This window comes from Meriones unguiculatus, chromosome X, assembly GCF_030254825.1.
Source record: "Meriones unguiculatus strain TT.TT164.6M chromosome X, Bangor_MerUng_6.1, whole genome shotgun sequence".
NCBI lineage: Eukaryota > Metazoa > Chordata > Mammalia > Rodentia > Muridae > Meriones > Meriones unguiculatus.
The window spans coordinates 140,359,419-140,431,507 of record NC_083369.1 but is presented as its reverse complement, the minus strand read 5'-3'; the positions used below and the strand labels follow the sequence as shown (position 1 = coordinate 140,431,507).

The window sequence follows — 72,089 nt, the reverse complement described above, 5'->3', positions numbered from 1 at the left end:
TAAATCTTCACACTATTATATCTGGAGGCCTATGGTATTGGTCTGTTACTCAACAATGCAATTAATTTACATTACCCAACTTCTGCCAGTATCCTCTCAGTGAATTACCCCTACCTCCAGCCTATATACAGTATGGATGGAGTTACTTTATGCTCATACAAATATCATCAATGGCTTTTCATCAAAATGCCATTGTAGATTTACAATTCATTGATCATTCTTTCTTGAGCCAGTCTTTAACAGAAGTGGTAGAAGATGATTTATCCTCAACACCAACTCCAAAATCACACTGACTTCCTGCCTCTTGATATTCCTCAATAAGTAGAAGCCTATTTCTTTGTTCTACTTAGCCATTTTTCTGCGCACGCATCTTCTAAATATTTATCTGCCTATCAGTACAGTCCCAAGAATTCTTATCTTTATCTGGTGGTTGCTGTTGGAACACAATCCTGGAATGTAGTCATGTGTGGAGATTGCTTAGTGCTTGTGAGAATACTCTAAGACCTAAGTTCCTTCAAAACCATGGAATTGTTCTGGATTATGCTTTGTGTCCTTCCCAGGCATAGAGGATAGGAGTGAGTTCACTTCAAGTTATTCATTACAGGTTGCTATTGTTATTTATTCATCTGCCTTTATGAAAACACATGTTTTTGCCACATGTGGCTTGTCTTTGTGATTGTACACTTTACTCAGGTAATTCTTCTAAGTATAAATTGGCTGCTTCTCTGAATAAAGTTCGCTTTAGTTTGCTTTCTTTTCAGTGCCAGTCTACCAGGTTGAACTGCCTTTAAAATGCTAAACACTTTGAAATTCGTCATTCTTCTTAATTATGTTGGTGCTCAAACTTTCCCAGATCTGGTCAGGGTGAGTCCTGCATCTTTGTGACAGGCCCCAATCATTTTTCTCTTTTAGCATGTTATAGTTGCTTTTCTCATTCCTGAAGTGATAACTGACAAAGGAAATTTAAGGGGTTGAATCTTTATTTTAGCTGGTAATTCCAGGGGATACAGTCCATTTTATGATATGTCATCAGGAATGACCCTGGCTGGTCACAGTGTAACCACTGTGGTCACAGGAAGATGGGGGGCTAGTGCTCAGCTCTTCAGAAATGACTAAACAGAACTTTATTCCATTCAGGACAGCAGCCCAGGGAGTGGTGCCACGATTATGGTGTGCCTTCCCACCTCAGTTTCCTTAGACATGCCCAGAGACTTGTGTCCTAGGTTATTCTGACCCTGTTAAGTTGACAATAAAGACTCAATACCACAGAGCACATCTTTACTTTCTTCCTCTTGTGTGAATGCTATTAGATATCAAGATCTAAGTACTAGTTGTGTTCATTTTATTATTCCATCTTTGCTTGTTGGCTCCTTCACTGAAAAGAGCTGAGACATGTATACATCTCATATATGCATGTGTGTACATACCTATCTATACACATACTTATACAGACATGTGTGCACAAAACATGCATATGCACGTACATACATGTAATTCAGAAATTATTAGTTTTCACTAATGCCCTTCATTTATTCCTCACTTTTCTTGTTTTATATTTTATATTTCATTGCTCTTTCCATATTCAGAATGCTGACTCTCACTGACATCATATTTTACTAGTGTATACAATTCTATGTTACATCTGAACTAGTTCAGCATTGTATATAACTCAACAAACAATAGACAGTATGCAAGATGAATCTGAATTGTCATCACCCTGACCAGCTAAAGATTCACAATCAAATACTGTGCCCTTTAGTTACTTAATTTGATACTCTTCATTGCCCCCTGTATGGTTATTATGCTTCTTTGATATATAGTTTTCTCTCATTTTTTTTGTTTCCTTCCCATCTTATAATCAATAAGATATAATCTTATTGATTATATCTCACTTTTGTACATGCAGAATACTAATGCACTTTCAAAAAGTCCATAAATAACACAACTCATACTCAGAGAAGTGCCATGTTGATCCCAAGTTCCTTTGAGGTTCTTCCCCCATAGGATGCCAACACTAAAGTTTTCTGGTTTTCCATTTGGGAGGGTTTCATTTTGTAAAGGAAAGCAGAACTGTTCTTCCTGTTTTCTGTTCTTTTTGTACAAACTTAAGAGGAGTAGCATCCTAATGGACTTCTCCAGAATTGCTTTCTCTAAGACACTCATCAGTTGATAATGATCTCTTATATAGTTCTACCATTGTTGTGTGGTTCTCCACAGCATGCTTCAAGTTCATTTAGTTACTCTCCCATGCTTAGGCATTGGCTGCATTTCCAATATTTTGCAATTGTGAATAATGACACAGTAAAATATAGATTAGGAGAGAAGTCATGAGTACATCTAGTAAGAACAGCAATTTCAAGTCACCTTGCTCAGATCAGCTTAACCAGTAACTGGCATAGTCTGATCATTCTAAAAGGTAAGCATGGTCTTAACTGTAATCTTGTCAAGCTTTTAGTGGTGGTGGTGGTTTCTTTGGTTTTCGTTTGTTTGTTCGAGACAGGTCTCATGTAGCCTAAGCTAACCTCATTCTTAGCACATAGACAAGGATGACCTCAAACTCTTGATCCTCATGTCCCCACCTACCCAGGGTTAGTATTGCTAACTTTCTTTACCCTTGTCCCCGTGTACCAAAGGTTGGTATTGCAAACTTTATTTCTTTCCTCTAGAAAAAATGATTTATACACTTATCAGAAGGAACACATATAATCTCATTAGCCACCCTACTTGGGTATTTTTTTAAAAGGTTGATTTATTTTATCCTATGTGCATGAGTGTTTTGCCTGCGTGTATGTATGTGCACCATGTCTACATGTGTGACTGGTGCCCATGGAGGTTAGAAGAGGATGTCAGATCCCCCGGAACAAGAGCTATCGATAGATGTTTGTGAGCCACCATGTGGACGCTGGAAACCGATTGTGGGTCCTCCACCAAAGCAAGCCAAGTACTCTAAACTTCTGAGCTATCTCTCCGGTCCCAGCTTTCAACACCAGGAACAAGAGCAACAACCCATTTGATAGAACTAGCAGAAGGAACACATATGATGCTTTCCTTATTCCTGGATTTCTGCCTGCCTAGTATTAATCAAACTACACTCAGTTTTTCTTAAAGTGCTATAACTGCACATAACAAACCCAAAGAAGAGTAGGAAGGGTTACTCATACATGTGGGAACAGACTGTGTCAACTCAACTGGTATTTATTGTACATTATGTGCTTGCAGGAAATGAGATAAGAAAAGGCAATGTACAATGCTGTCACGAAGTTAAAATTCCACCAGAGTACTGATCTTTCCAACAAGTTTCCACCTGATTTTATGTATCTTTATGACCCACTGAGTTTAATTAGGGTTGATTGCCTGAGCATGGGTGTGGAATTATTTACTGGAGCAGGGACGACTTACCTGTGGATACACAGTCAAGAAAATGACACCTTTTCCTCCTTTAGTAACCACTATTCAGTAACCGTTCAGTAATCTTATTCAGTAACCATGAGCCTATAGCTCCTCAGAGAGGGATGTGGCTTCATAAACTCCTCCCCTGCCTTCATGACAGGATGTTGATGGGCCCCATGTTGCGAAGATTTGTGCATGTAAGCACAACTACTGGGTGTTCCTGATTCTAACAGCCATGTAATATCCAGATGACAGTGTTTAAGAACACACCTCTCAATTCTGTGGCTCTTATATTCTTTTCACTCTCTCTTCCATGTAGAACATCCTTCTATGACCTGGCATCAATTGTATTCCTGTTTGTGTTAGTGTTTGTTTTTAAAAAATGTGTGTAGTTTTTCCCTTAACCCGGCTAGCACTCATATAATTGAGACTGGACTATTATATTTGTTTAACCAGCTTTAAGGCACAATACTGATCAGGTATTACTCTATTCTTAACCCTCTAGGCTAATTTGACTTCCTTTTTGCCAAAATCCCCAAGATATTTGCATTTTATGGCTTTCACTTCTCCAGCTCCATGTCTCCTGGATCTCTGCAAGTGGCTGAATCCCCACTTCCTTTCTCTCTCCTCCTCCTTCCCGGGCTAGCATGAAGTCCAGCTCTGTTCTTTTCTCTGCTCAGTTATTGGCTCTTGACATATCAGGGAACAACTGGGGAGCAATGTTTAGACAGGAGAGTCTCAAAACAAAGACTGCAACCAGATATGAGGGCACAGAAATCAGAATTCGAATCTTTATACAGTGCACCATAACATTATGCCTACATGTTTGTTAAACATTGTGGTGGTCCTTCTCATGGGAGGATCATATTTCCACTCTCTATGAAACTTGGACCCAGCCATGCAAATTACTTTAGCCCATAACATGTAGACAGAAGTAATGTCTGTCATTTCTGATGATAAGCATCAAATGCCAGCTATGTGTTCATCCTGTCTCTTCGTTACCTTTGCCTAAAGGAGATTCTACATAGAGACTATTCTGAGACCTTCACAAAATAAGATAAAATAATAAGCACATGAATATGTGCTACTTTAAGATAACTCAAAAAAACCATCAACAGGAAAATATATGAAAAATTTCAGTATATACTCATATTGTGGAATATTTTCTGCAGTGAAAAGGAATAGATAATTGGCATGAAATATAGCAAAAAAAATTTCAAATATCTAATCATGAGTTTAAAAAGTCAGATAGTAATCTATATATCCTGCATAATTCCATATATAAAGTTCTAGAATAGGTGATTGATCCACCATGGTAGAAATCAGGCTAATGCATGCCTTGGACCAGTGGAGGAGGGTTTGACTGGGCAGGAGGATGAGGAGTAGTGTGTGATCACAGCAATACTCCATGTATTTATTGATTACTGCTCACACTGCTATCTATGTCTATCCACAGAACTGTACACATCAAAACTTAATACATTTTATCATAAGTAAAACAAAAAGCTCTACAGATAAAACACCCCATTCCTCTGTTCTGGTTTCCAAAGTATAGATGATGGGCAGGAGAATAAGTGGCCATTAAGCATTTGTTGACAGAAGCCGCGGAGATTGTGGAGCAATTTCTTATTTGCAACATGGTCCTCATTCATTGCCTCATTGGACTGATTCCCCATTAGTGCATACAATGATTTGAGAAAACCTTTGGTAAAGAAACCTGCTTGATGCTATCTTTTTTAAAAAATGTATTATTTATATAATATTCAGCCTGCACGTGTGCCTGCTTGCCAGGAGAGGGCCCCGGATCTCATTATAGATGGTTGTGAGTCACCATGTGGTTGCTGGGAATCGAACTCAGGACTTTTGGAAGAACAGCCACTGTTCTTATCCTCTGAGCCATCTCTCCAGCACTGCTTGATGTTATTTTATCTAGTAGTCCTCAATCAATTTTGAGTATTGACTATTCTTTCTTCAGAGAACAGAAGTATAGTACGAAAGTACTCCAACAGATTACAATCTGCCTAATCTTTCATATCCATTTGTTTTTCCTATCTCTCTTTTTTGTGATGCTGGGGATTGAATATAGGTCTTCCTAGGCAAGTGCTCTAATACTATATCTATAATCCTCCTTTGTAGAATCTTAGAACCCTCTCTTTGTAGAATCTATCAAAACCTTAGCAGTTTAAGATGCAAGTGTTACACAATGAAATACTACTCAGCAATTAAAAACAAGGAAATCAATGAAATTTGCAGACAAATGGTGGGATCTAGAAAAGATCATCCTGAGTGAGGTATCCCAGAAGCAGAAAGAAACACACAGAATATACTCACCTATAAGTGGATACTAGACCTATAAGATAGGATAAACCTACACCAATCTGTAAACCTAAAGAAGCTAAACAAGAAGGAGGACCCGGGGTAAGATGATCAATCCTCACATGGAATGACAAATGGGATGGGCATTAGAAGTAGAAGTAACAGGACAGGAGCCTACCATAGAGGGCCTCTGAAAGACTCTACCTAGCAGTGTATCAAAGTAGATGCTGAGACTCATAACCAAACCCTGGGCAGAGTGGAGGGAATTATATGAAAGAAGGGGGAGTTAGTAAGACCTGGAGAGGACAGGAGCTCCACAAAGACCAAATATATTTGGGCACAGGGGTCTTTTCTGAGACTGATTCTCCAACCAAGGACCATGCATGGATATAACCTAGAACCCCTGCTCGGATGGAGCCTGTGGCAGCTCAGTATCCAAGTGGGTTTTCCTAGTAAAGGGAACAGGGACTGTCTCTGACATAAATTCAGTGGCTGGCTCTTTGACCTTCCCACCTCCAATGGAGGAGCAACTTTGCTAGGCCCCAAAGGAGGACATTGCAGCCAGTCTTGAAGAGACCTGATAAGCTAAGGTCAGATGGAAGAGGGGAGGACCTCCCTTATCAGTGGACTTAGAGAGGGGCAGGGAGGAGATGAGGGAAGGAGGGTGGGATAGGGAGGGAATGAGGGACAGGGCTACAGCTGGGATACAAAGTAAAAAAGCTGTAATTAATATAAAAAAATAAAAATTTAATAAAAAAGATACAAGCCTAACCACAATAATAATTATGACCAAATTATGAGAACTATTTGCCTTTTGCCTTTGACTTAGTCCATCATGACAATTATATTATAGGTACTCAGAAAAATATTCACTGTCCTTTTCATCAGCTTTCCTAGATTTCTGATGGTCTCCAGATAGGTACTTGATGTGGTTTACATGTATAATGTCCACTATATGCTCATGTATTTAAACATTTGGCCCTCAACTGTTGGTGCTATTTTGGAAGGTTGCAGAATCTTTAATACATGGAGCCTCATTAGAAGAAGTGAGTCACTGGAGATGGGCCTCGAGGCTTGATAGCTTACCCTCAATTCCATTGCTCTGTCTACTTCCTGACTACGGAGATAATGTGATAATATGCCTGTCCAGTTCCTACTCCTGCCCTTTATGCCATGATAGACTGTATCCCTTACACTGTGAGCTCAAATAAACCTTTCTCTTCTTAAATTTTTTTTTTTTGTTTGTTTGTTTGGGGGATCAGGTATTTAGTTATAGTAAGAAGAAAATTAATTAATGCATTACCTGTCCCTGCTACATGAACTATCATCCTCTATTGCTGGCCATTCTAAGACCTCATGGGACCAACACTATGGGGTGGTCTGTGATAAGACTAACTAAGATAAGTAAGAATGTAGGACACCCTGCTGGTCTTAGTATGCTAGAGAGTGCTTGAGTGGAGCTCCTCAGCCTTAGGTACTAACCACTATCTTTTTAGTATTTCAGAACCTTCCTCAGAGAAGACAAAGGGCAGACATCTTCTATTTTTGCCTCCAAATTAAAAAATAATAATAATAATAATGAGAATCAACTCCAGGAAAAAAAATGCCTGTAAGTATCCATAGCCTAATGGTTCTGCCAACAGACTGGCTCCTGGTTTAAAAGATGTCAAGTTGGACACTTTGCTTTGTGAGGGTCCTTCATGCTTTCTACATGACTGCTCAAAAGTTACAGGATGCAGAGATGGGGAAGTTTGGAGCCACAATTCTGTTGTCATCAAGCACTGAAAAAAATCCTAAAGTTTTGGGATTGTTCCCACATTTTAATTCAAAGATACTAAGTCACTGGGATGAAGAGGTAGCCAATGTCTTTAGGATGTAGTCTACAAGGAGTTAAAGCCTTTCTCTCTCTTTTTTTAATTACTTTTATTCCTTGTCAATCATATTCATATATGCGTGTATGTAATACATTGTAATCATACATATCGGTCTTCTCACTCTTTTCCTCTTCCCAACCACACCAACATCATTTCCTACCCCTTTCCTCCCACTATGTCCCCATCCCACCTCCATTTTTTGCTTTTATTGTGTTTTTTGAGTTAAGGTCTTTCTTTCATCTTTTGAAAAAAATATAGTACTATATTTAAATATTTATTTCCATCTAAATTTTCAATCCTATTTACAAGGAATTCTTTGGGAAATTTCCCAACACTGAAGTCATTGTAGGGTTTTTAGCTTCAGTCCCCCTGAGCCCTTGTGGGAAGGAAAAAATTCAGTGGTAAGCTTATAAATGGAAAGACAGGAAAGTAGACAGTATAGGTGAAGGAAGGAATGAGATAGTAGTAAATCTGATTCTGAAAATGGCTTGCAATTTAAAATTCAACTGGAAACAAGACCTGGAAGCAAAATTCAGGGCGGGAAATGGTATGAACTATAGGTAGCTCATTAGTAGAGCATGTGCTTAAGCATCATGAAATGGAGCCTTGGGGTCTATCCCAGCACAAGAGAGAGGAGCCCATCTTTTCTTTTTTTTTTTTTTCAATGCAGTTTATTCAGGAACATTGAACAATCCTCGGACCCCGGGGAAAGCCAGCCCACAGCTTAAATAGCCTCTGGGAAAGTTAGGTATGCCCTGGTTACTCGCATGCCTCACTGGGTGCCTATGCCCATTGATGCCCCTCACGCTATGACTCTCTTCAGACAGAAAAGGGATCTTGGAACTACAGCCACCATTGTTACTACCATCTCATTGACGGCTGTTGGAGCTACCACCAGGGCATTAGCCATGAGTCATACTGGGCAGACTGCTCAGACCCTGAATAATCATTTAGCCAATGTAGCTCATGCCTTAGTTGTACATAAAGGAATTAATGCTCAACTAAAAGGAAGCTTGATGGTGTTCAATCAGAGGATTGACCTCTTGCAGGAGCAAATTGATACCCTATGGCAAATCGCTCAACCTGGCTGTCAATGAAAGTATGCTGGACTTTGTGTCACTAGCATACAACATGAGAATTTTTCCTGCGCTGCAAATCTGTCTAAACAATTGTCGAGCTATATTTTAGGTAATTGGACTGGAGAATTCGATACTACGATGGAGCAGCTGAGAGTGGCCATTGTCACAGTAAATTTTACCGGAGTGGACGCAGGACTAGCCACAGGATTATCAACATGGATTGCTGCAGCCATGAATCATCTGAAGGAATGGGCGGGCATGGGAGTGTTAGCAGGCCTTCTGGTGTTAGCCCATCTTTTCTTAAGCTGAGATAGAGAGAGAGAGAGAGAGAGAGAGAGAGAGAGAGAGAGAGAGAGAGAGAGATTAGAGGGGCCGGGAAGATGGCTCAGTTGTTAAAGCACCTGTTGTGCAAACATTACAACCTGTGATCAAGTCCCCAGCACTCAGGTAAAAGCTGGCTGTAATGATGCATGTCTATAACCTCAGTAATAGTATAGGAGACTTGAGAGACGAGTAAACCCCTGGAGCCAACAGACAGCCAGCCTACATGAATGTATGAGCTTCAGGTTCTTTGTTCTTAAAGAGTCTGTTTCAAAAAAATAAGATGAAGCATAATTGAAGAAGACATTCTATGTTGACCTCTGGCCTCCATGTGTGTGTATGTGTACAAACACACACACACAGAGAAAGAGAGAGAGAGAGAGAGAGAGAGAGAGAGAGAGAGAAAGAGAAAGAGAAAGAAAAAGAGAGAGGCATGCACACGTACCAACATATGAATATTACTATGCCATGGAAAGGGGAGAGAAAAGAAAAGGAAAAGAAAGAAAAGGAAACTGATGAACTAATTAAATCAACCAACACAAGTCCTTTTTCTCCCCTGAATCTAATCAGCAAAAATTCTAAAGTGTTTTCTAAAGTTCTTTCATATTTAATTATCACATCTTGGTGACTCAAGTAGCCTTAAGTTAAGACCAAATAGCTAGTAATTAAACAATTCCAGGGATATGTAGTTCCTGGGGCTTCTCAGGCTAGGGCAAAATGGCAAAATATTCTTGATCTGTATGTGCGATTGTAACAAATATCCTTAAAGACTTATTTATAAATGGTGGATATATATTTTTCACAGTTCTTGAGTCTAGGAATCCAATATCAAAGTGCCAGCAGGTTGAGAGTCTAATGTGGGCCTGGTCTCTCTCTGCTTCCAAGGTGGACACTTGTTGTGGAGTCCTCCACAGAAGACAAAAATGGCAAAAGAAAAAAACAAAAACAAACAAACAAAAAACAACAACACCAAAAGACTCAAACTTTTCAAAATCTCTGTCCTAATGGAATGAATCCACTAAGAAAGTCAGAATTCTGCAAAGACCTAGCCTGTAATACTACCACAGTGAAGATTAAGGTTCAAGATGGATTCTGGAAAGAACAAACATTCAAACTCTATGAGCTAGTTAACTGCCTTTTAATAAGAGCAATAGAAACTGTCAACCACGAAATTACAATCCACAGACATTCACCTATGCATCTCCCTGTCTTATCAGAGTAACAAAACAGAACTAAGGCCCTAGAAGTGTCAAAGCATACCGACGTTGGCACAACCTAGACAGACATTGCAAAATTGCATTAGTTCTATTGTGGGGACTGATGGAGACAGAATCCTGACAAGTGCACTTAATTCGGGAGTTGGGGAGGTGGCTTGATTGGTAAAGTACTGGCTGTATGAACACACAAAAAAGCAGAATTTACCCCCACAACCCATGTTAAATAGAAGGGCATGGTGGAATGCATGTAATCCCAGTGAAGGAGATGTGAAGATGGTGGATCCCATGGTCTCACTGACTAGCCAGCCTAGTCCAACCAACAAGTTGCAAGCCAACAAAGAGAGTCTGCCCCCCAAAAACAAAGTAGATAACACCTAAAGAATGACATCTGTAGTTGACCTTTGACCTCCATATGCATTTGCACTTATGTGTGCCCATGATTACAAGCACATGGCATACACACATACACATCACACACACACACACACACAGAGGAAATTTAGTGGGGGTCTTACAACCTTCCTCTCTGAACCCTACATTCCCAAGAGAAAAGAAAGATCTCCACAAAGGCCTCCTGTTACGCTACATAGAGGACATTAATCTATGACCTGTCTTCTAGATTTGCCAGCAGCTCTCTAGTAACAAGGAGAGGATTCTAGCCTGATGTGAGCTAGCCTTCTGCCTGCTGATGCCCAACTAACAGTCTCTCTGAGCAAGTTTGCTTCTCACAGATGGTGAAGCAATCTTTAAAAACCATGGTGCTTCCATGTTGCTACTTGCAATTTTGATAAGAGTTGATGGATTTGGGGAGCTTTTTAGAACCTGTGACACATGAATTCAGTAAGACAAAGACAAGTGAGAAGCTGGTAAAACCAATGATGAACATCCTTGAGAATGTCCGGGCATCAGGAAAAGCTTTTAAAAACCAATCGCTAAATTCAATGTGATTAATTATCTTCAAGTAGCTCATAGAGTGTTTCCTGAGCAGTGCTGGTCATTCCAAATGAGGTAAATAAACCACAGCTAATGTGCTGACATTTTAAAGAGAAAAGGCAGTTGCTAAAAATGCCCATCCAATTTCCACTGCTTACTACAAGTCATTAGGAGCAAGCGACGAGCTCATCGATCCAAAGGGTCTCAGATGCTATTTATTTGATTCAAACGGATTTAGTCAGAGAGAAATTTCCCCGAGACAAGCAAACAGACAGACAGACAGACAGACAGAAGACTTGAACTGTCTAGAAGCTACTGTGTCCCAAACCTAGAAAAGCTCACTCGAGAAGAATAACTGAGATCCTGTCAGAGTAAATCAACCGAGTGACTTCAAGGACCTCACAGGTTGGCATCATGTGGAAACTCATTAAAAGTGCAGAATCTTCCCCATCAAAGAAAATGTTCTAGGAATTCATATGCACATTAGTATTTTAGAAGCACTGGTTTGTGCCACCATGCCTCGTTATTTAAGCACGCAGTGAAAAAAAAATGTTGCTGGGTAAGGAAGAAAGTGCAGCCTGATAGACGTATCTCTCTCCAAAGATGTATGGATGCGAACAAACTCTACCCTTTCTGCTAACCCAGCCTCAAAGCAAAAAAAAAAAATTTAATAGCCCAGCAGCCCCACAGTTGAGCACAAAATGAATCCGAGGTTAGTTGAGTGAGATCCAAAGTGTCAATGTGACACAAACTTCAAAGAACAAATAGTGATCTGATGATTACACAAAAAATTCTTTGGAAGTTTTTTTTTTTCTTTCTTTTAATTGCTAAAGTTTCCAACAGCCAGAGCTTGCCAAGGTGGGACGAAATTCTAAGGACTAAGATATGCCTTTGGTCTTGGACATAAGGAGTTTAGGAAAACTCAGCTAGAGCAAACTCAGAAGGCTGGCTATTTGAGGCAAAGATGCCGTGAGGGAAGACCGATGCAAAATATCTGGGCCAGGTTTGGCAGCCACCCTGCAAAACCATTTGGGGAGAAAGGCTATGTGAAAGTGTTCACATGCACAGTGTGATATGGGGGAATTTCTTTTGCATTGTATTTGATACCAAAGTGAACAAATTTGATTTCCCTACTGTGATAGTTTAATTCCAAACATCATGGAAAAGCAAACCATGTTGTCTCCATCTTTTCCTTGTGCAAATCTATGGCTGTTTGCTTATTCTGAGGCTTTAGAGATAAAGGGCTGAAAATAGACACATACTGGACTCATGAAATGGATGTGTGCAGGCTTACCAACTAGAGCAAATCAATATTTAGCAAATTTATTAGCAAGCAAAGCACTTGAATTTTCTTACTTTAGCTTTTCTTTTTCTTTTATTTTATTTTTATTTTCAGTTACATTTTGTTAACTCTGTGTCCCAGCTGTATTCCACTCCCTCATTCCCTCCCCAACCCCACATGCCCTCCCTGGTCTCTTCCCTGCCCCTTTTCATGTCCACTGATAGGGGAGGACCTCCTCCCCTTTCATTTGACCCTGTTTTATCAGGTATCTTCAGGGCTGGCTGCAAAGTCCTCCTCTGTGGCCTAACAGGACTGCTCGTCCCCTGGGTGGGGGGGAGGTCAAAGAGCCTGCCCTTGAGATCCTGTTACAAATAGTCCTTGTTCCCCTTACTTTGGGAAACTACTTGGTTACTGAGCTACCACGGGCCACATCCGAGCAGAAGTTCTAGGTTATATCCATAGATGGTCCTTGGTTGAGTGTCAGTCTCACAAAAGACCCTGTGCCCAGATATATTTGGTCCTTGTAGAGCTCCTATCCTTTCCATCTCATACTAACTCCCCTTTTTTGTTATGATTCCCTGTACTCTGCCAAAGGTTTGGTTATGAGTCTTAGTGTCTGCTTTGAAACACTGCTAGTTAGAGTCTTTCAGCTGCCTTTTGCGGCAGACTCCTGTCATACGTTCAATGCACATCCCATTTGTCTTTCTAAATGAGGATTGATCATCTTCGCCCTTGTCCACTTTCTTGATTATCTTCTTTAGGTGTGTAGATTTCATTATGTTTATCTTATCTTATAGGTCTATATAAGCGAGTATATACCATGTTTGTCTTTCTCCTTCTGGGATACTTCACTCAGAATGATCTTTTCTAGATCCCACCATTTGCCTGCAAATTTCATAATTTCCTCCTTTTTGATTGCTGAGTAGTATTCCATTGTGTAAAAATACCACAATTTCTGTATCCATTCCTCTGTTGATGGATATCTGGGTTGTTTCCAAGTTCTGGATATTACAAATAAAGCTGCTACAAACATGGTTGAACAAATGTCCTTGTTGTGTACTTGAGCAAATTTTGGGTATATACCTAGGAGTGGTATAGCTGGGTCTTGAGGTAGCACTACTCCTAATTGTCTGACAAAGCGCAATATTGACTTCCAAAGTGGTTGTACCAGTTTACATTCCCACCAGCAATGGAGGAGGGTTCCCCTTTCACCACAACCTTTCCAGCATGTGTTGTCACTTGAGTTTTTCATCTTGGCCATTCTGATGGGTGTAAGGTGAAATCTCAGGGTCGTTTTGATTTGCATTTCCCTAATGGCTAATGAGGTTGAGCATTTCTTTAAGTGTTTCTCTGCCATTTGATGTTCCTCTTTTGAGAATTCTCTGTTTAGCTCCGTTCCCCATTTTTTAATTGGATTACTTGGTTTGTTGCTTTTCTGCTTCTTTAGTTCTTATATATATATACTGGATATTAGTCCTCTGTCAGATAAAGGGTTAGTGAAGATTCTTTCCCAATCTGTAGGCAGTCGTTTTGTTTTGATGATGGTGTCTTTTGCTTTACAGAAGCTTTTCAGTTTCATGAGGTTCCATTTATTGATTGTTGCTATTAGAGCCTGTGCTGTTGGTGTTCTGTTCAGGAAGTTGTCTCCTATGCCAATGAGTTCTAGGCTGTTCCCCACTTTTTTTCCAACTGATTTAGAGTATCTGGTTTTATGTTGAGGTCCTTGATCTACTTCGACTTTAGTTTTGTGCAGGGTGATAAATATGGATCTATTTTCATTTTTCTGCATGTAGACATCCAGTTGGTCCAGCACCATTTGTTGAAGATGCTGTCTTTTTTCCATTGAATGGATTTGGCTTCTTTGTCAAACATTGAGTATTCATAGGTGTGTGGGTTTATTTCTGGGTCTTCTATGAGGTTCCATTGATCCTCCTTTCTGTTTCTATGCCAATACCATGCAGTTTTTTATTACTGTTGCCCTGTAGTACAGCTTGAGATCGGGGATGGAGATACCTCCAGATGATCTGTTGTAATTGATTATAATTGATTATCAATGTCTTGAGGGTCGTTTTATGGATCATTAACAACAATACACAACTTGATTGTCTTGGTCTTTTCACGTTACCGTAGCAAAACACCATAGACTAAGATTACAAACAGAATTTATTTCTCACAATTACAAAGGATTAGAAATCCAAGATCAATGTACTGAAGCATGCAGTGTCTGGTGAAATCTGCTCCCTGGTTTATAGATGATGCCATTTCTCTTTGTCCTCATGTGAGGCGAGGCTTCTTTGGGGGTTCTCTCTTATGAGGGCATAATCCCAAACACAAAGACTTTGTGATCAGGACCTAATCACTTCTCTGCATCTCTGGCTCCAAGACATCCATGAGCACCTGCGCTCACATGCCCATATCTACACAGAGACATGCACCTTTCCTAGTGATGTCAGGAGCTGCTCCCGTAAAGTCTCAGCAACATCGGTGCCTAAACATGAGCTGGACAAGGACAACAACAATAGACACGCTAACATGGACAAGAAAAAATAATGCTAAAGAGGGCAGGGAGCATACAACCCACAGAAGTGCACCAATGACCTGACTAGGTCCCTAAAACTCTGAGATGTGAATTTCTGTTATTTATAAGCCCCTTCCCACAAAAAAAAGGAAATAACATTTGTTTTATTTTTTATTTTTATTTTGTATTAATTACAGATTATTCACTTTGTATCTCCCTGTAGCTACCTCCCCCCTCTCCTCCCAATCCCACCTTCCCTCTCCATTCTCCACCCATGCCCCTCCCCCAGCCCACTGATAGAAGAGGCCTTCCTCCCCTTCCATCTGATCCTAGCCTATCAGATGTCATCAGGACTGACTGCATTGTCTTCCTCTGGGGCCTGGTAAGACTGTTCCCCCCTCAGAGGGAGGTGATCAAAGAGCAGGACGATCAGTTCATGTCAGAGACAGTCCCTGTTCCCATTACTATGTAACCCACTTGGACACTGAACTGCCATGGGCTACATCTGTGCAGGGGTTCTAGGTTATCTCCATGAATGGTCCTTGGTTGGAGTATCTGTCTCAGAAAAGACGCTTGGGTCCAGATTTTATGGATCTGTTGCTCTCCTTGTGGAGCTCCTGCCTTCTCCAGGTCTTACTATTTCCCACTTCTTTCATAAGATTCCCTGCACTCTTCTCAAAGTTTGGCTATGAGTCTCAGCATCTGCTTTGATATCCTGCAGGGTAGAGCCTTTCAGAGGCCCTCTGTAGTAGGATCTTATCCTGTTCCCTGTTTTCTCCCTCTTCTGATATCCATCCTCTTTGCCTTTCTGAGTGGGGATTGAGCATCTTAGCCAGATTTCTCCATCTTGATTAGCTTCCTTAGTTGTACAGATTTTAGTATTATTATCCTATATTCTATGTCTAATATCCACTTATGAGTGAGTATATACCATGTGTGTCTTTCTGCTTCTGAGATACCTCACTCAGGATGAGCTTTTCAAGTTCCCACCATTTGCCTGAAAATTTCATGATTTCCTTGTTTTTAATTGCTGAGTAATACTCCATTGTGTAGATGTACCACAATTTCTGTACCCATCCCTCAAGTGAGGGACATCTGGGTTGTTTCCTGATTCTGCCTATTATAAATAAACCTGCTATGAACATGATTAGGCATATGTCCTTGTTGTATGCTTGAGCATCTTTTGAATACATGCCTAGGAGTGGTATAACAGGATATTGAGGAAGCACTATTTCTAATTGTCTGAGAAAGCACCAGATTGATTTCCAGAGTGGTTGTACAAGTTTACATTCCCACCAACAGTGGAGGAGGATTCCCCTTTCTCCACATCCTCTCCAGCATGTGTTGTCACTTGAGTTTTTTATCTTAGCCATTCTGATGGGTGTTAAGTGAAATCTCAAAAAATAACATTTTAATGCACCATTTATACAACCAGGCAAAAAAAAAAAAAGATGCAAAAAGCCCCTGCTGAGCAAAATGTCAACATTTAAAATAAACATAGGATCACTATGAATTTTCCCTTTTGTCTCAGGTTCTGTATTACAAATTCTAATTTTGATTGTTTAGAATTGCCTTGAAATATTGCTCATCATGTTCTGAGTTTGTCGTTTGAGCTCCTCTCAGGTTGGTGCTGGATGTCATGCCTCTTGTGTCTTGCCTAAGTATTGTCCTTTGATACAGCTAATGAAGATCAGTTGATGCTAAGCACTGTGGAGCTTTCAACCTCATTTGGAAAGTCAGGCAAGTTCCATAGACATGCATTAAAACATTGGGACAAGTTGGAATAGAGCTAGCCATGGAGATGATAATAGTAGTCATGATTATGTGTTTAAACAATACAGTGTTTCATCCTAAGGTAGTAAGATACAACAGCCATAAATAGAGACCAGAGCTGGTTCGAGCCCCAACTCTTCCAATTCTTGCTCCTGCTGTCTTGCCTTGACTTCTGTGCATATGAGTTCCCCCATTTACAAAGATGAGAACAATATTCATACTTAGTCCATAGAGTTCTCAATCTTAAATGAAGTAAGATGTAGCTTGTCCCAAGTATAGTACTATGCCTAAGCTGTGGCAGAAGTTGGGAAATGGGAGTTATAACTGGAAAGCCTCATTCTTTAGCAAGAAAGTGCTTGACCAGATAAGATGAACACAAAGGCTCTTCTTTTTTTAATTATTTTATTTTATTTATATATTTATTTATTACAATTTATTCACTTTGTATCCCCACTGCAGCCCTCTCCCTGATTTTCTCTTAGTCTCACCCACCCTCCCTTTTCTCCCTCTATGCCTTTTCCCTAGTGCCCTGATAGGGGAGGACCTCCTCCTCTTCTATCTGTCCCTACCTTATAGGGTCTCATCAGGACTAGCTGCATCACCTTCCTCTGTCTCCTGGCAAGACTGCACCCCTCAGGAATAGGTGATCAAAGAGCCAGCTACTGAGTTCATGTCAGAGACAACCCTTGTACCTCTTACTAGGGAACTTACTTGGAAACTGAGTAGCCAATGGGCTTTTCAAAGGCTCTTTTAAGCAAGCCGTTAGGAGTAGATTTTTATTTTTCCCTGACTTGTTACTCTCTGTCCCAAACCACTTTCCATAAGTTCCTGTTGAGTAGGAAAAGCTGTTTTATCCTTGGCCAGTCTTTCAAATTCAACAGACTGTGACCAGTCATTGACAAAGTTAATGAACAATTCCTGGCTTATATGCAAATGTACAAAAATCTCATCATTGTCTTTCTGGACCTTTGATATAAAAAACACTGTGGTAATGTTCCTCTTTAAAATAGACAAGGAGTTTTATTCATATTGTTTCACAGCAAGACCAAAATGAGCCTTTTGAGGTGGGTAGAAAAATCTCCTTCCAGTACAGTCTACATCCTGATGAGCAGCACAGAGTAAAAAGCGAATAAGATTTCTTTTTTAAAAATTATTTTACTGATGAAAGTATAAGGGGGCAGTTTACCTTTGTAGCTTAATAAGACTCCATTCGCCTGGATGTTCTCTGAGGGTCTGAGGACAATCTTTCCATAACCATCCTGGTAGGAGAGGTGATATTATAAAGAGAGACACTTATGCCACCCAGGTAGTGAAACAATGGGCCCCAGAGGGGAAAAAAATCCCTAAGAACATTAAGCTGGAGAACAGAAATGGTTAAAGCCCTCATGCCACCAAAAGAAAACCTTTCCTTTCTAGGGTCTTTCCCGCAGTGCTGACAGTTTATCAGACCACTCCACAGAGTAGACCAGAGCAAAAACAGGGGTAACATAGTAAGGGGTGGGACAACATTAATCAGGACCATTCAGTTATACTCACCTCCCGCCTTCTGTTAAAACCAAAACTTCATGTTAGTACCACAGACACAAATCCGTGGAGTTACTAAACACTTAGTTGTTCCTCCTTCCAGCATGACCATCGTGACTAAACCTCTGCTTTTCACGAATGTTTGTCAATCACATTGGCATACTGAGGACAGGAAGTCCAGCCTTAGGTCTGCCACAGGCTGCTTTGACCTAAAACACTCCAGTAACATTTTTATTCCAAGTCAGTCTCCGATGTAGTCAAAAGGGGGATTTCCAGTGGCATACATAGTTAGCCCAATCCATTGTTGGAGATGTATCCTTATATATGTTTTCCAATTTTCTAGAAATTTAACTGTGGCCTGAACAATAGATATGTTTGTGAAATTTTGTTAATTGTGAAAATAAGCATTGTGGCTACACAAGAAAAATTCTTCTCTCACTCACTCTCTCTTTCTCAGGTTCATACTGAACAGAATAAAAATGACATGACAACAGAGATTTGTGTCACAGAAGCAAAAGACATAGGAAGGACCAGATGGGTACCTGATAAAGCCAGAATGGCAAATAAATGTGGTTGAATTCGCCTGATGAAGATGAAGGACTTACTTAAATTCTCTGCTCTTTTGTTCCAATTAAAAGTTTTAAAGGTACATTGTTCCTTCTTGAGGCATTTGTAGGCTTAGATTTTTTCCATCAAACCTATTTTATTTGGGGTTCTGAAACACTTTTTCCTCCATTCCAACTTCCCTCCCACCCCAAACCTTAGGTAGGAAATTAGAAAGAAAAAGGGCTGTAGACCTCTTTTATCTACTTCCTGCTAATTAGGGTCGATGGGTCTTTAGGGGATTGCCAAACTTAGTCAACAGGACACCAGCAGTCCACTCCAACAGCCAACACCAAGCAGCAATACGAAGTCACCAAAATCTGCAAGACTCAGTTGGATTGTCCGGAGAAGCTCTCCGGAATGTTTCTCTGTGAAGTCAAGTGTCAAAGCACGAAGATCAGCACGGAAGAGATGTCTATCCTAAAAGGCTCATTGAGAGTGGACCTCTCTATATCTCCTCTCCTCAAAGTCCACCCACTGATGTTCTTAGCTGGCTAAATTCACGACCCTCAAACATGAGAGCTCATAGCAAAACATCACGTGCCCTCTCATAAGCCAATCCGGGCAAAACATCACATGACAAAACTCAGTCTTCAAAGAAACCAGAAGCTTCCACTTCAGGAACTGGTTCTCCAGTCTTGCGGTGGCATCCTGGACAGCTTACCGACACCATCCTTTTCTTAGTTGTGTGAAGTGGCATCCTTAACGCAGGTGATGGTGTGGGTGATAGGTATGGAGGACCGGCGTGACTGAGACAAAGGCCCCCAGTGAGCCCTCGGAGCCACTAATGTGGGTGTAAGACAAAGCAAGGAACTCTGAGTAACCAGAATCCCGGTGCTAGTAGCCTCCAAGTAGGAGCTGCCCATCTCTTTGCCCGAGGGTACTACCCTGCTAAGCACTGTCCTGTGTCCTCAGTTTCTAAACAGGTTTTCAGAATAAGCATCTTGTAAAATCCCCCAACTCCCTGTAACCATTTGGAAGTGGCATGATCTAATACACTCATGTGTTTTCTGTTGTGGTCAGGAACAAACCTAGGGCCTCATACATGCTAAACCTGCTCTACACAACCCCAGTTCTGTCCTCACTATTATTTCAAATATTAATGTCTATTCTTTTTTTTTAGATTTTATTTTATTTTTAATCAAGAGAGAGAGAGAGAGAGAGAGAGAGAGAGAGAGAGAGAACACATCACCTGTGAGCGAGGTGCCCATGAAGGCCAGAAAAGAATGTCAGATCACCTAGTTGGAGTTATAGGTGTTAATGAGTTACCATGTGGGTGTTGAGAATCATTCCTGGGTCCTCTGGAAAATCAACAAGTGAGAGAGCCATCTCTTCTAGGTTTCTAAATAAACTTACAACCACTTTTTTTTTTTTTTTTTTTTTTTTGGTCTCAGGTTTTGTTTTTAAGGAAACTGAAATAACCATTTCTAGAAAAACGAGGCCTGGGAAATATCCACTAGATTTGACAGTCTTTTCCACTGGGCCCTTAGTGAGAAAACAGAAACATGGAAGGAAGGCAGCTGCATTTCAGGGGGACAGAAAATGGAAAGGGGTTAGGCAATGGCACGGTTGCTTTTTTCTCTGTATGTCTGAGGGCTTACAACATGTAGCGTCCCTTCTTCTAATCTTTTTAAAAATAATTTTTATTTTTTTATATTAATCACAGGTTATTTAATTTGTATCCCAGACGTAGCCCACTCCCTCATCCCCTCCCAACCCCACCCTCCCTCCCTCATCTCCTCCCTGCCCCTCTCCAAGTCCACTGATAGGGGAGATCCTCCTCCCCTTCCATCTCACCCTAGCTTATCAGGTATCTCCAGGACTGGCTGCAATGTCCTCCTCTGTGGTCTAGCAAGGCTGCTCCTCCCTCTCGGGGAGGGGGAGAGGGAGGTAAAGGAACCAGTCGTTGAGTTCATGTCAGAAATAGTTCCTGTTCGCCTTATTAGGGAAACCCACTTGGTTACTGAGCTACCATGGGCTACATCCGAGAAGGGGTTCTAGATTATATCCATACATGGTCCTTGGTTGGAGAAACTATCTCATAGAGGGCCCCCGTGCCCTGATATATTTGGTCCTTGTGGAGCTCCTGTCCTCTCCCAATCATATTAACTCCCCCTTCTTTCATATGATTCCCTGCACTCTGCAGAAGGTTTGGTTATGAGTCTTAGCATCTGCTTTGATACACTGCTGGGTAGAGTGTTTCAGAGGCTCTCTGTCCTATTTCTTATTTTCTCCTACTTCCCATGTCCATCCCATTTGTCTTTCTATGAGAGGATTGATCATCTTACTCCAGGTCCTCTTTCTTGTTTATCTTCTTTAGGTGCACATATTTTAGTATGTTTATCCTATTTTTTTTAATTTAACTTTTATTAAATACACTTTATTCACTTTGTATCCCCCCATAAACCCCTCCCTCATTCCCTCCCAACTCCACCCTCCTTCCTTCATCTCCTCCCATGACCCTCCCCTAGTCTACTGACAAGGGAGGTCCTCCTCCCCTTCCCTCTGATTCTAGTCTATCAGGTCTCATCAGGAGTGGCTGCATTGTCTTCCTCTGTGGCTTGGTAAGGATGCTCCCCACAAAAATTAAGAAAGAAATCACTGGCATTATGGTGTGCACCTGTAAGTCCAGAACAAGGAACCCTGAGGCTGGGGTTGAGATTGTAAGTTAGTTATAGGTGTGTTGGTATAATGTTCTTTTGGAATGTATACAATTTACCCTTGTTCATTCAAATGCTGATGCTTATTCTAAGTATAACCTGTCTCAAGTTTGTATAAACATGCCACCATTTGTTCTTTGTGTTGTCAATTAAACAACCAGCCCCAGTGCAGAGCAATGGAGAGAACAGAGTGGAACATCCTGGTCTGGAGAGTGAGGAGAGGAAGGAAGCAGAAGAGGAGAAAGGAGAATTGGCAGGAGAGGTCTTGGAACCACGTGGAGAATGAACTCAACCTAAGATATGACTAAAATGTAATGGGTGAAATTTGAATGGTAGGAAACTTATGTGGGCGTGGAGGTTTAGGATGGAGTAAGTATTGCCCAGCATTGTGCTCCAGGTTAATTAAATAAAGCCTAGTCTCTGTGTGGTGATTTGGGTATATAGCTGGTTTAGAAATAACTGCTGATTAAAAGATAAATCAATAATACCTATTAATAACCACAACATAGGTGTGAGACCCTGATTCCAAGAAAGAAAGAAAGAAAGAAAGAAAGAAAGAAAGAAAGAAAGAAAGAAAGAAAGAAAGAAAGAAAGAAAGAAAGGAAGGAAGGAAGGAAGGAAGGAAGAAAGAAAGGTCAGTAAGATGGTTCAGTGAGTCAGGGCTGCTAAAAACACTTGGCTTGCTATCAGACATGATGACCTGAGATCATTTCCTGGAACTCACAAGCTGGAAAGACACATAACTCCTGCAAATTGTCTTTTGACCTCTGCATGTGAACCATGATATGTACACTTGAGCTTACAGTCCCCCCCCCCCACATGCACAATGCACACACATAAATAAATAAATGTAAATAAGATTTTAAAACTAAATTTTAAAAGGGAATAGAGGAGAGATGAGGAGGTAGGGAGAAGAAGAATGAAGAAGGTAGAAAGGCAAATAGGAGGGGAGGGAAGAGGATGAGGTAGGGAGAGGAAAAAAATGATGGAGAAGACATCTCAGAAACAAATTTATTGAAATTCTACTCTTTAACTACACTGTCATATTTTTGGAGGGTTAATTTTTCTGCTATAGGAAAGTAGTTTCTACTTCTTTGGGTAGATATTAATGGGACCACTCCTTCACCTTGATGTGGGTGACCTACATGTTACCACACGACAGGAGACCTTCTCTCTGGTCATTGAAGACTGAGTGATATCATGGGAATGTAGATAAAGGACAAGTTATCACAAGAGACCCTGGCTTACCAGGCTCTCCCATATCTTTTCAATAAATTAACTGTTTCCCAAATTGCCAGAGTACTTTCTGCACCCATGAATTCTATTCAGTAAGACCTTAAAGATAATACAGTGACATGTTTTATTTTTTTTAAGTATTTCTGATTATAAAAGTAACTTGTGCCCAATGCAGAAGATGGACAAAAACAATGTAGAAAAGTATTCAGAAGCAGGAAACACAAAAGAGAGAAAACAATGAACTTGATAACCCTGTTACTCAAAGACAAACAGTATTTAGATTAGATATGAATTCAGTTTAGCAGCCAGTTTATAGAATTTGGCATAATGTTTTGGTTTTTAACTTAGCATGATGCTCATACATAATTTCTTTATTTTTAATAACAACCTCTCAAATATAATTTCAATGATTGATAATGTCTGACTTACGGACATACCATGGTTCTCTAAAATGTCCAGCATCGTTTCTTATTCCAGCTCTCTCAAAATTCCCTTTATAGTAGTGAGTATTCTCTTGAATATCTTTGTTCATAGATCTTGGTCTGACAACAAATTCTTTCTGTAGGCTTGATGCCCGGAAGTGTAGTAATCATTTCAAAAGGAATGGACATTGAAAGCTCTAGAGACCTAGTGCCAGAATCATCTTTCCTTAAGATTATGCCAATTTATTTTTCACAGGTGTGCTTTTTAATATTTATGTTTTGTTAATTACATTATTTCTACAGAATAATGGGTTCGTTTGTGCCATTTTCATGCAGGCAACTAGCCCATTTTGTTCATGTTAATCTCATATGTTCCTCTGTGCTTTCGGGGGCAAGGTGAGAGAGGGTTACATAATATATTCAGGGTGGTCTTGGACTCACTAGGGTAAGCTGACTTTGAACTCACAGCATCCCTTCTTCTTCAGCCTCCCAAATGCTAAGACTACAAGCATGTGCCACCACTGCTGGCTTTCCCCCAATGCTTTTTAGTAGGATTTCAAAAATGATTAATGAAAAGGAAGATAGTTATATTTCTTTGCTCATGTGCTGAATTTGAGTTACACTGACCCAGATTCCTGAATTTTGAATTTTCTTTATATTAGCGTTTTCTCAGAGATGTATACAAACTCTTCATATAGTAAAGATATCAATCTTGTTATTATACTAGTTTAAATTCCTTAGTTTACTTGGTCAATTGGTTCATGTAGCCTTTATAAATTTTTTTTTCAAATTTTTATGTGCCCTTAGGAGGTGGACACACGAGGATCAAGAAGAGTTCAAGGTCAGCCTAATCAATGCAACTGTTTTGAGGCCAGCTGGGATACATGAGACCTTTCCTCAAAACTAAAAATCTCCCCAAATGCTTTCCATTCTTTGAAGCTTGTGAAATCCTCCCTTCTCACTCCCGTGTTAGATAAATATGCTGTTTGGATAGTGTTTTTGCTTCCCAGTTTTGTGTCCAATAACACTATCAGCAATGTGTTCCTTTACCACCTTTAATTGATGCAATTTTATTACATTTATTTATTTGTGTGTGCATGCATGGGAATGGAATACAAGCCACAGCATGCCACTGTGGAGGTCAGTTTTCTTTTTTCACCATGTGGGTTCCAGGGATCAAATTCTGGCATTGGGTTTTGATTGATTATATTTTTTAATTCACTCTTTAAATTTTATCTTTTGGTGTTTTGTTTGTTTGTTTTAGATGGTCTTTTATAGGCCGCATAAGAGCGGATTTATTTGTACTGTGTATAGCATTTTCCTGTTTATTTTCTTTTTTTATTGACTGGTAATTTAGTAGAAGGTGGCTCTTAATGTTGGTACTGTTTACTGTTCCTTAAAATTTGTATTGATGTGTTTACCATTACGTTTATGAAATGTAGCTCTATATCTAAATTTCTCTAGTTTTGAAATGAAGACTAACAAAAGAATTTTTAAAAATCTAACTAATGATTGGGTAGGTTTTATTTTTGTTTGTTTTTATTCCTGACAAATTCCTGACTTCATTAATTTAAGGTTGTAAAACTCACACAGTTAATATGCTATTTATTATGTAAGTACTCCTGTTCAAGATTTTGAGGTTTACATTATTTGTGTGTGTGACTTTTAATTCTTTTCGCCCCCCAACATTCATTTTTAAGTGCATTTTTTTCAAAATTTATTTTATTTTTATTAATTACAGTTTATTCACCTTGTATCCCAGCTGTAGCCCCCTCCCTCATACACTCCCAATCCTATCCTCCCTCCCTTCCTCTTCTTCTTCTATGCCCCACTCCCAGTCCAATGATTGGGGAGGTCCTCCTCCCCTTCCATCTGACCCTAGCTTATCAGGTCTCATCAGGACTAGCTTCATTGTCTTCCTGGTAAGCCTGGTAAGGCTACTCCTCTCCCCATCAGGTGGAGGCAATCAAAGAGCCAACCAATCAATTCATGTCAGAGACAGTCCCTGCTCCCCTTACTAGGGAACCCACTTGGACACTGAGCTGCCATGGGCTACATTTGTGCAGGGGTTCTAGGTTATCTCCATGCATGAACATTCATATTTATATAATGTTTTTGTTTAAAATTTGATGTTAAATAATGCAACTGAGAATCACAATCAAAACAATTCTTTTCATAAAACTAATAAATAATTGGCTTCCAAATTTATTGGCCAGTTTTTTATGATATGATATAAATTTTAAAATAGAATATGCAGGACTGCTTCTGAGTGTTCTGCTTTTCTGCCCCCAAAGAAAAGTAAAAAAATAAAATCTACAAGTTTCATAAAAAAATGTAATTGTTTCCAGAATAAATACTAGTACATTTTCCTCAAACAACGAACCTGGTTCACCTTGACTTTCATTGGGCTGGTATAAAGGTATTCATTTTCAGAGGAAAGAACAAAATTTAAAACTATGTCTGAACAAAAGAAAATTTGCAAAGTTAGATCTAAGATTTATGTAGGAATCCAAAATGTAACTGCATTTTCTCTTTTCTAACATGCCATTAATTGTAAATGTTTTGAAGCAAGAAACAGGAAATGTAGAGTTGTACTGCCCAATATAGTAGCCACTAGTCATATCTGGCTACTTAAATTTAAATTCATTAAAGTTAAAATCTCCATTTCACAGTTTCATTAGCTACATGGCAGTGGTAGTTACATGTTCTGTACCATAAGACATTTCCATACTTGTATAAAGTTTTACCAGATAGCATTGCTTGTGAAAATACTGGACAACAAAATCCTTTGGAGGAAACGGCTTTTAGCATGTGGGGCATACAGGCTGCAGCAGGACCTTTGCTTATTTCAAGAGGAGAAAGTAAAGTTGGAATGTCATAAAATGGGAGTCCCGCAGCAAAAGACATAGAACTATATTATGGTAATTATCAACATTTTTATTGAGCTTGCCATTTTACTGTATCAAGTACTTTACAGATGGTGTATGTTTCCAATCCCAGGAAGAATTAACTTTTTTTTTTTTTTTTTTTTTTTTTTTTGTAAATGCAGTATTTGATGGCTAAGAACCAAAGGACTTCTGATGAAAGAAATGGTGGCACGTGGATTTGAGGCTAGCTTTTAAGTCTTATTCCCCTTCAACTCTATCAGCAGTTCTCAAGTAGGGATTTAACTAGGAGGTAAGATATGGGTGCCAGCAAGTTTGGTTTCCTCTTAGGTATCTTTTGGGTTTGCAGATAGCTGCCCTTTGTAGTGCTTCTTCTGGATGTATTAAGGCCCACCATAACATCTTCACTTTAATGTAATCACCTCCACAAAGACCTTCTATCTCAATAGGACCATATCCGGGGCTATTGGGAGTTGGAACTTCAGTATTTGAACTTCTTATATATTGGGGCATAAGTCCCAACGATCTTCAAAGCAGAGCATGAGGGCTTATATGTGGATGCCGAAAGGCGGCTTTTGCTATGGGCATCTAGAATGACTTCTCTCCCACTCTTGGAGGTTCGAAGACCGAACCTCACATTCGGCTTACAGTATCTGGTAACCACTTTATTATGGAACTGGTTTATTTTAGTGTTGCTCTGAGACTGTAGGGATACAAATCTGTTTAGAGTCTAGAGTTAACATCTGGTGGAAGAACTTTTTCTTTTAATTACTTTTCTTGGAAGCTGGGAATGAAGCTCAGTTGGTAGACTGCTTGCCTGGCATGCACAAAGGCCTAGGTTTGTGCTCCAGCACTGCCTGAATTGGGCGTGGTGGCACATCCTTGTATTTCCAGCACAGAGGGTTTCAGCTACACAGAAAGTTCAAGGCCATTCTGGGATCCATAAAACCCCATCTCAAAGAATTGCCTATCTTTTTATTTTTTATTTTTTTTAGAATTGCCTTTCTTTTTTTTCAATTCTTTTATTCTTTTTTATTTTTAATTATACTTCATTTACTTTGTATCCCCCCTCTAGTTCCCTCCCTCCTCCCCCCATCCCTCCCTTCCTCCCCCTTCTTCACACACTCCCCTCCCCAAGTCCACTGGTAGGGGAGGGTTTCTTTTTCTTCTTTCTGATCCTAGTCTGTTAGGTCTCATCAGGAGTGGCTGCATTGTCTTCCTCTGTGGCCTGGTAAGGCTGCTCCCCTCTCAGGGGAGGTGATCAAAGAGCAAGCCAATCAGTTCATGTGAGAAGCAGTCCCTATTCCCATTACTATGGAACCCACTTGGACACTGAACTGTCATGGGCTACATCTGTGCAAAGGTTCTAGGTTATCTCCATGCATAATACTTGGTTGGAGTATGAGTCTCAGGAAAAACCCCTGTTGTCAAACTTTTTGGTTCTGTTGCTCTCCTTGTGGACCTCCTGTCCTCTCCAGATCTTACTATTATTTCCCACTTCTTTCATAAGATTCCCTGCATTCTGCCCAAAGTTTGGCCATAAGTCTCAACATCTGCTTTGATAGTCTGCAGGGCAGAGCCTTTCAGAGGCCCTATGTGGGAGGCTCCTAACTTGTTTCCTGTTTTCTTCTTCTTCTGGTGTCCATACTTTTTGCCTTTCAGAGTGGGGATTGAGCATTTTAGCAAGAGTCCTCCCTCTTGATTAGTTTCTTTAGGTGTACAGATTTTAGTAGGTTTATCCTATATTATATGTCTGTATGAGTGAGTATATACCATGTGTGTCTTTCTGCTTCTGGGATAGCTCACTCAGGATGATCCTTTCCAGATCCCACCATTTACCTGCAAATTTCATGATTTCCTTGTTTTTCATTGCTGAGTAGTATTCCATTGTGTAGATGTACCACAATTTCTGTATCCATTCTTCAGTGGAGAGGCATCTGGGTTGTTTCCAGCTTCTGGCTATTACAAATAAAGCTGCTACAAACATGGTTGAGTAAATGTCTTTATTGTGTACTTGAGCATCTTTTGGGTATATGCCTAGGAGTGGTATAGCTGGATCTTGAGGCAGCGCTAATCCTTGTTGTCTGAGAAAGCGCCAGATGGATTACCAGAGTGATTGTACCAGTTTACATTCCCACCAGCAGTGGAGGAGGGTTCTCCTTTCTCCACAACCTTTCCAGCATGTGTTGTCACTTGAGGTTTTGATCTTGGCCATTCTGATGGGTGTAAGGTGAAATCTCAGGGTCATTTTGATTTGCATTTCCCTGATGGCTAATGAGGTTGAACATTTCTTTAAGTGTTTCTCTGCCATTTGATATTCCTCTGCAGAGAATTCTCTGTTTAGCTCTGCACCCCATTTTTTAATTGTATTACTTGATTTGTTGCTTTTCAACTTCTTTAGTTCCTTATATATACTGGATAGTAGCCCTCTGTCAGATATAGGGTTGGTGAAGATTCTTTCCCAATCTGTAGGAGTCATTTTGTTTTGAGGACAGTGTCCTTTGCTTTACAGAAGCTTTTCAGTTTCATGAGGTCCCATTTATTGATTGTTGCTCTTAGAGCCTGTGTTGTTGGTCTTCTGTTCAGGAAGTTGTCTCCTGTGCCAATGAGTTCTAGGGTATTCCCACTTTTTCTTCTAATTGATTTAATGTGTCTGGTTTTATGTTGAGGTCTTTGATCCACTTGGACTTTAGTTTTGTGCAGGGTGATAAGTATGGATCTATTTTCATTTTTCTACATGTAGACATCCATTTTTTGAAGATGCTGTCTTTTTTCCATTGTATGGTTTTGGTATCTTTGTCAAAGATCAGGTGTCCATAAATGTGTGGGTTTATTTCTGGGTCTTCTGTTCGGTTCCATTGATCCACCATTCTGTTTCTATGCTAGTATCATGCAGTTTTTATTACTGTTGCTCTATAGTACAGCTTAAAATCAGGGACCGTGATACCACCAGAAGATCTTTTATTGTAAAGAATTGTTTTAGCAATAGTATTGCCTTTCTTAATCATTAAAACAAACAATGACAAGTGAAACTGCTTGGGGATGGAGAAATGGAAAGACACAAAAATTCAGAGAGGAAATGGCATCACAGTCCTAGAGATGTTGCTCATAAAATCCTGTTGTTATATTTCTTTTTCTTTCTTTTTTGTGAGCAATCAATAATGAAACCATGAAAAATGAAAAGAGGGGAAAAGTGAAAAATGAAAGAATGGAACTAAATCACCTGAAGCTGATGTCATAGTTGTAGAAATTCTCAAATACCCTGATGGTTATATGAGATATTATTTACATATCTACACATAAAGCCATTACATACGCATTGTTCAACATTCAAATTTAAATGGTCTGGACCAATTAGATGGCTCACCTGGTTAAACCACTCGCTGCCCAAGCCTGGGGACCTGAGTTTGATGCCTAGCACTGACATGATATAAAGGGAGAACTGTCTTCAACATACACTCACCTGGAGGAGAAAATGCAGGCACGACCTGGCGGCCAGACTGCTTGGCATACTGCCCTCCCAGATAAGAAGCATGCAGAAGTCATAACGCTGAGTTCTGAAGTAGTGTTTGTAGCCAGCCGGCCTGCTGTCACGCCTGCACCCTCCACATCTCCTTTAATGTGCTTCTACCACATAGAAACCCTGGCAGGGTTTGCTCCCTATCCAATCTGAAGTAATGTGCTAACCAATCACAATCGAAAGGTTTCCTCCCTATAAGTGGCTGCTTGTGTGCAATAAAGCAGATGCTCTTCCCTGAAACTGTCCGCAGAGTGGTTTATCTCCACGCTCTTTACTGACCCACAGGCACCATTGTCTTGTCATGGCATGCTCTGGTATTGACAGCACTCACCACCAGATTTTGTGATACAAAATCTGTCACCGTACCTGCAGCTTCTCAGTTTGGTAAGGCTGGCTGGTCAGCATGCCCTAAGAATCCTCTCATTTCTGCCTCCCCAGTGCTAAGGTTGGAGGTGCATGCTGCCACACCTGGCTTTGTAATTTGGGGGGTGGGGATCCAAATTTCTCAGGTCCTCGTGTTTGTGCAGTAAATACCAACTGAGCCACAGCCGTCTTCCCAGGTCCTCAGTGCATGCATTTTGATATTTACTTATTTGTTTGTTTATTCTGAGATTAGGGTGTCATGTAGTGGAGACTGCTCTTGAACTCACTATATAGTCAAAGCTGGCCTTGAACTCTGATCCTCCTGTCTCTGCCTCTCAAACACACAGGTGTGTGCCATCATGCCTATCTAGAAACATTTTTAAACATGAGAATCTAAATAAAAAGTATGATTAGCACCAAGATTTACATTTTCTTTTTAACTTTAATATCAGTCCTGACATTCATCAGTACTAGTGTATAACAGGAATCATGATTTGTTCAATATAGTACACTATACCCCAGAATATTAAGGGCAGTTATAAAGTTATTACTGTATAAGTACACAAGCACCATCACTTTTGTACTGCTTCTTCTATAAATTGCTGTTTAGCAAATAAGCTGTCTCAAAGATTCATGCTCCTAAGTACACATTAATATATACCAGTAAGCACGTCCTAAAGACATGAGCACGTTTATTCCATTTGCTTCAGCGTGCCATGGTAAGACCAATAGTAAGAACGTAATTTAAAAGTCAAGCAAAGAAAAATTAATACAGTGCATAATAGATGTTAGCAGTATTTCTACTTACTGCAGACTCCTTCATGCCAGCTCTTATCATTTTTAATTATGTAAATGTCTGTGTTCTCCAAAAATGATAGTTCATCTTTGACTCTTGTCTAATCATATATTATAGCAACTTTCTCAGTATAGTTCATGGGAGCTCCACAGGATCCTCATCTGCCCATGGATCATGATACTCAACTAGTAAGGCTTCTTCATCTTTGTAATCCACTGCAGGAAGTGATGGTGGAAGCAGTGTGGTGTCATCTAGTGGAGTTGGGCTAGCCACAACTGATCCAATTGTGGACTATGTTCTTGGCTTTCGCTTCCACCACTCTTTGCACTGTGTGTGTGTGTGTGTGTGTGTGTGTGTGTGTGTGTAGTTTAAAAATCTTCCTGGCTGGACTAGGTTGACTTCCTAGCTTTGTGGAACTAGTCATGTAGTCCTTAAGAACTTTTGAGGGTCTGACTGTTCCTGAGTTTTATTAGGACTAGTCTATCCTTGCTTGACATGGGTGGATTTGTTGGTTTCAAAGAAGATTTGTTCTTAGCAGTTTGCCAGTTCTTGCAGGCTTACTATTTGCATGCTCTATTCCATGGCCCATGGCATCTACAGCTGTATAGTCAATGAAGTTCAGGATACAGGGAACTCTATATTTGCAAGTGCTATTCTTTTGTGAGTTCTCAATATATTCTTATTTGTTGTCAAAATATCCATCTCCAAAACAGTTTCTCTTCACAAACATTCATGGGCTGTGAAGTATGATGGAATACTTCATTTCCAAAAGCTAAGCGGCTTGGATTCCAGCAATAGGAATACATTCTTAGCCAATGCATATTTTTCAATAAAGCAACAGTAGCTATAGATTGAGTTGTATATGCTTTGGTATATTTGAAATTTTTCTCTTGGCCATAGTCTTTATGTAGTTGACTTCATGGTAGCTTAAGATCTGGGTCAGGTTCTGATAAGGATATCAGTACCCTCTTGCAAGATGGATCTCTCACTCTCTAGTAGCACCTAAAGCAATGCCATTTTCTACCCCTCTGCACTGCTTCTTCTTGTTAAGGTTCTTTGAGGCCAGTTCATGTATTTTCAACAAATAGCTACAGTGTCTGGTGACTACTTCATGTAGGCAAAGATGAGGAAGAAGATACTGTTAATATCATCATGCCAGTAATAGTGAAAGAAAAAAATGGATATATATATATATTAACTTCATGCACAGAAATAATACAAAACTTCATATAGCAATGTTGATGGTTCTCAGACTAAAGAGACAATGAGAGCAGAAATATCACTACAAAGAAACTCTGCCATTTTAATAAGAACAAAAGGTTCTATCAGTAAATTCTGACTTTAAAATATCAATGTATATTCTTGCTTATATTAAAATGTAACAGAACCCCTTATGATCACATTTGGCTTATTGATCATTGCTGGACTCAAGGCTCATTTACTGAAAGCGAGGATTTGGAGGTACTTTTACAACTGGAGGAGGAGGCTGGCTACTGTCTATGCACTATGTAAATGTTTTAAGGTCCACTTAGAAATTCTAGCCAGCTGTGATTTTTTCATTTATTTTTTATTTATTACAATTTATTCACGTTGTATCCCAGCTGTAGCCCCCTCCCTCCTCCCTTCCCAATCCCTCCCTCCCTCATCTCCTCCCATGCCCCTCCCCCAGTCTGCTGATAAGGGAGGTCCTCCTCTCTTTCCCTCAGACCCTAGCCTATCAGGTCTCATCAGGACTGGCTGCATTGTCCTCCTCTGTGGCCTGGTAAGGTTGTTCCCCCCTCAGGGGGAGGTGATCAAAGAACAGGCCACTGAGTTCATGTCAGAGACAGCCTCTTACTAGGGAACCCACTTGGACACTGGGCTGCCATGGGCTACATCTCTGTAAGGGTTTTAGGTTATCTCCATGAATGGTCCTTGGTTAGAGTATCAGTCTAAGAAAAGATCCCTGGGCCCAGATTTCTTGGTTCTGTTTCTTTCCTCTTGGAGCTTCTGTCCCCTTCAGGTCTTTCTATCTCCCCCTTCTTTCATAAGATTCCCTGCACTCTGCCCAAAGTTTGGCTATGAGTCTCAGGATCTGTTTTGATAAACTGCTGGGCAGGGTCTTTCAGAGGCCTTCTGTGATAGGCTCCTGTCCTGTTCCCTGTTTTCTCCCTCTTCTGATGTCCATCCCATTAACCTTTCTGAATGAGGATTGATCATCTTACCCAGGGTCCTCTTTCTTGATTAGCTTCTTTAGGTGTACACATTTTAGTATGATTATCTTATCTTATTTGTCTAATATCCACTTATAAGTGAGGATATATCATGAGTGTCTTTCTGCTTCTGGGATAACTCACTCAGGATGATCTTTTCTAGTTCCCACCATTTGACTGAAAATTTAATGATTTCCTTGTTTTTAATTGCTAAGTAATATTCCATTATGTAAATGTAACACAATTTCATATCCATTTCTCAGTTGAGGGACATCTGGGTTGTTTCCAGATTCTGGCTATAAACATGGTTGAGCAAATGTCCTTTTCAAATACTTGAGCATGTTTTGGATATATGCCCAGAATTCTATAGCTGGATCTTGAGAAAGAGCTATTCCTAATTGTTTGAGAAAGTGCCGGATTGATTCCCAAAGTGGTTGTACAAGTTTACATTTCACCAGCAGTGGAGGAGGGTTCCCCTCTCTCCACATCCTCTCTAGCATGTGTTTTCACTTGAGTTTTTGATCTAAGCCATTCTGATGGGAGTAAGGTGAAATTTCAGGGTCATTTTGATTTGCATTTCTCTGATGACTAAGGAAATTGAGTGTTTCTTTTAGTGTTTCTCTGCTATTTAATATTCCTCTATTGAGAATTCTCTGTTTAGCTCTGTACCCCATTTTTAAATTGAATTACTTGATTTGTTGCTTTTTAACTTTTTGAGTTCTTTTATATATTCTGGATATTAGCCCTCTGTCAGATAAAGTGTTGGTGAAGATCCTTTCCCAATCTGTAGGCTATCGTTTTGTTTTGATGACAATGTCCTTTGCTTTTCAGTTTCATGAGGTACCATATATGGATTGTTGATTTTAGGGCCTGTGCTACTGGTGTTCTGTTCAGGAGATTGTCTCCTGTGCCAATGAGTTCAAGGCTCTTCACCACTTTTTCTTCTAAGAGATTTAGTGTTTCTGGTTTTATGTTGAGGTCTTTGGTCCACTTGGACTTTAGTTTTGTGCAGGGTGATAAATATGGATCTATTTGTATTTTTCTACAGGTAGACATCCAGTTAGACCAGCACCATTTGTTGAAGATGCTGTCTTTTTTCCATTGTATGGTTTTGGCATCTTTGTGAAAAATCAGGTGTTCATATATGTGTGTGTGTGTGTGTGTGTATGTTTATTTCTGGGTCTTTTGTTTGGTTCCATTGATCCACCATTCTGTGTCAATGCCAGTATGCAGTTTTTATTACTGTTACTCTACAGTACAACTTGAGATGAGGGATGGAGATACCTCTAGTAGATCTTTTATTATAGAGGATTGTTTTAGCTATTCCGGGTCTCTTGTTATTCCATATGAAGTTGAGAATCATTCTTTCAAGGTCTGTAAATAATTGTGTTGATAATTTGATGGGAATTGCATTGAATCTGTAGATTGCTTTTGGTAAGATGGCCATTTTTACTATATTAATCCTGCTGAACCATGAGCATGGGAGATCTTTCCATCTTCTGGTTTTTTCTTCTATCTCTTTCTTCAGAGACCTGAAATCTTTTTCATACAAATCTTTGACTTGCTTGGTTAAAGTCACACCAAGGTACATTATGTCTTTTGTGACTATTGTGAAGGGTATATTTGACTTAATTTCTTTCTTAGCCCTTTTGTCTTTGGTACACAGGAGGGCTATTGCTTTTTTTTTTTTTTTAATTTAGATTTATATCCAGCTACTGTGCTGAAGGTGTTTATCAGCTATTAGAGTTCCCTGGTAGAATTTTTGGGATCACTCATGTATACTATCATATCATCTGCAAATAGTGATACTTCAACTTCTTTCTTTCCAATTTCAATCCCCTTGATCTTATTGTCTTATTGCTCTAGCAAGGACTTCCAGAACTATGTTAAAGAGATATGGAGAGAGTGGGCAGCCTTGTCTTGTCCCTGATTTCAGTGGGAATGATTTAAGTTTCTCTGTGTTTAGTTTGATGTTGGCTACAGGCTTGCTGTATATTGCCTTTACTATGTTTAAGTAAGTGCCTTGTATCACTGATCTCTCCAGGTGTGATTTTTTGTTTTGTTTTGTTTTGTTTTGCTTTTTTCATGTTTGAAGAAAAGCAAAGGGCATCTTATGTGTTTGCAACCATCATTTTGATACACAGTACTCTTGGTTTCTGTGTCCCTGAGTTCTCTCACAGGCTTGTCGGCCATCTTTGGGAGGGATCTCTACCTCACTCAGCCTCTACAAATAGAAGAAACAATTCTGTTGATCACTTTACATTCTGTAGTCACTCTGCAGTCTATTCTTGCTTGATACATTATGTACTGCGCTATCTATTAGTTACATGTCTCCTGGTGACAGAACTCCTGACATTCTGGCTCACAGTTTGAAGGTACAGTAACATCTTGATGGGGCAATCATGGCATTATAAGTGCTTGAGGCAGCTTGTCACATTAAATCCACAGTCAGGAAGCATAGATGAATGCTGGTGCTCAACATGTTTTTACTTTTTTTTTTTTTTTCAGTCTAGGACCCCAACCCATGGAATGGCACCAGTCACATTTATTGTGTAGGTGTATGTGTTCATTTGTGTGTGTGTGTGTATGTGTGTGTGTGTGTGTGTGTGTGTGTGTGAGTGTGAACATGTGCATACATTTTGGCAGTTCAGGGGGTCATCTCCCACCTAAATTAACCTAACATAGACATTCCCTCACAGACATGCCCAGTCTCCTTTTTCCTAGGTGATGCTACATCAGTTAAATTGGCAATTAATACCAACCAGCACAGGCTTCTCTCTCTTTCTCTCCTTTTTCTTCTTCCTTTCCCTCTCCCTCTACTTCTTCCTCTACCTCCATCTCTACCTCCCCCCACCTCTGATTTTTTTTTTTCAGGACACAATTTCTCTGTGTAGCCTTGGCTGTCCTTGGCTTGCTTTGTAGATCAGGCTAGCCTCAAACTCACAGTGACCCGCCTCCCAGAGTGCTGGGATTACAGGCGTGCACCACTACCAGGCCCGACTCCATAGACTTTTTTCTGCTGCATATTCCTTCAGGGAATTAGATCCCACAGCGGAGACCCCTATACAGACATTAGGAGGTAGCTCTCTGCGTTCACAAACACTGTCCTTCCACCACTAGTGCTCTGTGTTATACCAGTGCTTTCTCTTAGAACTGGAAGCTGTATTGTGAAGTCAACCTGATTACTCTCGATCTTGTGTTTTTGTTTTTGTTTTTGTTTTTGTTTTCTCTGATGAATTCTCCCTGTCTGCAAATCCACTTCTCCTGGAATCAGTCTGCCGGATGTATCTGTATAGATCATTCAGAGATTTATTTATTTTTCTTTCCTCTGAATAGGTGTTTTACATGAGTGTACATATGTGTACCACATGCACGTATGGTGTCTGTGGAGGCCAGAAGAGGATGTCTGAGCCCCTAGACACAGAGTTACAGACAGTTAGCCACCATGGGGGGGGGGGCTGAAAGCTGAACCCAGGACCTCTGCAAATACAGCAAGCGCTCTGAACCACTGAGCCATCTCCCCAGATCCTTCTGTATGGATTTTGTATAGATCTCAAGCTATGGGCTTAAGCTGAAGTGTTTGTTCATTTGTTGCTTCAGAGTCCATGTGCAACAGTTATTTCACATCTGTACTCAGAGGATGGAAAGGCACAACATATTAAGTCTCCGTACTGGCCTGACTGGACCTCTGCTGTACTAACTAGGCCAGTTCACCCATGATGGGGCTGGTGACGCAGCTTTTCGTTGTTCTTTTTTTACTTCCATTTTCAATTTTAACAAAGCATCAAACTAAGGTACTTCAGATAAAATAAATCTATCAAGTCATGTTATGAAGACACTGAAAATATAGATCAGTCAATAATGAACTGAGTTCGGAAGGTAAGTGAATTGGTAAAGAGCTTGTCTTGCAAGCATGAATCCCAGGGTGTGATTGCTAGAATGGTTGAAAGAAAAAGAGGAGAGGCATGGAATAGTGCAGACTTAGAGTATGCACCAGCCTTCGGGAAGCAGGCAGGTAAGAGAAATTCTACGGAAAAGACTTGTGAGAGTTTAAGCTCCTTCAATGACTAAAGAAAGGAATATTAAAGTATTTTGTCATTTCTCTTTAAGGCTTTCAAGAGTAGAAATTGTTCACGCTTCTACAGTTGATTTGGCTGCCTTTAAAAATCATCTGCTGGCAGGATCTTCCAGCTAAAATTTTAACTGTATCGTTGCACAGCTACTCAAAGCTAGTAAAGTTTTAAATAATGCTATAAAAATGTAAAAATTGTTCATGCTTTAGTCTCATCGTTGTTTAAAATAACAACTAGAATTTTGTCACTTAGAGTAGGCAAAAAGGACTGAAGGGAGAAACTCAGGTATAGCTTTTTTGGTCTATTTTCTGAAAAATATCTTTTTCAATTGACAATTAAAAATATAATTAACAATTAAATTGATTTATAGTTAATCATATGGCGTTAGTGCTTTGAAGACATAAAGTTTGTACTTTACAATTATTACCATAATATTTTCAATCTTTAATGATTTCACATTTATTTTTCAATGTAATTGTAAACCAACATTTAAATCATGTTAATTTTGCTTTTCATTGTTCTAATATTACAATAACAAGCATCTTTTCATGGATCTCTGGCAATCATTTGTACCTCTGGTAATATTTTCAGGAAGAGTCATATAAGGGAAATCATGGTCACAATGTATAAATGTTTAAAAGGGTCTATTACACAGTACAAATTACTTTTTATGAAGGTAGTTCCAACGTTCAGTTCCATCTACCACAAAGCACAAGACAGACTGCACATTAGAGCAAACATTCTTGAATTTATAAGAGCATGAATGGGTGATGGCTGCACTGATTATTGGAGTTGGAGCCAGAAAGCCTTGCTATAAACTCTGGCTTTTCAACGATGTGATGAGAAAGGATCTTTACTAAACTTCCTTTTCTTCTCCTCTCCTTACCTCTCTTCTTCTGTCTTCATCCTCTTTCTTTGCCACCTCCCCCCTTCTCTTCCTCTTTCCTCCCCTCTCCTATCCTTGTCTTGACAGGCCCTTACTCTGAAGTCCAGGTGGTTTCAAGATTGGAGCAATCCTTTTGTTCTAGCCTACCAATTTCTTGAATTGAAGTAATAAGCCGTCATGCCCAGGTCACTTATTTTTTTTTAAATATGGTTTCTTCACATGTGTAATGGAATTAAAGATACTTTTGCAACAGAAGTACTGGAATGAATATATAGAAAATGCACCAATGAAACTGACCCTGTGGTGCCTGCCTGTAATTCCAGGACTCAAGGAGGCAGAATCAGGCAGATTTCTGTGAGTTCGAGGCCAGCCTGGTCTAGGATAGCCAAGGCCATACAGAGAAACCCTGTCTCGAAAAAACAAAACAAAACAGAAAAGAAAAAGTACACCTATGAGAGTTGATACACATCCTCTTTGAGTGAGTGCTGTGGGTTGATCAGGTGATTTTAAAACCCAATGAGAGTTTACATTCTGATTACCAATAACGATCAGACAGATAACTCTGGCAGGCATCCTGCAGTGATGATAGGTAAGTCAGAACAATCTTTTCTTTATGTACTTTCTCCATGTTGGTCCTCTCTTTCCTTTTTCCTTCCCTCTTCCTTCCCTTTGCTTTTCTTTGTGGCTGGTGAAGTGTAAAGGCTATTGGTGGAGGTTTTCCAGAAACACCAGACCAGGCTTCAGCAAGGAAAATGCCACGTGGAGAATGTAAAGCTGTGGACTAGCATTTCTCTTTTACAGATGGCTACACAGTGTGGAATTCAGCTGACTGTTATACTTGCCAACAACAGCAAAGTGAGAATACAATTCAGCACCTCATTAATCCCAATATTATTACATGTGTGATTTTCATTTCACATTTTATATTTATTTTTCTCAGGAGGAGGCCAGGACTAAATTAAGCATGTTCTAGTCATCCAAAATTAAGGTCAGAAAGGTACTGGTCAATGGGGAGAGGCCAGGATTCCTGCAAAAACTGAAGACTGTGCAGCTGACTTTTGCTGATGCCCTGATGGGCGACACTTACTGCAAGCCTTGCTGCTCTGAGGGGAAAGGTATCCTGTCAGTCCAGAGCCAAGGAAAACCACACAGACACACTGCACAAGAAACCTCACACAAAAGATTCATTGGGAAAGACAGAGGCTGGCTGCCTCTGCTCGGGAGATCAGCAGGAAAGAACAGAGCAAAAAGCAGGCTTATATAGGGTTTCTTGAGGGTGGGGGGATGTTTTCCAGAGTGGCCTGGGATTGGAAGGATTTTGCGGACTGATTTTGGGACAGATTTGAGGATTGGTGGGATTTTGTGTTCAGATCATGGTTTGTTTGTTTGTTTTTTCTTTGGGGTGGGTCCTGGCTCCTTTATCTCCCAGAGGGCCTGGGAACTACCTCTAAAGTCCTTAGAGAAGTCTGGGGGCTGCTTGTGTCTCAGGGGCTCATACTCACTGTCTATCATTGGGGATCTAAAAGATTAAGCGGACTTGAGACTGACTGAATTAGAACCATGGGATGAAGGCACCCATTTGCATCGCTGTGTGCTGCTGATTCATTCCCCACAACTACCCCTTCCAGTCAGGGTAAAAGTGCTTAGAGACAGCCTACTTGCTTCACAGATGAAAAAACTGAAAGTCAGCAAAGTTCAAACAACTTGCTCATTGTCATTTGCCCTATTCTGAGTAGATCCAGAGCATAGCTGAGGCCTCTTTTGTTTTTCATTCCAACACATGAGAGATACTGCCTCCTTCCTTCTTTGATGGGTTTATCATGACAGTGCCTATTGTCTGGGCTTAAGCCCAATAGGAAACCCACTGGAAAAATTAGTGGCTTAAATCCTTCCTGGAATTTAATTCCTGGGCTAGAAACTGTAAGAGGACATTCATATGTAGAATTCTGTTCTAATTGGCCAGATAAGAACCTTATCTCTGGATTGAAAGACCTGGGGAAGCACAACTGTTTCTAATCTATTTCCAGTAAATTTGAAAGAGCAGTGTAGTACTTTGAACTTCTCTTAAGTAGGATAAAAGTAAAAGTCTAATGCCCACATGATTTTCCTCCTCCTCCCTTAAGTTATTATTATTATTTTATTTTTTTAACTTTTATTAATTACACTTTATTCACTTTGTATCCCCCCCATAAGCCCCTCCCTACTCCCCTCCCAATCCCACCCTCCCTCCCCCTTCTTCATGCATGCCCCTCCCCAAGTCCACTGATAGGGGAGGTTCTCCTTCCTTCTGATCTTAGTCTATCAGATCTCATCAGGAGTGGCTGCATTGTCATCTACTGTGGCCTGGTAAGGCTGCTCTCCCCTCAGGGGGAGGTGATCAAAGAGCAGGCCAATCAGTTCATGTCAGAGGCAGTCCCTCTTCCCATTACTATGGAACCTACTTGGACACTGAACTGCCATGGGCTACATCTGTGCAGGGGTTCTAGGTTATCTCCATGCATGGTACTTAGTTGGAGTATGCGTCTCAGGAAAGACCCTTGTGCTCAAATTTTTTGGTTCTGTTGCTCTCCTTGTGGAACTCCTGTCCTCTCCAGATCTTACTATTATTTCCCATTTCTTTCATAAGATTCCCTGCATTCTGCCCAAAGTTTGACCATAAGTCTCAACATCTGCTTTGATAGTCTGCAGGGCAGAGCCTTTAGAGGTCCTCTGTGGCAGGTTCCTAACTTGTTTCTTGTTTTCTTCTTCTTCTGGTGTCCATCCTCTTTGCCTTCCGGGATGGGGATTGAACATTTTAGTCAGGGTCCTCTCTCTTGATTAGTTTCTTTAGATGTACAGATTTTAGTAGGTTTATCCAATATTACATGTCTATATGAGTGAGTATATATCATCTGTGTCTTTCTGCTTCTGGGATAGCTCACTCAGGATGATCTTTTCCAGGTCCCACCATTTACCTGCAAATTTCATGATTTCCTTATTTTACATTGCTGAGTAATATTCCATTGTGTAGATTTACCATGATTTCTGCATCCATTGTTCAGTTGAGAGGCATCTGGGCTGTTTCCAGCTTCTGGCTATTACAAATAAGGCTGCTACAAACATGGTTGAGCAAATGTCCTTATTGTGTACTTGAGCCCCTTTTGGATATATGCCTAGGAGTGGTATGGCTGGATCTTGAGGAAGCATTATTCCTAGTTCTCTGAGAAAGCACCAGATTGATTTCCAGAGTTGTTGTACAAGTTTACATTCCCACCAGCAGTGGAGGAGGGTTCCCCTTTCTCCACAACCTCTCCAGCGTGTGTTGTCACTTGAGTTTTCCATCTTTTAGTCTGTGAACTTTTAGCAGCTGGGACCAGGCACCACATTCAAGGATGTTGTGAAGCAAGGGTTAGAAGCAATATGGACCAGAGTTTGGGCTTTTGTTCTCATTTAGATTCTGGGGTAACAGTGAATGATTTTTTAACAGAGAGAAGGATACATTTGCGTAATTCTGTAGGGGGAAGGATGAGCTAGGAGCCATGTGTTGATAAGAAAGGAAAGCTCAAGAGACTGGAGTCTGGCAGGCCAGTAAGAGAACATATCAAATCATTGCACAGACTGGCAATGTGTCTTGGCATTAGATCACTTACCCAGAATGTGTGGGGCCCTTGGTTTGAGCCCCAGCTTGGCCCCTCTCAAACATCATCAAGAATAGATATTTTAAAGGAAGGCCTAAAATAGGGTTTCAGAGCTATTGATTTTCTTAATTTGAGTGTCCTCAGAAGCAGACTCTGCAATAGAGGATTCAGGTGCAAGTGGTATTTGGGGGGAGATGACCCTGGGATCACTGGTTAATGACCAGGAAAGGGAGAGGGACAGAAAAAAAACTCTTAACAGGCAAGGGGGGTAGGATTTCAGTTTGGGTTTGGATTATGGACAGGCATGTCATTTCCTGAGGATACACTGGAGCTCACTCCTGCTTGAGATGCCTTGGAAGACCATGATGAATACACCTCAATGGTCTCTCTACAAGGGACAAGGGAGGTGGAGAATTCGTCCAGAATTTATGTCATTGGTTAAGAACTGCTCCCAGACACACTGAATCCTTTTTAAAGTTTTGTTCAACAGTTTCATACATGTATGTAATGAATTTTAGTTGTTTTCACCCCATCCTTCTCTTTGATCCTCCAGCCTCTCCCACTGAAATTCTTCTTCTCAACAAGTTCTCCTATCTGGTGGGACACCTTGAGTCTAAGTAAAGTTTCTTTCTTGAGCTGGGGTGGGAGGTTATTTACTGGAGCAAAGGCAACTTGTCACCTCTTGACACCCTCACCTCTAAGAACCATTAACTGTCAACAGTCCCTTAGGAAGAGGTGGGGGCTCTTAGGCCTCTCCCCTATCAATGATGAAGTGTTGATAGACCCAATCTTGTGCTGGTCTTGTGCAGATAACCACAGCTGCAGTGAGTTCATGAGTGAAATGGCTATAAGGCATGTCCAGAAAACACCTTTTTCTGCACATCTCCCCATCCCCTGACTCTGACATTATACTGTTTCCTCATCTGGAAAATTCTATGAGACTTGGAAAGGGATTTCTAGCTGTCCCATTTAAGTCCAGGGACTCCACCATCATTTACTCTCAGCAATTTGGCCAGTTAAGGGTTTTCTAGATTACCCACCACCTGCTGCCTTAAGATGTTTCTCCAAGGAAAGGTTGTGGCTAACAGTAATTTATGGGTACAAACATGAGTATTTAGAAGGCAGTGTGACTAGGAAGTCTGATGTAAGCATTTAGCAAAAAAGTAGTAGTAGGTTAATCTCCTCCCCGGGGACCTATGATGTGCTTAACCAGGAGCTCTTGACCGGTTTTATAGAACCAGGGCTGTGTTCCCTTCTGTAGACTGACCCTCAAATTCAGGTTTACAGAGCACGAGTTCCATTCTGTAGAGAGGCCCTCAAATCCAATCAAAAAAATTAGTTGATTAACCTCACAACAGTCACACCACTACCGCACTAGATGGCCAAACCCACTAGTTCTCAGTAGTTAAGGTTTGCCATGCCTGGAGGGACAGAGGTATGCCCACAAAAGTGCCCTTATGAAGACTGTGGAAGCCTTAGGAAGAAAGAACTGAATGTGAAAGAATATGCGGAGAGGACCAACAGTATCCGATTTTAATGGTGATTTCTCCTTGATGATACTGGAGCAGTTTTGGATCTTGTAAATGGAATTTATGTTTGGGAGTCTTATAGTCAGAAGACTTCTAATTAACTTTCCTCGATGAAACTGTGATTCCTGTGCTTCCAAAACTAGCCCATTGTGTGAGCACACATTACATTTTTGTCTACATCTGATTCTAACTTTGAGGGATGTTTCAAAGGGTGGGATCCAGATCCTCATACATGGTAAGCAAATACTCTATCATTAAGTTATACTCCCAGCCCCAATGATCACATTCAACACATACCCCCTTTAAAAAATATATACTCTGTAGCAGAAATTTACTCAAGTAACATTAATATGCAATTAATGTTTTGCATATATCATAGAATCCTATTTTAAAAATACTTCACAGAGTAGAGAAGATTGAAAACTATAGTAATGAAGGTAAGAGCTAGGCATGAGATATACAAGGTAGGAAAGAAAAACGTACTAAAACAACTTGCTGTGACACACTTGAGTGAAGCTGGCGGCAGGCAAGCTATCCATTTCCAGCATCTACTAGAAACTATTCAAAGTCCAGCTTTGAGAACAGAAAGTTGCCAGAACTTCATACTGGAAAGCGTTCAACATTCAAACCAGCATGACAAATTTTCTTTTCAGAACCATGCACCTCAAAATGTAAGAAATTTGAGGAATTTCTGGAAATTCGCATAGTAGGTCAATAGCAACTCCAACCAAAAAAAAAAAAAAAAAAAAAAAAGATGTGACTTTGGGGTTGGGGAACAAGTTGCTTGGCATTTATCAACCTTAAAAGTAATCCCGTTTATTCTCTTTTAATTAGTTTATTAAGTTGGTAGGGAGTGGGAAAGCACTAAGAGCTCCAAGATGGATTTTTGAGCACTGATGTACACTCAGAGGACTCCAGAGCCAAGTAACCAACCCTTGAAAATCTGTTTACATCATGGAATTAGAAAAGTTAAACCCCAGATAGCCTTTATGAGAGAGTACAAATAGACGCATGACACCTCTTAGTGAGACAGCATTTACTTCATTTTTTGTATGGCCCTTTCTTTCCATGGCAGCCTATGCAGCTCCTCAGGAGTTGGTCTGAGAGACTCCTGTTACTTTTATGCTAATTAGAGTGGCCCTAGGGGCTGAGCAGAATCCCAGTGAATGCATCCACATTAGTCTAGTGGGTATTTATTGAGAACCTGATGAATACAAGGCACTAAGGTCAAACTCTAGGCAGTTTGTAAAGGTAGGTTTGCCCTCGGGGACTTCAGCTTTCAGTGAGTAAGCTAGGGCAAACACAGAAAGTCTTCAATAAAGCTATATATATATATATATATATATATATATATATATACACATATATATATATATATATAGTATTCCTCTGTGCTCTAAGCTCCCTTTATTCCTGTGACTGTTAGGATGATCACAAAGCAATAACAGAACAATAACAGAAAGCCACTTATAAAACACTTTTATGGAGTATAGATCCCATGAGGTAAGAACAAGGAGATTGGATAAAGAACTCGTTCAAGTTCATAAAAATAATGAGTAGGAAAGCTGAGGTCCAAATCTAAGCAGTAGGACTGGGGATGTAGTGCACTTACCTAACATACACAAGGCCCTGGGTTTAACCTTCAGAGCAAAACCAAGAAGAAAGACAAAACACACAATTCAAACTATCAGAATCCATACTCTTTTATTATTATTTTTATTTGGGCATTTATAATATGATTATATCATTTTTCCTTCCCTTTCCTCCCTACAATCATTCCTGTATAGGTTTCCTAGCTCTCTTTCAAATTTATAGCCTCGATTTTTCATTATTTGTTTTTATATGCATATATGTATATGTATATATATATTTCTAAATACACAAATACAAACAGTTCAATCTACAAAATATTACCTCTGTGTATGATTTCAGGACTGACTATTTAATATTGTGTAACCAATGGTGTGCTACTCTCTGAGAAAGACTATTTCTCACCCACTCAGAATTTCTGAGTGAGTGTGTGTGTGTGTGTGTGTGTGTGTGTGTGTGTGTGTGTGTAAGGTTAAGACCTTGTGGTCTTTCCACGTCCACTTTGATGTGTCTATTGGTATTGTCCTTGTTCAGCTCATGTTTGGGCAGTCATGTTGAGACTTTATGGGTGTGCTTCCTGATATTTCAGGGAGACATAATTTCACAGCAAACTCTGTGATCCTCTGGTTCATATGATCTTTCTGGGCCCTCTTTCACACTCTTTCTTGAGCCTTAGGTGCTGAAGTTGTTTTGTAGATGTATCTGTTGTCACTGGGCTCTACACTCTGCATTTTGATTGGTTGTGGTTTTCTGTAATTGTTTTTATCTGCTACAAAGAGAAGTTTTCTTGATAGGGCATGATGTTACACTTATCCGTGGGTATGTGGACAAATATTTAGAATATAGTTAGAGATTATGCTGGTTTAATAAAGTGGGGTGTAGCTCTTTTCAAACATCCATGATTTCACTAGCCCTGGGTAGTTGTCTAGGTTCCAGTACTAGGCAAAATTTCTCTCTTTTTTAATATAATTTTTTATTTATTACACTTTATTCACTTTGTATTCCAACTGTAGCCCCACCCTCATCCCCTCCCAATCCTGCCCTCCCTTTCTCCCTCATCTCTTCCCTGCCCCTCTCCAAGTCCACTGATAGGGGAGGACTTCCTCCCCTTCCATCTGATCCTAGCTTATCAGGTTTCATCAGGACTGGCTGCATTGTCCTCCTCTGTGGCCTCTCTCTTTTTGAATGAGTCTCAAGTCCAACAATGAGAGCTAGTGGTTACCACAAAGGCATATATGACACTACTACACTCTTATGCATACAGAAACCATACATATTCTTAACTATTATACCATCTACCACACAATTTCAAAACCTGAACTTGGAAGTTTTATTTCTTTTATCGGTTTTAAAAGTTAAAGGTTTTGTTTGCTTATTTATTTTTGTGTGTATGTGCATAGGTTTGCACATTTTTGTGTGTGTGTGAGAGTGGGTGTACATGTATATGTGGAAACACACGTAGAGGCCAGAGAAGAACCTCTGGTGTCTTCCCCAGGACCACCATCCATGTACTTTGAGATATGGTTTCTCATTGACCTGGAGATCACCGATTAAGCTAAGCTTGCTGGCCAGTAAACTTCTGGACCCCTGAATGTTTTCATGTTTTTAAGGGTTGGGATTACAAGCATATGCCACTAGGTCTGGCATATTTTTATGTGGGTTCGGTGGCTTTAAGCCAGACTCTCATGCTTTCACAGCAAACACTTTACTGATTGAGCTGTCTTCCAAGCCTAAATTATTGCTTTTACTTTAGTGGTGTTTATATCCAGGGCCTCACACATGCTACATAAGAGATCTGCTGCTGAGCTACACAAGCTCAACCACACACACACACACACACACACACACACACAATATATATATATATATATAAGTTCCTATGTCAGTGGTTCTCAACCTTCCTAATGCTGCAGTCCTTTAATACATTTTCATCGCCATTTCATAACTGTAATTTTGCTGCTGTTATGAATCATATGTTAACATCTGATATGCAGTATATCTGATATGCAATCCCCCAAAGGAGTCGAAACCCACAGGTTGGTAACTGCTGTCCTATGTGAATATAGCTTTAGTTACTTTGGAAAATAAGTTGAGATATGGGATTTTTCTTTTCATTTTTGTGTTCTAGCACTTGGGACACACCCTGCTTCCAGAATATTCTTGGTATATATTAATTGAATGAATGAACTCAAAGCACCAGTGAAACTCTTTATCTGTTTAGAGGAAAAAATGTTCACTCACCAACATGAGGGAAGGCTACAGGCAGGAAGTGGCACCTGGCTTCAGTCTTGCCTGGTGGTTAGGATACATAAATGTGGAAGGGCATATGTCATGGTTGCTTTCTTTCACCAAAACCAACTTGGGAAGGAAAGGAATTTTTTTGGCTTACGTATCCCAATCACGAAGGGAAGTCAGAGTAAGAGCTCAAGGTAGGAACCTGTAGGCAGGGACTGAACCAGGGGCCATGGAAAGATGCTGCTTACTGCTTTGTTCAGAGCCCATGGCTGGGTTCCTCGTCATTTGGGGTAGTCCCACAATGGCTGACTCTTATTGGGGAGGCCAACAACCAAGTGGCTGGCCAGTCCACCAGGCTGGGTGTCTCAGCTGTCCTAATCTGGTGATGAAAGCCTGGAAGGTTCCTGAGGAGCTCCTGTTCCTGAGTACATGAAGACTGGCTCTGCTACAAACAAATGAATCAGCAACGGCAACAATAGAGTAAACCAGCTCCGTGGCTATAGCCAGCAAAAGGGGAGTAACCTTCGTCCTGCTGGGCCCTCTTTTATCTGTACTACCACAAAGTGCCTCCCACCATCCGACTGGCTCTTCCTGCATCCAGTAAGGCAGCCAGGGCAGTTTTTCAGGTGAGACTTTCTACTCATGTGATCTAACTTGTAGCAAATTGACCTTCAAACCAGCTGTAACAGCATATTTTCAGCTTCTTCCTTCTTTCATTCCTTCCTTCTTTGTTTCTTTCTTTCTTTCATTCATTCATTAGTGTGCATGTGTGTGAGTGTGTGTGTATGCATGAAGATAAACATGCCATGGCATACATATGGTGGTCACAGGACAACTTTGTGCAGTTTGGTCTCTCCTTTCGCCTTTACATGGGATCCAGGGGTCAAACTTGAGTCATCAGACTCACATGGCAAGTCTTTTACTCACAGAGGCACCCAGCAGACCTGGCATCTTTTTTATTCATCGTTGTGTGCTGAGTTTGTCTCACGGGAAGCAAATGCTTGGTTGGAGGGCCTATTTCTTATTACTTGGAGACTGGGTCTACATGCCTCCAAAGGCGGAGAGAATGCTGGGGCAGAGGGAAGGGGTACATGTTCTACAAATGGGAGTATTTCTGGCAGCAAAGAAGGCTATTGGCAGATTGAGAAAATCTGGACAGTACCCAAGCCTGAGATGAAATCTTGTCGCTCTGAGGGAGATCACACCCTTTGGGACTTGGTAAGTCACTGTGGGAATGTATTTGGCATGGCAACTTTAGAAGTTAGAAATTAGGGGCAACCGATATCTTTGTAACAAGGGAAACACATACGATACTTTTAGAGAATTCAGTGATGCTCTAAAGCCATGAGGAAAGGACTCCTGGAGCTGATAACTTGGCTACATAAGCTCCGTTGACAAACAGCCCAAGTAGAGCGGTTTAGGGATTCATGATGTTAGAAGGTTGGTGGAGGACCTGCTGGGCTCCTCTTAGCTGTGTACCAGCCCAATCATTAATTCAGATGTTATAAACTCCCCAATCTTACATAGCTGCTGTGAAGGAAGCAGCATTAAACGGAACTAGAAAATCTAGGGCACAAAATATAAGCTGCACAGTCTTAATTTGCTACTTAATGACATCACAGCTTGGCATGTTCATAAAACTAGGGCAGGGCACTTGGATAGAACTAGTTAGAAACACTTGGCCCGGACATTAAAATCTTTAGCTTCACAGTCTCAAATTCAGCAATCATATCCTCTCTTTCCACTGTCCACAGCGACTGCTCAAGTTTTATGACTCTGGAAAGCCTTCTTTGTCCAGTATGCCACTTCCTCATGCTACGCTAAGGACAGAAGCAAGATAGAAAGCCCCATCCTTCAAGTTCCATGTTCTCCAGCCAGCCAGATGCCTTCTCTGTCCTATCCTCAGTCTTCCTTTCACTTTTGAGGAGTATTCACTTTCCCAGTACATGGGTATTGGGGTTCCTCCCTTCTGTTCCTCAGCTACAGGAATCTCCTGCATCTTTAACACTGGCTCCCTTATGGCTTTCATTTAGCTGAGATATCAAACTTTCACATCAAGTCCTCTCTCCCTTAATGTCACGGATATTTTCCCCAGTCCTGTTCCATGCAGCGCTTTAAGTTAATGATCTTCACATCTAGCCTCCCTTTCCCCTTCCGTTATTCAAACCACTGCACCTTTTCTACAGCTCCCAGGAAGTCTCTGCAACTACTCCCACTAAGGTGTTAGAAACCTAATTTTTTTAAATTTTTTATTTAACTTTTATTAATTACACTTTATTCATTTTGTATCCCCCCATAAGCCCCTCCCTCCTCCCCTCCCGGTCCCACCCTCCCCCCCTTTCTGCATGCATGCCCCTCCCCAAGTCCACTGATAGGGGAAGTCCTCCTCTCCTTCTTTCTGATCTTAGTCTATCAGTTCTCATCAGAAGTGGCTGCATTGTCAGGGTTCTAGGTTATCTCCATGAATAGTCCTTGGTTGGAGTATCAGTCTCTGGGAAGTTCCCTGTGTTCAAATTTTCTGGTTCTGTTGCTCTCCTTGTGGAGACCCTGTCCTCTCCAGCTCTTACTATTTCCCACTTCTTACATAAAATTCCATTCACCCTGCCCAACAGTTGACCATCAGGCTCAGCATCTGCTTTGATAGTCTGTAGGGCAGAGGCTTTCAGAGGCCCTCTGTGGTAGGTTCCTAGTTTGTTTCCTGTTTTCTTCTTCTGGCTTTCAGAAGCCCTCTGTAGAAGGTTCCTAGGTTGTTTCCTGTTTTCTTTTTCTTCTGATGTCCATCCTCTTTGCCTTTCAGGATGGGGATTGACCGTTTTAGTTAGGGTCCTCTCTTTTGCTTAGTTTGTTTAGATGTACAGATTTTAGTGGGTTTATTCTATGTTGTATGTTTATATGAGTGAGTATATACCGTGTGTATCTTTTTGCTTCTAGGACAACTCACTCAGGATGATCCTTTCCAGGTCCCACCATTTACCTGCAAATTTCATGATTTCCTTATTTTTCATTGCTGAGTAATACTTCATTGTGTAGATGTACCACAGTTTCTGCATCCATTCTTCAATTGAGGAACATCTGTTTCCAGCTTGTGGCTATTACAAATAAAGCTGCTACAAACATGGTTGAGCAAATGTCCTTTTTGTGTACTTGAGCCTCTTTTGGATATATACCTAGGAGTGGTATGGCTGGATCTTGAGGAAGCACTATTCCTAGTTGTCTGAGAAAGTGCCAGATTGATTTCCAGAGTGGTTGTACAAGAGAAACCTAATTCTTGCCAAAACCAGTTCATAGTATAGTGTGGCCTCTGTCCTCATGCTGTCTTTCCACATATGCTTATTTGGAAATAAATTTAATCAAAATGTCCAAAAAAAGGAAATGAAAAACATCTTGAAAGCACAATAAAATCTATATTGTTTACTGCGTAGGCAAATTATCAACATTTTCAAGTTTTCCTTTCTTTTAAAGACAAGGTCTCATGGCGTTCAGGCTGGCTTTGAACTTCCTGTGTAGCAAAAGATGCCTTTGAAATTGCTGATCTTCTTGCTTCTACTTCGCAAGTGTTGGGATTGCAGGTATGCACCACTGTGCCCAACTTAAAAAAGGAAATTTTAATGCGAATGTCAGATGAATTGAGCATATTCATGTAATCGTGTGTGTGTGTGTGTGTGTGTGTGTGTGTGTGTGTAAGTATGTATGTTAACGTCCTCCTTACTGCAAAACTTACCTAGAAAGGACAATGGATGTAACTCAGTCCCTGCTTAACATGCATGGGATACATTAGATACATGAAGATATATTAGATCTTCATGTACTATATAAACTGGATATGGTAGGTGCCTATCATTTCAGGAGGTAGGTGTAGGAGAACCTGAAGTTCAAGGGCATCCTCCACAGTACAGTGAGTTCCAGGCCCGCCTGAATACAAGATATGTTATTTCAAGAGAAGAAGAAAAAAAAATCATGTATGTAGCAAAATGAGGAAACAATTTTCAGAAAAGCATTTGGAAAAAAAGAGAAAAAAAATATTAGTGATTACCAAAAGTACTCAAAGAATCTCATATAAAACTATCTTCAATTTTTATCTCCTGGGCATGGTGGCCCATGCCTTTAATCCTAGCACTTAGGAGGCAGATCTCTGTGACTTAGAGACCAGCCTGCTCTACAAAGCTTGTTCCAGGACAGTCAGAGCTGTTACACAGAGAAACCCTGTGTCTGAAAACAAAACAAAACAAAACAAAACAAAACAAAAAACAATCCCCCCAGAGGCAAACCAAACCAAACCAAACAACAAAATCTTATCTTTAATTTTTTAAAAATTGGTACATAATATTTATACATATGATGTTACATATACATATAAGTGAATATGTATGTGTACATAATGAATGAATAAATCATAGTGGTTACAATTTCTGTCTTCTCTAACATAGTATTATTTTAATTATAAAATTTCAGACTGAATACAGTTTAATGAGTTTGGGGAATATAATAAAACCAAAAGGTATAGTTCAGTATGGTCGAAATTATTTAAGAGACAAATATTTTCAGGAAAACTTTATTGCCTATTAAAAAGAATGGTGCTTTAGCCAACATTTTAGGGAGGTTTATGGATAGTCTAATTTGGAAATGAAGTACTGTATTCAATTTTCTTTGGATGATGTAATAAAATAATAAACCAGGCAAAACAGATTGCTCCCTGGCCATATGGGGCAACTCTGGCCCACTGCTTAATTATGATCAGCTGCTAAAGTGAAAAAGAATAATATTTTCACCTGTGGAAATGATATAAAATTCAAATTTCAGAATTCACAAATTAAATATTATACTGGCACATGGCCACACCCACTCATTTCTAGTTTGTCACTGTTTTTGCCCACAGCAACAGAATGTCTGTCTCAAGAAAACCTAAATGAGTTTACTTTCTGGAGGCTGGGAATTTGTCTCAGCTGGCAGATTGCTTGCCTGGTATGCACAAAGCCCTGAGTTCCATCTCCAGCATCTCCACACTGGGCGTGATGGTGCACAAGGGAGGTAGAAGGAGGTCATAAGTTCAGGGTCATCCTTGCTACATAGAAAGTTCAAGATTATTTTAGGCTGAGACTGTTTCAAGACAATAAAAACTGAGTTTGCCTTCTGTCTTACTACAGAAAGCTTAACAACCCTGAAGTGAAATTCTTTTTTTTCCTTTATTAATTACACTTTACTCACTTTGTATCCCCCCCACCCCGTGGTTCCCTCCCTCCTCCCATCCCAATCCCTCCCTTCCTCCACCCTCTGCCTGCGTGCTCCTCCCCAAGTCCACTGATAGGGGAGGACTTCTTTTCCTTCCTTCTGATCCTAGTCAATTAGGTCTCATCAGGAGTGGCTGCCTTGTCCTCTTCTGTGGCCTGGTAAGGCTGCTTCCCCCTCAGGGGGAGGAAATTAAAGAGCAGGCCAATCAGTTCATGTCAGAGACAGTCCCTGTTCCTATCACAATGGAACCCACTTGGATACTGAACTGCCATGGGCTGCATCTGTGCAGGGTTCTTAGGTTAACTCCATGCATAGTCCTTGATTGGAATATCAGTCTCAGGAAAGACCCCTGTGCTCAGATTTTTTTTTTGTTCTGTTGCTCTCATTATGGAGTTCCTGTCCTCTCCAGATCTTACTATTTCCCACTTCTTTCCTAAGATTTCCTAAGATTTCCTGCAGACTTGCAGGGCAGAGATTTTCAGAGATCCTCTGTTTCAGGCTCCTGACTTTTTCCCTCTTTTCTCCTCCTTCTGATGTCCAGCCTCTTTGCCTTTCTGGATAGGAATTGAGCATTTTAGCAAGAGTCCTCCCTCTTGATTAGTTTCTTTAGGTGTACAGATTTTAGTAGGTTTATCCTATATTATATGTCTATATGAGTGAGTATATACCACGTGTGTCTTTCTGCTTCTGGGATAGCTCACTCAGGATGATCTTTTCCAGGTCCCACCATTTACCTGCAAATTTCATGATTTCCTTGTTTTTTATTGCTGAGTAATATTCCATTGTGTAGATATACCACAATTTCTGCATCCATTCTTCCACTGAGGGGCATCTGGGCTGTTTCCAGCTTCTGGCTATTACAAATAAGGCTGCTAGAAACATGGTTGAGCCAATGTCCTTATTGTGTACTTGAGCTTCTTTTGGATATATGCCTAGGAGTGGTATAGCTGGATCCTGAGGAAGCACTATTCCTAGTTGTCTGAGAAAGCGCCAGACTGCTTTCCAGAGTGGTTGTACAAGTTTACATTCCCACCAGCAATGGAGGAGGGTTCCCCTTTCTCCACAACCTCTCCAGCATGTGTTGTCTCTTGAGTTTTTGATCTTAGCCATTCTGATGGGTCTAAGGTGAAATCTTAGGGTCATTTTGATTTGCATTTCCCTGATGGCTAATGAGGTTGAACATTTCTTTAAATTTTTCTCTGACATTTGATATTCCTCTATCGAGAATTCTCTGTTTAGCTCTGCACCCCATTTTTTAATTGGATTACTTGATTTTTTGCTGTTTAACTTCTTTAGTTCTTTATATATACTGGATATTAGCTCTCTGTCAGATATAGGATTGGTGAAGATCCTTTCCCAATCTGTAGGCTATCGTTTTGTTCTGAGGACAGTATCCTTTGCTTTACAGAAGCTTTTCAGTTTCATGAGGTCCCATTTATTGATTGTTGCTCTTAAAGCCTGTGCTGTTGGTGTTCTGTTCAGGAAGTTGTCTCCTGTGCCAATGAGTTCAAGGGTATTCCCCACTTTTTTTTCTAACCGATTTAATGTGTCTGGTTTTATGTTGAGGTCTTTGATCCACTTGGACTTCAGTTTTGTGCAGGGTGATAAGTATGGATCTATTTTCATTTTTTTACATGTAGACATCCAGTTAGACCAGCACCATTTGTTGATGATGCTGTCTTTTTTCCATTGAATGGATTTGGCATCTTTGTAAAAAATCAGGTGTCCATAAGTGTGTGGATTTACAAAATACTTGCAAACCGAATCCAAGAACACATCAAAGACATCATCCACTACGACCAAGTAGGCATGCAGGGGTGGTTCAATATACGGAAATCCATCAATGTGATCCACCACATAAACAAGCTGAAGGAGAAAAACCACACGATCATCTCCTTAGATGCTGAAAAGGCATTTGACAAAATCCAACATCCATTCATGTTAAAGTATTGGAGAGATCAGGGATACAAGGCACATACCTGAACATAGTAAAGGCGATATACAGCAAGCCTATAGTCAACATCAAACTGAACAGAGAGAAACTTAAATCATTCCCACTGAAATCAGGGACAAGGCAAGGCTGTCCACTCTCTCCATATTTCTTCAACATAGTTCTGGAAGTCCTTGCTAGAGCAATAAGACAATTGAAGGAGATCAAGGGGATGCAAATTGGAAAGGAGGAAGTCAACGTATCACTGTTTGCAGACGATATGATAGTATACCTGAGTGACCCCAAAAACTCTACCAGGGAACTCCTACAGCTAATTAACACCTTCAGCAAAGTGGCTGGATATAAAATTAACTCAAAAAAATCAGTAGCCTTCCTGTATACAAAAGACAAAAGGGCCGAGAAAGAAATTAGGGAAACAACACCCTTCACAATAGCCACAAAGGACATAAAGTACCTTGCTGTGAACCTAACCCAGCAAGTCAAAGACTTGTATGAAAAAAATTTCCAGTCTCTGAAGAAGGAATTAGAAGAAGATATGAGAAGATGGAAAGATCTCCCATGCTCATGGCTTGGCAAGATTGACATAATAAAATGGCCATCTTACCAAAAGCAATCTACAAATTCAATGCAATTCCCATCAAATTACCAACACAATTCTTTACAGACCTTGAAAGAAAAATTCTCACCTTCCTATGGAACAACAAGAAACCCAGAATTGCTAAAACAATTCTCTACAGTAAAAGATCTTCAGGAGGTATCTCCATCCCTGATCTCAAACTGTACTATAGAGCAACAATACTAAAAACTGCACGTACTGGCATAGAAACAGACTGGTGGATCAATGGAATTGAAGTGAAATTCTTAAAATATAGTATTTGCCCTTTAAATCATGTAATTTACTATATTTGTATATGGTAGAAGTTGGGTTCACCAAAATATTATTGTATATAAAAATCTATCTTAAGGAAAAGTAAAGAATCTAACCAAAAACTTATTTAAATGGGCAATACCAAAGTCAATTTTTTTTCTCAGTGGGTTTTAGGATATATAAATATACAAAAACAACAATTTGAAAGATTTAAATGAAACATCCCACTTTCTGACTCTTTGCAGGCACTTAAGATCCTGAAACCAGGACATGCTGGGTCATCCAGAGCAAAAATCTGGATTTCCCTGGGTCTTCTGATAGCAGCTATGATCAGCTGTGCTGATAACAAGAGCCAGTCACGTGTCTGTCACCTCTGTGAAGGGAACCAAGGGATGGCTGGACAGACTTCCTGTTGCTGCTGTGGGTGGCATGGTGACGGCCACAGTCAAAAAAGGCAAACCAGAACTAAGAAACAAAGGTCCACCTGGCAGTGGGAATTCGACAAGAAAAATCATCTTGCAGAAAAGATGGGGTGTTTATTTTGAAGCTAATACAGGGGTCACAATAAACAAGAAAGGTGAGATGAAAGCTTTTGCCGTCACAGTTCCACTTGCAAAGGCGTGTGAAGACTTTCAGCCCGGGATTGCATTCAGTGCAGGCAGCAGGGAGCCAATCTCCACTGTATTTGTAAATATATTCATTAAAGAGTCTTTGCTCAGGGGCTGGAGAGATGGCTCAGCAGTTAAGAGCACTGACTGACCCAGGTTCAATTCCTAGCAGCCACATGGCAGCTTGCAACTATCTGCAACACCAATTCCAAGGGATCTGACACCTTCACACTAATGCACAGAAAATAAAAATTAAATAAATTATTTTTTAAAAGTCTTTGCAATGCAGCCACTCCTGATGAGACCTAATTGACTAGGATCAGAAGGAAGGAAAAGAAGTCCTCCCCTATCAGTGGACTTGGGGAGGGGCATGCATGCAGAGGGTGGAGGAAGGGAGGGATTGGGACGGGAGGAGGAGGAGGAGGAAGGGAACCACGGGGGGGGGGGGAGATACAAAGTGAGTAAAGTGTAATTAATAAAGAAAAAATATAAATAAATAAATAAAAAGTCTTTGCTCCAAAAAAGGGGAAAATTTTCAAAAAATTCTGGGAGTGGAGTATATAGTCTAATGAGGGAATGTATGCTTAATATATACAAGATGTAGGCTTAACAACCAGTACTTGAAGGCAGACTGACAGAGACAGACACACAAATTGAACGTTTGTAAGTCACGAAAATGGAAAAAATAATCAGATCCATGGGGCATAGAACTGCAAAGCATTTTGGAGTTGTGTGCTGAAAAACTTTTGTAATTAATTAAGGATCTCAAAAAATATTTTTTAAGAACTTTGGCTTAGATCAATGATATTCCGACTGAGGTATCAATACTTTTTTTCATCTCTGTAAGAAAGAATGTTTCTGTATTAAAGCTAGCTGATTTATTAGATTAATGAACAAAGTTATGTACATAAAATAAAATAAATTGACACATAAAAGAGGAGGAGGTTATCATGGAAATGATGAGTTAAGATATACTACAGAAACTGAAATTTCACCAAATGATGTTTGTGAATCTCTATGGATTGAAGAACAAATTTTTAAAAAGTTAAGAAAGCATGGCCTGAGGAGATGGTGCAGGGAGACACACACTTGTATGAGCTTGAGGACCAGAGTTGAGCTTCCAGACTCCATGTAATGCAGAATTGGTAGTTCCTTTATAAACCCAGTGCTCCTGTGGTGACACAGGAGGCAATAACAGCATGCTTTCCAGAAGCCCACACACCAACTAGCCTAGTGTGCACAGTGGCAAGCAACAAGAGACCCTGGCTCAAACAATGTAGAAGTCAAGGACTACCATTGGAGCTCGTCCTCTGACCTTGACACATACATACATAGTGCCTGCCTGTACTTACATACACAAACGCATCATACACACAAAAATAAAAACACCAAGGCAGCTAATTTTGTAAAGTACGATTGGTTTCATATGCATGATTGATTTCAAGTATATCAATATACTTTGAACATATTTTTCAAGTTTAAGACATGAAAATAAATGTTGAATATTTAAAAAATTCTCAAATGTATCAGATTGAGAAAATCTCCAAATATCAATGTTTAATAGAAGCTGAAATATGTACCAGCCATATGGATATGATATTAAGATGAATTACCTACTAGTTGAGATTGCAATTTACATAGAAATGTGAAGTGGAAGTTTCTTGTTTCTTTGAAGACTCAGTTTTGTCATATGATGTTTTGCTACAAGCTGGGCACATGATGTTTTGCTGGAGGCTGGCTTGTGAGAGGGCATGTGATGTTTTGCTGTGAGCTCTCACTTGAGAGGGGCATGATTTTGGCCAGCTGAGAACATTTGTGGGTCAACTTTGAGGAGAGGAGATATATAGAGGATCACGCTGAACTTCATGCTTCAACACTTGACTTTGCAGAGATAAACACTCCAGAGAACTTCTTAGGGCAATCCAACTGAGTCTTGCAGCTTTCACTGACTTCATGTTGCTGCTTGGTGTTGGCTGTTGGACTGAACTGCTGGTATCCTGATGACTAAGTTTGGTAATCCCCTAAAGACCCATTGACCCTAATTAGCAGGAAGTAGATAAAAGAGGTCTTCAGCCCCTTTCCCTACTAATCTCCTATCTAAGGATGGGGTGTTGGAAGGGAGGTAAAGGTGTTTAAGAACCCTAACTAAAGTAGATTTGGTGAAAAATCTAAGCCTATAGAGATGTTGTTAGAATGTTTTTGGAGTGTTGAGGATGGAACCCATCATACATGGCAGGCAAGTGTTCTACCACTGAGCTACATTCCCAGCTCCTGTGAAAACAATTTGATGTTGTTTCCTGTTTCAAATCATTGTTCTTTGAGGTGTTCAAGTTGGTAGTAACAGCCAGTGTCAACTAACTAACTAACTAACTAACTAACCATGCATAGCCTATTGGTGTAGCTCAGTTAATAGAATGCCTACCTATCATGCATGCAAAAACCTTACTTTGGTCTCTGACACTGCATAAAATAAACATAATGGCACTTATCTATAATCCTAACACTCCAGAGGTGAAGGCAGAGGATCAGATGCTCAAGGTCATCCTTGACTAAAGAATGAGTTCAAGGCCAACCTGAGCTATATGAGACTATATTTCAAAGAAAAAAAAAGAGAAGGAAACAAGAAAAAGGAAGGAAGAAGGAAGGAAAGACCCCAGAAAGATTTTCTAAAAATAGATACATGTGGATTTGGATGTGAACGTGGAGATGGGAGAAGGATCTTGGTGGAGCTGAGGGAGAGAAAACTGTAGTCATTGTATGAAAATTGTATGAAAATAAATCTATATTCAATAAAAGAAAAATAGAAAAAATATTAGGACTATTTAATAGGAGGTTTTGTGACATATACATGTGGTTTAGAGTATAAAAGAATTCTATATATTTAACGTTTCATTTATATATTGTGTAAAATGTATCAGACATCTAAATGTTTCTATCTCCATATATTATATTATATTATCCCTACGTTATCATGCCCATTGCTAAATATTTTCACTTCAGGGTACAGCCAAGATTCCATTTCAGTTTTCTGTACTGGCTTCATCTTCTAGTGGCCACACAGGAAACTGACTTCTTGGCTCTGATCCCTGTCCTAAGTCAAAGTTGTTCCAGTGCCACCAGCTGTACTACCACAGACTGCCATCAGTCACAACCCTCCTAATTCATCATGGGCCTTGTGACCTCCCTTCCCTGGCAGGGCCAGCGGGAAACATTGCCACTGCTCCCACCCCTGTGGGTCTCAGCAGAGCCTTTACCCCATCTACCACCAAAACTTGCTTCTCGGGAAGCATTTGAACTCTTGGCCAACATGGTCTCTTCCCAAGGACCCTTTTCACCTCATGTCCTTGCTTTAACAACAGAAAGAAAAAGCTTTGTTCTCTGGGAGAAGAACTGCAGACATCAAAGGTGGGTAGGGAAGAATTTTGACACCTGAAGATGGTAGGATACATGAGTGTTTTATGAGTCTCCCTGTAAAGATTTGGTGGACTCTTACTCATGACCCTCCTGCCTCTGCCTCCTTCAGCAAATCTCACCAGTGTGCACCACCACAAGATCCATGACTTCACAAACCCCAGATAGCTAGTAAAGTTGCCAGTATCAGGCATGATTTCCCTTTTTTGAATTGTTCTATGGTTCCATTATAGAGTTGTTGATTACTACCAAGATATGCATAGCATTACCTCACCCTTAAGATTATAACGCTACATTTGTCATTGTCGTAGTCTATATGTTTCATAGTTCCATAGGACCATAGGCTAATTACCTCTTTTGGAAGCATGTATGGTGCCTTCAGGTACCATGTAGCTAGTTGGTCCTCAGGGAATTTCAAGTTAGTTCCAGCTCATGGGTGTCTGAGCCCTGTGTCTGAAGTACTCTGACTTGTCTATTTGGTTCCCTCAACCCTGCTCATACTTCCATCTAGGGTCTCTTTGATTAGTGGTCATTACAGACTTCAGCCAAGGATGCTTTCTTTCTATTTACAGTTGAGATCCTGCCCAATACGGTAATATTTGGTCTCAAAACTATCTGCTATGGATCCTAACCACACAAATTCCTACTTACTTCCATCTTCTAGAGTGTTGTATATTTTGAATTTTTTTGGCTTTTTCTGAGAGAAGCTGATATTATACAGAAAGTTGCCTAGTTTTCAGGTGTTGACTATTTTCATTCTGCCTCCAGGACTATCTGCTTTGGCTGTATATGCATATTCGCAAACACTGAGCTGGTCCATGGGATTGCTATAAGAATATTCATGAATATGCAGTAAGAAAGTTTCAAGGGCTGGTATTCAGTTTGACACAAGCACACATTATAGTAACCAGCAAGGAAGTTTTATCCCTTTAAACCAAAATAACATTTGGGGCATTTCTGGAAAATGTAACGAGGCAAATTTCAGTGAGAAGCTGCCCATGGCTTTTGCAATAGCTGTGAAGGAGGATTTTTTTCATTGGTAGTTCAAGGTGTTTGGCAGCTCAAATGCACTCTTTGGAAAACTTGAATATTTAAGATATAATTTTATAGATGGATAAATGATCTTGTGTTTGGGAAAATTAACATGTGTTTGAAATGAGAGCAGAGATTAGAAACCCAGCCTTGAATTACAGCTTCACATTGGCTCCCATGTTCTTAAAGGTTAAGTAATAAAACATATTTAACTACTTGTCCTGGGTGGCTCTTTCTCTAGACATAACTCAGTATCAAATGATGTGTAAGGCACCCACACACGTAATAGTTTTTTTTTTAATATCATATAAATGTAATCCCGTTTTCCTTTTCCCAGCCCTCATGATTCATATTTTCTTAGCCACTGGAATTCTTACATATAGTTTCCAAGTTGATAGGACTGACATTTTTCAATGGTATGACTAAGCAATGATAGCTTGTTTTGTTAGAGATATAATGCTCCAAGCACTGATTTGCCTCCTGGATTATATTCTAATGTGAGCATGTGTATGTTAAGATAATTATGGCTTATCAAAGTACACTTCTTGATTTTTATTCCCTTAGGAGAGGAACTAAACAAACAGAAAACACATTATTATATATTGAATTATAAGAATGTCCAAACACAGGCTGGGGTTGTAGCTCAGTTGGTAGAATGCTTGCTTATTATTCATGAACCACTGGGTTTGATCTCTACAACTGAGTAAAACTGGGCATGGTGGTACACACCTGTGATCTCAGCAGGAAGTGGAAGTAGAAGGGTTGGGGGGGGGGGGAGGTAGGGTTCAAGATCATCTTTGGCTACATTGTGAGTTCAAGGCCAGAGTTATATAAGACTGCCTCAGAGATGAGTAAAAAGAGAGAAAGAAAAGAAAAAAGGAGTGTGTAAATACAAGTCCATATTACAGTTTTGAAGATGTAGGGTTTTGTGAAAACCATTCAAATGTAGTATTAAACACTTACATAGTTATTATAAAAATTTTTTAGTTTTTGTTTTAAAGAATCAATAATTGTATAAACCAGTAGCATTTTCAATGGTATTTAACAGACAGAACAGCATTGCAGAGTTCCCAAGGTAGAAAGCAGGCACAAAGCATAGTTCCTATTTTTATATATATTAGGGCTCCATCCCAAAGAAGGCCTACTTTAAAATCCCCATTGTTGCTTTCTGCCTGAAACTTTGGAGCTTTTTTTTTCTTCTTTTCTGTTTTTGTTTTCATTTTTCAATTAGCTCAGGCTGAAGTATAACTCACTGCATAGGCAAGGCTGCCTTCAAATGCCCAATCCTATTGTCTCCATCTCCCAAGTGCTAGGATTCCAGTTGTTCATCACCACACCTGCCCTGTTACGTTCCTTTAGGTTAAACTTCTAATACCTATTGAAATGCCAGTGTCGGGGCTGGAGAGATGGCTCGGTGGTTTAAGAGCACTGTCTGCTCTTCCAAAGGACCTGGGTTCAAGTCCCAGCACCCACATGGCAGCTCACAACTGTCTGTAACCCCAGTTCCAAGGGATCTGGCACCTTCACACTAATGCACATAAAATAAAATTAAATAAATCTTTAAAAAAAAGAAATGCCAGTGTCACTACTGAAAGGTATTAGTAGTAGATAAGAAAGAAAGAAAGAAAGAAAGAAAGAAAGAAAGAAAGAAAGAAAAAAGAAAGAAAGAAAGAAAGAAAGAAAAACTCCCCAAAGCAATTGCGAAAAGATGTTGGAATTCTTTTTGCCTTCATAGATAATAAATCCAGAAGCAGTCCAATGTTGAGAAGGAAGTCCCATGATCAACAGAAACCAGGGTCCCCTTTTCTTTTTACTTTATTATTCTAAACATGCACATGCCATCTGCAAGCTCTGCTTAGCACCCAAGATGGCTGCTGGAGCTCAGGCCATCTATTAACCCCAGAAAGCAGGAAAAAAAGAGGAAGCAAAAGGCACATGATAGTTTCTATCAGCTTCTAAAAGAACTTCATGAACATTTCATCCAGCAACCTCCCTTTGCATTGGTCAACCCCAGCCTCAAGGTAAGTTGGATAATAAAATTTTGTTAATATTTCCATTCTATTGTCATCTAAAAGATAAGTAAGATATTTACCTAAAGAAAATAATAAAACGTCTCACCACAGAAAGGCAACATTTTTACCTCTTATTACTCTTTTAAGCAGGACTGGAAACAAGATACTTGAAAAAAATTATTTTAGGACAGACGAAGAAAGCCTGGGATCCGAGATGAAGAGAAGGACAGAGCACCTAAATTATAAAATAAATGGTTAAGAAATGAATTAGTGCTTGGCACTTAGCAGTTACTCATGAAGATCTTGAGTAAGAGGGAAAGACAGGATAGGAGGATGGGAAGGAAAAAGGGAAGAAGGAAGAAACAGAGGGTGGGATGAGGAAGGAACGAAAGGAAGGAAAAAAGGGAGGGATAGAGGATGAGAGGAACAGAGGATGGAAGCATGGGAGGAAGAGAGAAAGAGTATGAAGTGGTTTGAATTAAAATGACCCCCAGTGTCCCCATATATTTGAATACGTGATCCCCAGTTGATGGAACTATTTAGGAAGGATTAGAAAGTGTGTCACTAGAGACAGTCTTAGAGGTTTCAAAACAGTCATGCCATTCCCAGTGTGCCTTGTGTGTCTAGCTTGTGAGATTCAGGTCTTAGCTGCAGCTTAGTTGCTGCTGCAGCTACTTACCACTATGCTTTTCCTCAGTCATTATGGACTCTAACCCTCTGAACCTGTAAGCCTAGTTAAACACTGTCTTATAAGCTGTCTTTTCGACCATGCATGGAGATAACCTAGAACCCCTGCACAGATGTAGCCTATGGCAGCTCAGTCTCCAAATGGATTTCCTAGTAATGGGAACAGGGACTGTCTCTGACATGAACTCAGGGTTTGGCTCTTTGATCACCTCCCCTTGAGTGGGGAGCAACCTTACCAGGCCACAGAGGAAGACAATGCAGCCAGCCCTGATGAGACCTGATAGGCTAGGGTCAGAGGGAAGGGGAGGAGGATCTCCCCTATCAGTTGACTGGGGGAGGGGCATAAGAGGAGCCGAAGGGAGGGTGGTATTGGGAGGGGACTTTGACTGGGATACAAAATGATTAAACTGTAATTAATATGTAAAAAATAAAAAAAATAATTAAAAAACTAAGTTGCCTTTTCATGGTGTTTTGTCACAGCAATAAAAAAGTAACTAATATTAGGAGGATGGGAAATAGGAAAAAAGGATGGAAGGAAGGTTGAAAGGGAGGGAAGGATGGAAGGAGAAAAAGAAAGAAGGGAAGAAAGAAAAGAAGGACATTTTGTGAATGCTTAGGAACTAAAGGTATTGATTTTATTTATTTATTTATTTATTTATTGCTAAAGTTTAAGAACCTAGGCTTTTAGCATTTAAGTAGTTTTGCCCTTGAGGTATTTTTGTTTGGAGATATGATACAGTTCTCTGTGCCTGAACAATGTTACATCATTTTGTCAGTTCCTTGTGGACACCATCAACAAATGATGCACTTTCAGCGGGAGAGAAAAGACTCCTACTCCTAAGGAGGCAAATTGGGTCCCAGGAGGAGGGCCAAATTTTAGATATGATAATGGCAGTTGGCCTCCAAAGAGCCACAAATACACAAATAGATAAAGAGTGTGTCTATGGAATTCAAATTTGGAAAAAAAATGTATCCTAATGTATTTCTTTGCTTGTATCAGTTTTCTGTCTTCAACTTTAGTATTTTTCCTTTTATGTCTAGCATGCACAAAAACCTGAGTTCAAACCAGGACTGCATAATTCTATAACTCTAGCACCCAGAAGGAGAGGTTCAAGGTCATCCTCAGCTCCATAGTGGAATTGAGACCAACCTGGGCTACAAGAGACTCTGTCTCAAAACAAAACATCTAAGAGGACATGGAAAGTTCTAAAATCATTTTTCTTTAAGAGAACAAGAAGATGTCTAAAGAAGACAGGGAAATATCTAAAAAATCTTTATTATCAATACAACATTATTTGAAGCATTTCTCCAAGGGTTTTATTTATTTAATGTTATTTTATGTGCATTAGTGTGAAGGTGTCAGATCCTTGGAATTGGGGTGGGGGTTATAGACAATTGTGAGCTGCCATGTGGATGCTGGGAATTGAACCCGGGTCCTTTGGAAGAGCTCTTAACCACTTGAGCCATTTCTCCATTCCCTCTCCAAGAGTTTTGATGTGTCATAGTTTAAACATATGAACTAAATGCCAATTTACAGAAACACACACACCCCTAGCAAAAGTTTTATTCTTCTGTAGAAACAATCTAAAGAGAAATATCATCTGAAGGGATTTATAATTTGAATTGTCTTTTTGATTACCATCGTTTCTTTATGTAGCCAAGTTATATGGGTATATTATATTTTGTTTATCCACTCATCCATTGATGGACATTTGGATTGTTTCCACTTTGGGGCTCTTGTGAATAATAAATCTATAAATATAAATGCATGTTTTAGTGTGAATGCCTGTTTTCATTTCTTTTAAGTAAATACCAAATGCTGGATTGTATAGAAACTGTATTTAAAGCTGTTTTTAAATTTTATTTTATTTTTATTAATTTAAAGCTTTTTTTAAGGGATCTCCAAAGTGATTCCTAAGAAGCTGTGGCATTTTACCTGCCAATAAGGCATGAAGGTTTCAACTTCTCCGCATCTTCACTACTAGTCATTATTATCTCTCCTAGTCATAGCCATGCTATGAAACATGAAACAGAGGCTTTGATCTGCATTTTCATGATGATTAAGGATAATAAACAACTGTTTGTGTTCTCATCGGTTGCTCTCTCAGGAGATGCCTATTCAGATCCTTTGTTCCATTTTAAAATTAAGTTGTCTTATTATTGAGCTGTAAGAATTCTTTTCAAATTTTCTGGTTCTGTTGCTCTCCTTGTGGGGTTCCTGTCCTCTCCAGATCTTACTATTTCCCACTTCTTACATAAGATTCCATGCACTCTGCCCAACAGTTGGCCTTAAGTCTCAGCGTCTGCTTTGATAGTCTGCAGGGCAGAGCCTTTCAGAGGCCCTCTGTGGCAGGTTCCTAGGTTGTTTCCTGTTTTCTTATTCTTCTGATGTACATCCTCTTTGTCTTTTGGGATGGGGATTGAGCGTTTTAGTCAGAGTCCTCTCTCTTGATTAGTTTCTTTAGGTGTACAGGTTTTAGTAGGTTTATCCTATGTTATATATCTATATGAGTGAGTATATACTGTGTGTGTCTTTCTGCTTCTGGGACAGCTCACTCAGGATGATCCTTTCCAAGTCCCACCATTTACCTGCAAATTTCAGGGGTCTCCCCAGGGACTCATATTCCAACCAAGGACCATGCATGAAGATAACCTAGAACCCCTGCACAGATGTAGCCCATGGCAGTTCAGTGTCCAAGTGGGTTCCATAGTAATGGGAAGAGGGACTGCCTCTGACATAATTTGATCAGGCCTGTTCTTTGATCACCTCCCCCTGAGGGGAGAGCAGCCCTACCAAGCCACAGAAGATGACAATGCAGCCATTCCTGATGGGATCTGATAGACTAAGATCAGAAGGAAGGAGAGGAGGACCTCTCCTATCAGTGGACTTGGGAGGGGCAAGCGAGAAGAAGGGGGAGAGAGGGTGGGGCTGGGAGGGGAGGAGGGAGGGGCTTATGGGGGGATACAAAGTGAATAAACTGTAATTAATAAAAAATAAAAACTGAAAAAAAGATAAAAAAAGAGTTCTTTTCATTTTCCTTGTCTACACTGCCCACCGGTTCTGTGAATATTGTTGAGACTGTAGGATCAACTTATTGTGATTTCCCCCTGTACTTTAATTTTATCCTTTTGCACATTAATATATTCATATGTCTCTTCTTCTATGTAGTCATTGTTCATTTATTACCAGCAAATAGAAAGCGGGAGGGAAATGTTCCTTCACCCCAACACCTGTGCCCCACAGGTTATTTAGTAGCATATTTAGGAGCCCCATAGGTTATTTAGATGCCAGGACTTGGCACCCCACCGCTTTCCCAATGTACCCTGGGAGGCAAAGAGGGTCTTCAGGTCAGTATAGAACTACGAAATTATGTCAGAGGGCTAGCATTTCTACTTTTGTGTTACATGTGGGGATTCTCTGTGTTTATTTGCTGTAATGTCTGATTTGAACTATTTGGTTAACTAACTGATTAGCCTTAAGCTCCTCATTGAGGGTGCGTATGTGAACAATTTATTTAGGCTTGCAGGAACCAGTTTAGCATTGCTTGCCGACAATATCAGAGCATCTTATTTAGAGCTCTAATTTATCAGATTTATTAGAATCAATGACATTCTTGAGGAAGTTGTTGGGAAATGATGAACGTACTTAGGAAATCAAATATGTGACATGTGTAACTGTGGCTTACATTGTGGCTTCAATTAAGGAACTGAACTATCAAAGTCCCTGTAAATTTTTGATAAAACCCAACTGTATTTATAAGGCAAATAGTAGAATTTACAATTTAAATGTAAAAATTTAACAGATATCTCAGCTTTAAAATTTGTTGATTTAATTTGAATTGAATATTATTCCTAAGAACAAAATTAGCCTCTGAATAACATTTTCTTTGTACAAAAGCCATGGTTGAGGACACAAAGAAACTTCATATTGACAAAGAGAAGATTGTTGCTTCAAAATGGATGCAACCAACGGTTTTACACTCTGTCCCTGCAGGCTTCAAGGAATGACCTTACATTCTCTAATCCTCTAATTTCACAGAATCACTTTCTGGAATGATGAATAAAGCCTATGACTTAAAATGAGAAAATCGGGAGTGTAGGAATGAACACACACACACACACACACACACACACACACAATCAGGGAAAATGAAATAAATTTAAGCTTTGGAAGCTTTAAGAACGTGTTTTAAGGGATGGGAGATGTGGCTGATTGGTAGAGAACTTGCATGACGTGCATACTACCTTGGGAGTAAGCCTTGGTTGCACAGGAAGTTTGAGGCCAGCCTAAGAAAAATGGACTACTATCTCCAAAGTTTTGAGAGGAGAACAAAAGTCAGAATAATGTGTCAGTATTCCCTTCAGCCAATTAAAAAAATAAGACACTTTCTGAATGAAGATTGAGCATCTTACCCAGGGTCCTCCTTCCTTCTTAGCTTCCTTAGGTGTACAGATTTTAGTATGTTTATCCTATACTATAAGTCTAATATCCACTTATAAGTGAGTATATACCATGTGTGTCTTTCTGCTTCTGGATACCTCACTTGGGATGATCTTTTCTTGTTCCCACCATTTGCTTGCAAGTTTCATGGTTTCCCTGTTTTTAATTGCTGAGTAGTATTCCATTGTGTAAATGTACCACAATTTCTGTATCCATTCCTCCACTGAGGGACATCTCAGTTGTTTCCAGGTTCTGAATGGGATAGACATTGGAAGAGGGAGAAAACAAGGAACAGGACAGGAGCCTACCATAGAGGGTCTCTGAAAGACTCTACCAAACAGGGTATTAAAGCAGATGCTGAGACTCATAGCCAAACTTTTTGCAGAGTGCAGGGAATCTTATGAAAGAAGGGGGAGATAGAAAGACATGGAGGAGACAGGAGCTCCACAAGAAGAGCAAAAACCAAAAATCTGGGCTCAGGGGTCTTTTCTGAGACTGATACTCCAATCAAGGACCATTCATGGAGATAACCTAGAATCCCTGCACAGATGTAACCCATGGCAGCTCAGTTTCCAAGTGGGTACTCTAGTAAAGAAAACAGGGACATTCTCTGACATGAACTCAGGGGCTGGCTCATTGATCACCTCTCCCTGAGGGGGTGCAGCCTTACCAGGCCACAGAGGAAGATAATGCAGCCACTCCTGATGAGACCTAATTGACTAGGATCAGAAGGAAGGGGAGGAGGAGGTCCTTCCCTATCAGTGGACTGGGGGAAGGGCATGAGAGGAGAAGAGAAAGGGAGGGCAGATTTGAGACAGAATGAGGGAGGGGACTACAGCTGGGATACAAAGTGAATAAATTGTAATAAATAAAAAAATAATTAAAAAATTAAAATTAAAAAAATAAAACACAAGAAGTCATTGTATAAAGTGTCTACAACAGAATTTCTCACATTTTCATTTGCATATGCATCACTTGAGGGATTTTATTAAAAATTCAGATTCCAGTATTGTAGGGTTAGACTAAGACCCAAGATTATGCATTTCTAACCCAAGGGCTGGCCCTAGTACCACACTTGAAGTAGCAAGAAGTCCAAAGTTCAGGCATTTTTTTTGTTGTTGTTATTTTTATATTTTGAGGCACTGTATCCCAGGCTGAACTGGAAGTCACTTTGTATCCCAGGCTGGCCTTGAATTCATGGTGATTTTAACTCAGCCTACCTTGTGCCGGGATTAGAAGCATGAGCAAACATGTATGACTCACACAGTTCTGGTTACTAATGAAAAGCTACATCCTTAACAATCATAAGCAAATACCAAAACAAACAAACAAACAAACAAACAAACAAACAAAAACCCACCTTCTGCTCTTGTAAAAAGGGATGACGAACTGAAAAGGATCTTAGCTGGTGACATTTCTTACTCATTCTTGTAGGTGCTAGAAAAAGCTTCCATCCCTAGGGAGCTAAACAGTGCAGCTGATATTAACTCTCTTGATATCACAATTCTTAGGTCTTCATGATGGGGTCAAGGGCTTGAACTGTTTCAAAATACACCAAGGAACTTCAAAAGACTCCTGGTCAGTTTTTAAAAGCTGTCAATTTTCCAGGCCATAGAAAAAAAAAAAAAAAAAAAGCAAATTGTTAGACTAGCCAGAAAACAACCTTATCAGTAGCGCGTAGGATGAGTTTGGTAAATTCTGCAGTGGATGCTGTATTCAATGAGCATGGAGTTGAGGCCTGCGCCGGTTTCTTGAAAAACATAAGCATCTGTTCCCTTCGGCATCACTGTGAGTTCACTGTTGTCAGGCATTACTTGCAGATACTTTTCTTCAAAATGCAGGCACAATAGTTTCATTTGAAACAAAGGTGAACAAAAAGCACATTAGTGATATTACCATGATTTGAATCAGCTTTGCTCTTAAATAAAATAAAGCGATATAACAATCCTAGTGAGGTCAAATCCTGGTTTCTTCTCTCCAAGTGGAAAAGGAACCATACCACTGAAGGAGGCATTAAATATGATCAATGTAGGGATGGATCTTATTTCAGAAGGGACAAAAGGGGGAATTGGATGAATATGATCAACACACAAACATATATATCAGTAAAGCTCATTATATTGTATAATCAATATATGCAAATAAGAAAGAAGGAAATCCTCCTTAATTTACTCAAACAAAACAGAACAAAACTTAGTTATGGTGACTTTTCCATTACAATTAAAATGTATTTGTACCTCTCATCTTTAATGATGAGTAACTTTGGGAATACATTTTACTTTGGCAAAAAAAAAAAATTCAAAGAGTAAAATATTAATTCCGCAACTAGAGATTATTTATGTTCAAGGATAAAAATACAGCGATATGCCTTGAATTTTTTTTCAGTGAAATAGGTCATGACTAACATCAATTGAGTAATCACTGTGTGCAGGGCAGTCTACTAAATCCTAACACAAATGTTGAGATGGTAGCATGCTGAAGAGTTCTCTGGGGCTTGGAAGTAAAATGCGGGATATTAGAGGGAGGAAAGGGAGAACAATACAGTGTGCCTGTTCGTGTGTATGTGCACATGATTGAAGGTGCTTGTGGAGGCCGGAAGGACATATTGGAGCCAGAATCACAGTCAGTTGTTAGCCACTTGGCATGGGTACCGGGAGGTGAACTTAGGTCCTCTGCAAGTGATTAAGTACATTCTCTTAACCACGAAGAATTTTTAAAGAAAGGATCATATGGCAGTTTTATTAAAATGCACATTTTGCATTTCTATAAAGCACCCAGATTATGCAATTAGTACTGAGTTGGAACCATAGTCTGATAGCAAGGATCCAGATGGATCATCCATTTCATTCTCATAATAATCCTGTATACTATTAATATCTCTGTTTTTACAAGTAGGGAAATCCATCACAAGGGAGAGTAAATGATTTGCCCAAGCATTGAGGCTAGTATTCTGCCTCCAGAACAATGTGTCTAAGTTGCATTTTTCTAATTAGTAGTTCTAATTACCTAGAGTGCTTTAAAAATGGAGATAGCCCCAGCATAGCAAAAGATTCTCTGAAAATGGGCTCAAGCATCAGTGTGTATGTCTAGGTGACACTTATGTAGATCATTCCTTTTCTTTGACAAGTAAGGGAATGAATAGAAGTTCCCCCAAGAGGAACCCTAGATTCCTACATACAATTGGGCTCTCTCAACATCCTATCCTTGAGTGGGAGGGCACTCAACCAGCTCCACCCTTTCCTGTGAATCTATGAGGTGGCAATTTCTCTGGAGGATGGAGAAAGGTGTTCCTCAGTGGTGTGACCATTGGTAAGGTGCTCATGCTCCTATCAAGGAACCCCTTATCCATGCTCTTATAAACAACCCCAATAAAAATAGACTGTAAAAGGGGACATGAAGAGCTGGGCACAGTGGCACATGCCTGTAATCCCACCACTTTGGGAGGCAGAGGCTGGAGGATCTCTTTGAGTTCGAGGCTAGCCTGGTCTGCAAAGCTAGTCCAGGAAAGCCAGGACTATACAGAGAAACCCTGTCTTGGAAAACAACAACAAAAACAAAATCCTTGCACCCAAAGAACCCTGACTTAGACTGATTATAGACTCATTGAAAGAATGCACTACAAACACCTCTAGGTTCATCTAATACAGGGCTTTCAAAGAAGTCTCTGAAATCAATAGCTTAGATCTTTTTTGGAAACATGTTAGAGGTGCAAATCCTGGGATCTGTCCTAAACCTACTGAATCAGAAAATCTAGGGGCGATATCCAGCCCTTAGGCTTGACAAGCTGTTCCGATGAATTTGATACACATTAACATTGGAACAACATTGTTTTATTACTTCTTTTACTTGACACAGGAAACCAGAGGTCCAGAAATGAGAGGTAACTCATGAAAAGTCACTGAGCTAGTGGGTGGTAGCTCTTCAGCCCTAGGACCACAACTCACAGGTTTAGTTATTAATCAGTTATTTCTATTTTATTCTACCCTATTCTATTTTTCTTGAGACAAGTCCTCAAGTAACTCAGGCTGGCTCCAACTTTCTACATAGCCAAGGATGATCATGAACTCCTGATCCTTGAGAAAAGTGTATGATTCAAAAATAAAAATTGCTTTTTGAAGGGCAAGGATGTCAAGCAAGGAGCAGAGCAAACAAAACTAAAGCAATAGGAATGGACAGGCACAGTCTAGGAAGAGTGTGTGAAGATTCCAAGTAGAACTGGGGATTCACACAGGGGCTCTGACTGAGGACAGATTGCCACAGGGCTCTGAATGGCAAACCGAGAGTCTGGTCTGTATCCTTCAGATGAGTGGGGATGCTGTGAGATAATTTGGGGAGGTCAATGAGACCATTCACAGTAGAGAGACTTAGGCTTTTGTCAGGAGGCCGCGGCCACAAAAAGCAAAAGCATGCAAAAGTCTAAACCAGGCTAGTGCAGGATCTCCTCCAGAAGAGCAAGGAGCATAGACTAGGAGTACCAACCAGCACTGAGTGACAGAAATGCAGAATGTCAAGAACTACTCGAAATCCCCTGAAGTAGAATCTGCATTTTAATGAGACACCCCCCCCAGCTCCATCTTAGAGCTGTAGAGGCACAGACAGGTGATCGACCCCTGAGCTATATCCTTAGCCTTAGCAAGATCCTAGATGATTCATAAACACATTTAAATTGGAGGAGAGCTAGTTTGGTACACGGTGGTTGGTGGCTGGATACTTCTAAATGACAAATTTATTTCTCACAGTTCAAATGCTAGGAATACCAAGACCATGTCATCAGCAGCTTTGGAGTCAGTGAGGCCCTGTTTTCTGGTTCATAGGCAGCTATCTTCTACCTATCTCTTCACATAGTGGAAGGGGTAAGAAAATTCTATGGGTTCTCTTTTATAAGAACACTACCTTAGTTAGGGTTTCTATTGTTGCAATGAAACACAATAACCAAAACAACTTGAGGAAGAAAAAGTTTATTTGGCTTACAGTTTTATATCATAGTCGGGCATTGAAGGACATCAGGACAGGAAC

The 72,089-nt window shown here is 40.1% G+C and overlaps 1 pseudogene; it reads left to right on the top strand.

Annotated features, from left to right (window-relative positions):
- Positions 1–43,440: 43,440 nt before the first annotated feature.
- On the top strand, positions 43,441–68,594 carry LOC110540005 (large ribosomal subunit protein uL14-like; annotated as a pseudogene).
- The last annotated feature ends 3,495 nt before the right edge of the window (positions 68,595–72,089 follow it).